Source organism: Trachypithecus francoisi, unplaced genomic scaffold (assembly GCF_009764315.1).
Source record: "Trachypithecus francoisi isolate TF-2019V2 unplaced genomic scaffold, Tfra_2.0 Lachesis_group6, whole genome shotgun sequence".
NCBI lineage: Eukaryota > Metazoa > Chordata > Mammalia > Primates > Cercopithecidae > Trachypithecus > Trachypithecus francoisi.
The window spans coordinates 101,099,535-101,171,623 of record NW_022681471.1 but is presented as its reverse complement, the minus strand read 5'-3'; the positions used below and the strand labels follow the sequence as shown (position 1 = coordinate 101,171,623).

Sequence of the window (72,089 nt, the reverse complement as noted above, 5' to 3'; positions counted from 1 at the left end):
GTGTTTCTTGCCCCCATACTTATCCTGCAGAGACTTTCCTAAGCTGGGTGCTTTCTCCTCCATGTATTATAGTTCTGCTGAATCATTTCTGCATTCTTTCCCCTGTGCAGTATTATCCCCAAGCTATGTACAAAACATTTGGTTCTTCCTTAGACCGGCCATAACTTCCACCTATACATAAACTGAATCAACAGATACTTGGCCAGTTACACTTGGCTGGCTACAAGGGCACTTCCTGCCATTCTTTCCATAGACAAGATGCACCTTCCACCAGTGCAAGACTTTAAAGAACCTGACATAGTCTGGATCATCTCTACACCCATGCTATTCCTTCTGGGTTCACCCTTTAACTAGCTGCATGCTCCGCCCATGAACCTCCTGCTGAGACTTCACCTCGACTGGGTGCTCCCTGCACCCATGAACTTCCTGCCATAAGCTGATTCTACCCTCATCTTTACGTCTCCTGCATAGTCTTCCATTAGTTTGACTGCTCCTTCTACCCTTGAACTTTTGGTTGAATCCTTTCCTAAGTTAATGGCACCCCACACCAGCGTACGTGCTACAATGTCTACAACTAGCTTGACTGCCCCACTGAATAATGCACTACCTACAGAGGCCTCTGGTAGGCTGGCTGTACCCTGTAGTTCTGCAACTTCTATCATATTCTTCCTTAGGCTGCATACAACCATCAATCATGCACAACCTGATGAATAATTTTCTCATCTAGATATTCTTGCTAAATTTTCCCCTAAATTCCATTCACCCTTGTTTTGAATGTCTTGCCAAGTCCTCCCCTAGTCTGGATGCTCCTTACACCCAAGAATCTCCAGCCGTATCCTCCGTTAGCAAGCATGAAATCTCCAACCATGCGTCTCCTGCAGATTCTTCCCTAGGCAGGATACTATTTCCATTTATGCATATGTTGCTGGGTCCTCTTCTAGACTAGGTGTAACCTCCACTTTTCTACCTTCTGCTGGGACCTATCATAGGCTGGCTGCTCTCTCCAATTACGAAATTTCTACTGTGTGCCCCCTGAGGCTAGCTGCTCCCTGTTCCTAGAAATCTGCTAGACGTCTCCTTGAATGAATGTCCCCTATGCCCATGAAACTTTTCCAGTCCTCTTCTAAGCTTGATATTTCCTTATACATGCACTTCTTTCAAGGTACATCTAGGTTGTCTGCACATTACACACATACACCTCCTGCCAAGATCCCCTACTCTATATTCTCCCGAAACTCATGCACTTTCAGCCATATTGCCCCAGAGACTGGCTTCAACCAATATGCACTTACGTTTTATGGATCCTTCCCTAGGCAGAATATTACCTCCACATACACACATATTGTTAGGTCCTCCTCTAGGTTGGATGTAATCTCCACATTTGCAGCTCTTGTTGAGACCCCATATAGGGTGGCAGTTCTTTCCATCCATACAATGTCTCTTAGATCCTGCCAGAGCTTTGCTGCACCCTACACCCCTGTGCTATATGCTAGATCTCCTTTTGTTAAATTCAATCTATTTTTATGCACCTCCTATCAGTCCTCTTCTAGGCCTGATGGTTTCTCCCTCAAATTTACTTCTTGCAAGGTTCTTTGTGAGATGGCTGCACCCTCCATCTATGCAATTCATGCCTGAGTCACCCATAGACTAGATACTCCCTTTTCCTGTACCCAGCTGAGTCTTTCTCTAGGGCAAATATTCCCTCCACCCATGCACTGCTGCTGATTAGAAACCAGCTAAAAGTTGCATATATGAAACTTCTCGTCATATTCTCCCCTGGGAAGGATGCACCCTCCTCCCATGCACCATCTACTGAATCATCTACGCTGGATTCTTTTTTCACCCTTGTACTTCATGCCCCATATTCCCTTGAGCTGGATGCAACATTCACCCATGCATCTTCTACTGAACTTATTTTAAGGAGGTTTCTGCCTCTATCTATGTATATATTTCTGGGTCATCTATTCACTGTATACTCCAACTTTGCACATCCTTCTGAGACCCCTCCTAGCTTGAGTATCCCCTCTAAACATGCATTTCCAGCAAGTTCCTCCCATAGCCTGTTTAACCCTGGATCTCTGCACTTTATATTATGGCCATATGTAGACTCCACTCCCTTAAGCTGGCTTTACCTTGCACCTCTACACCTCCTAACATTTGCTCCCTAGGTTTGATACAACCTCATCCATGCACCATCTCTCTAGACTAAATTATCCCTCTACCCATACACTGTCTGCTGGGCTCACTGTGACCTTAACCCACTGACCTGCCAAATCCTTCCCTATTCTGGATGTTTCCTTGAGCCATGTACCTCCATCCATATTCTCTTAGGCTAGAGGCAACCATCACACATATGCATCTCCTGCCAGTCCTTTCCTAAGCAGGATGCTCCCTGAACTAATGCTAGTGCTATCAGGTCCTCTTCTGGACTGGAGGTAACATCCATCTATTAGTCTCCTGTTAGCACCTTCTCTAGTCTGGCTTTTCTCACCACCTACAAAGTTTCTGGAAGTACTAATGCTAGCCTGGTTGCTCTCCTACACTAAACTACATTCTAACATGTCCTCCTAACAGGTGGCTAAAACTTGTCTCCATTTTCCACTTGCTAGGACTCCTTTTGGCTGAATACTCACTCTTCCTACACACATCATGAGCCTCTTCTAATAGGTCTGGGGCTTTCTTTTTACATTATCCATTCCCCTTGTTGGCTGTACTCTACACACCTGCAACTTCTGTTTCTATCCCTGGCAGGATGTCCTTTCTATTCATGCAAAACCTGTCAAGTCTTGCCGAGACTTGATTCTCTTTCACTCACTTATTTCTTGCCAGATGCTCCCCTCAGTTGAAAGCAACATCCAGCTGTGCACTTCCTGCTGTATTCTCCCCTAGATTGGATATTTCTTCAAACCATGCACTTCCTACTATATGCTCCTATTGGCTTGCTGCACCCTCCATTCATGCACCTATACTGTGTCCTATACCACTGAAGATCCCTCCACTCATGTGATAGCTGCTTAGTCCTTCCCTAGGGTAACTTCATCTTGTATTCATGCAATAACTATCAGATCTCACCTAAGCTGAATCCTCCCTCCTCCCATGCTCCCATTTCTGATCCTCTTCTAGGCCTGATGATTTTTCCACTCGGAATTCTGAAAGAGACCTTCCCTAGGCTGGAAGAACCCTCCACTTTTGCAGTTTGTGCCAGAGCCTAACCTATTGTACATATTCTTTATTCTATGCTCATCTCACAGAATCTTCCCAAATATTAGATATTCCCTCTACCTGTGCACTTCTGCTGATCCTCTCCTGTACTATGTGAAAGTTGCCACATGACACTCATGCCATATTCTCCTGTAGGATGGATACAATTTCCATCCATGCACCACCTGATGAATGCTCTCATATTCTAGATTTTTCCCTCTGTCCATGAACCTCATGCCACATCTTTCTTTATTTTGGCAACAACCTTAACCCATGCAACTCCTGCAGCTCTTACCCAAGGCAGTTTCCTTACTACACCAATGAACATATTTCTAGACCCTTCCTTAGGTTGACTGTACCCTCTGATTTCACACCACGTTCTGACACTTCTTCTAATCTTGCTGCTCTATCCAACTACGAATTTTTAGCAAGGTCCTTCAAAGGATTTGCCGCACCCTGCATCAATGCACATCATAATATATGCACTATGGGCTGGCTGCAACCTACTACCATTTTCTGCTGGTCAGGACTCCATTTAGCTGAAAGCTCCTTCTTCCCATTGGTCTCATTTATTCTACCTTAGGTCTGTTGTTTTCTTCACCCATGCCTTTCTTGCAGGGTCCTTTTCTAAGTTGGCTGCATTCTACACCCATGCACTTCCTGCTATGATGTGTATAGGTGGGATGCTCATTGTCCCCATATACCTCCCCGGCCAAGTTTTCCCCTAGCTGAATGCTCCCTCCACCCATGCACTTCTTGCTGGCACTCTCCTACGCTGGCTGAAGCTTGTATATGTGCATATCCAGTTTTCTCCTCCCATAGTTAGGCTAAACTTATCTTGCTTGTACCCTGCACTCACACACCTCCTACCATGCCCTTCCTCAGGCTTGCTGAACATTTCAACTATGAATTGAGCATCACATCCTTCAATAGGCAGGATGCCACCTTTACCCATGCATTTCTTGTGGGTCTTCCCAAGGTCTGGCTGCATTCTGTACCCATGGACGGCCTGTGATGTTTTTCCCTTAAACTAGATTCTCCCTCCACCTATACACTTGCTGATGGATTCTCCCACAGGCTAGCTTTATTATGTACTCATGTACCAGCTTCCAGATCTTAATTGGCTTGTATGCATCTCTTCTCATGTGCTTTTTTTATCTTTCTAAGCATGATGATTTTTCACCCATGAAATACTTGTCAAGTCTTGTACTAGGCTAGCTGCACCCTAACACATTCAGCTCAGCTGTAACTAATGTTATGCCCTCACCCACGCTGGCTGCATCCTGCACCCAGGGACGTCCTTCTTTGTTATTTTATAGCCTGGCTTCATAGTCACGCCATGCACCTCTTACTGGGTCCTCACCTAAGAATGGTACACTCTTCACCCATGTACTTCCTTCCAAGTCCTCCCCTAAGATAAATATACTCTTCGTGAACGCACTTTCCGCCTAGTTCTCTCACAGGCTGATTGTACTCTTCATCCATCTCTATCAACTATGCCTAGTCCTAGACTGGATTCATCCAGCGCCCACAAAACAATGGCCAGGTATGCCTTTTGGCTGAATACTATTTTGCTGCCGTGCATACCCTACTAATCTTATTATAGGCCTGGGGCTTTCCTCAGCCATGAACTTCCTGCTGAGTCCTCCCCTACAGTGGCTGTACTCTCAAAAACACACCTTCTACAAGGGCTTTCTCTATGTTGGCTGCATGCTATACCCCTCCACCTTCAGCTATATTCTCTCTTAGGGTAAAAGAACTATCCAACCATGTACAACCTGCAGAGTCCTTTCATATGCTCTACTCTTCTTCCATTCATGCACCTTCTGCAGGATCATTCCCTAGGCTCACTGCAAATTTCACCCATACAACTCTTGCTGAGACCTCCCATAAGCTGGATATATCCTCCACACATTCATTTCCTTCCAGGTCTTCCCCTAGATTGGCTGGAACCACCACACCTGATTTGACTGCTGGGTTCTCTATCAAACTTTCCTTCAACTAGGTAGCACATGCAGAGTCTTGCTTTAGTCTGCATGGCCCATCTATTCATGTGCCTTCTGAAGATTCCTCCCCTAAAGCTGCAAGCTCCTGCAATCCCTGTACCTTGTACCATGAACTCCCGCAGCTCTTACCAAAGTGTATATCTACACTTCCTGAACACTGTAAGTATATACCGGCTGCCTTGTCCTCCCTTAAGCTGAATGCTTCCTCCACCATTGCACTGAATCCCTGATGGACCTTCTCCTGTGGTAGCTGCTTCCTTCACCCATGCACCTCTGCCGAATCCTCTGCTAGGCTGGACACTCCCTCCACTCATTCACTTACTGCCAGATTCTTCCCTAGCCTGGCTGTTTCCTCCATCCATGAACTATCTGCCGAGTCCTCCTCTAGGTTAGTAAAATCCTGTACCTTATATATCAGCCACTATATCTGCCCAGAGGTTAAATGCACACTTTATAAACGCATTTCCTGCAGAAGCTTCCCCTAGCTAGATTTTTTTCCATCCAATCATTTGCTGCCAGATCCCCTTCTTGATTGATGGCACTCTCCACATACACATCCCATGCCATATTTTCCCCTAGGCAGTATGCATCTTTTACCCTTGCACTACCTCTTGAATCCTCCCCTATGCTTACTATATCCTCCTTGAAAGTACCCATGCTGTGTTCTCCCATAGATAGATGCTCTCCCTGCCTGTGCATCTCTGACTAGGTCTTATCCTAGCGTGACTACTTCATCCACTCAGATACCTGCTATTGAGTCCTTCCCTAGGCTAGATGCACCCTCCACTCATGCACATCCTATGGGGCCCTCCAGGCTGGTAGATCCCTGCTTCCATATACTTAATACTACATCTGCCCCTAGGCTAAATGCACACCCAATTAATGCACCCTCTACAAGCAACTCCCTTAACTCCCTGTGTCCTCCCCAAGCCAGACTACTACCATTCACTACCCTAAGTTGGATACACTCTCCACATATGCTCATTCTATGATACCTTCCCCTAGTGTGGCTCTACTTCAACTTTGTTCCTCCTGTAGACTGACTACTCCTTCCCATGAACTACCTGCTAGCTCATACAGTAGGCTGACTGTACCCTGAACCAATACACCTCTTACTATGGCCACTCCTGGACTGGTTGCAACCTAAACCCCTTCACCTTCTTTATTGGTCTCCCCTAGGCTGGATGTACCTTCTACCACTGCACTACTTGATAAATCCTCCCCTACAATATATTCTTCTCCTTTTCATGAAGTTCCTTCCAGATTGTCTCCTAGGGATGTTGCTCCCTGCACCTCATGCCTCATCTCCCCAGAGCCAGCTGCAATCTCCAACCACACATTTCCTGTACTTCTTCCCCTAGACAGAATTCATCCCCACCTGTGAATGTGTTACTGGTCTTCCCCTAGGCTGGTTGTACCCTCCAACTTTTCACCTCCTGCTCAGACTTTCCCTTGCTTGGTTGCCCATTTAAACCATGAACATCCAGCAACATCAGCAGTGAATGTCTTAATATGTCCTATCATAGTCTGGCTTCAGTCTGACCCCATTTCCATTGACTAAGACTTCATTTGGCTGAATGATTCTTCCTCAAATGGACCTTCAATTGGTCATCTTCTGGGTCTGAGAATGTTAACAGGGCCAAGATAACAAGCTCTGGACCATTAATGCTGTGGTATAACTAGACAGGGTATATGACTGAGGCAAGTAGAATAAGGTCTGCAACCATTAGTTTATCAGTGTAGTGGTACAAGTGTACACACAATGCGAATTAGACAAAGAGGAGGATGAAGCATCATCTGTCAACAGGAGAGTGGGAATGGAGCCCAGGGCACAGAGATGTGAACAGGGCCTAGAAGAAGAGCTTTGAGTAATAACTTCAGTGGTATGACTTGTACAAGAATGTTAACATGGCACAGAGGAATAACCCCACAACATCAGTGCAGAGGTGTAACTGGACCAGGGATGTGAGCAGGTCAAAGAAGAGCATTCTCACAGCATCGGTGTAATGGTGTCATTGAGAAGAGAATTCTAATAAGGTGAAGAGAAGTATCCCTGCCCTATCAATGTGCTGGTGTCACTATCATAACTAGGCAGCAGATGCTATCTGTGCAAAGAATAGCAGCCCTGCATTAAAATTGTAATAGTGTAACTGCATAGGGGATGTGAATAGGACAAAGAGGATGAGGTTTCACTCACGAGTACAGTGATATGCCTGGTCTGGAATGTGAACATGGCAAATAGAAAAAGCCCCATGCCTTTGGTATTGTGGTGTAACTAAACTAGAAATTTGAACAGGGAAAAGATGGTGACCCCAGATGGAACTGGATATGGGATGTGAGAAAAGCAAAGAGGAGGAGTCCTATCGCAAAAGTGCAGTGGTGAAACTCCACAGGGGATGTCAACAGAGAAAACAGGAGAATCTTGATACCACTAGTACCGAGGAGGATTAACTGGACAAAACATGTGATTGGGGCAAAGAGAACCCATCAATTCAGTGCTGTATCTTGGAAGAATGATATGGATGAGGAAAAGAGAAAGAACATTGCACCGTCAGCACAGTGATTACATTGCAAGGTGTGCAGAACAAGAAGTTGCATGCCAAAAGCACCAGCACCATGTTGTAGCTGAACTGTACCTGGATCAGCAATGTGAACAGGGTCAAGGAAAGCAGTATCAGTGCTTTGGTGTGAGTGCACAGTGGATCTGAATGAGCAAGTAGGGTGATCCTCACATCATTATTACTGTGGTTTGCACAGACAGGGCATGTGAGAGGGGCAAAGAGGAAGGCCATCATCCCTTCAGTGCAGTCATGTAACTGGATACAGGGAGGAGAATCCTGACACTGTCGGGGGACTCATTACATGGAAATGGAAATGTAAGCTGCAAAGATGGGCAGCGCCACATCGTCTACACAATTGTGTAAGTGAACAGAGTGTGAAAGGAGTAAATATATTCTCCCACCATCAGTGCATACTGTGCTAGGCCAGAGGATGAAAATAGAGCAAAGCTGAGCATATCCATACTATCATTGCAATAATGTAACCAGGGAAAAGAGGAGGAGACCTGACTCATGAATGCAATGATGTAACTGCACAGGGGAAGTAAAAGGCCTGAAAAGGTAGAACCTGCACAACCACTACAGTTGAGTAACTGCACTGAAGCCAAGGATGAGGCAAACAGGAGAAGTGCAGAGCATCAGTGCTATGGTGTAATCTGGGAAAGGATGTGACAATGTGAAGAGGAGCAGCCCTCAGACATCACTGCAGGGGTCCAGTTTGACAGGGGATATTTACAGGCAAATAAGAGGGCCGCCAACATTAGTGCAGTGGAGCAACTGGGCGGGGACCTAATGCATTGCTGTGCCTGACTCAGCATTCCTGCCTCTGTAGTATTTGGGGGCAGCCCAAAGTGACTTTGATACAAGGCAGGGCAATCGCTTCCTGAGTCAATAAGCATTGCAGTGCCACTCTACAATGCCCCAGGAAAATTACAAGTGTGCCTTCAAGATGCCATGATTTATAGTCACACTATCATAAAACATTTCATCTGAGAGCCTGGTCTGCTTACCAAGGTGTGAGGTGACCTGCCGGACACTACCAAGATAGTGGAAAACCAATTCTCCTGCCATCCTGCTCAGAGCCTGTCTTGTGTTTCTCTGCTAAAATATATTGCTGAAAACTATGAAAGCAGAGGTCCTACTCTTCCGATATTGTAATTGTCTAAGATATATACTCTTGTATAAATATGCACAATGGTTACACTCCAAAATACTGGATGACTAAAGTGGGAACCAAGTCAATGACCCAAATCCAGCCCAGACCATAGTGACTAAATGTCATCATGAACTGTCTGGCAGCCTTGACAAATTGAGTTTCAGCAGAAAAAAGAATGGGTCACAAAACAACCTTTGCCACAACTGGCACCTTATTGACAGTTTCTTTTGCCATGGCCAGGAAATCAATGGGCTGTGAACACTCAATGATCCTCTTACCCTTGGAAGTGATCCCTGCAGGCCAACCTGCAGGATGTTAGCGGAATGGCTTGCAAGAACACACACCAATCCTGGCTGCTTCTCCTTCTGCTCTGGGAGCAGAAAGGCTGCCCTGGATTCAAGGTTGTGGACCTGACGTTGGAAAGAATTACCTTGTTTACCACAGAGCCATCTACATCGCCAGTTGTCTTTCTCAGCACATCACTGTGCTATGTTAAATGTGCCCAACTTAAAATAAATTGAAAAAGATATGCTACATCAATGTTCATGGGTGTAAACTCTAAACTTTTTAACATATTTATCTGGGGTGAGGGCATGGTGCTCATGATAAAAGGACAGGAAGTAAGTTTAGAGAACAGAGTGGGGTAACCTTGAGGTATATAGTAGGGGTTCAGCAAGGCCACCATACACAGTGTGGTTTGTTCACTGCAAAAAGTGCCCAGTCATGGAGGTGTGGGGTTGCTAAAATCCAGCCCATATCACCCTCTCCAACATCAACACCCCATGCTGTGTCTGCAGGGTGGGGCACTTCTGTCTGAGTTCTCTTCTCACAAGGGAGAAACATTTTTATAGAGTGGGGTGGGAGTTTTTCCAGGTAATTTTCCTAAAGACAGTACATTTTCATTCTGAGGAACTTTTTATCATTCATTTCTAGAGGAGAACCTTTTCTTTCTTAAAAACTCTTCCTGCTGAGAGCCTTTGCTTTTCACAGTGAAGCCAGCAACCTACTCACCCAGCCTGACAACAGAGAATGCTTTCCCTTAAACCACATAAAGATGTCATATAAGTTGCTGGTGACCTGGAGTCTGTGGCACCAAGGGGAATTCCTGATGCAGGACAGCTCATTCACTGTGGCATGTACCAGACCAGTTAATTAACTGAGGCTGTTCTGGGATACCTACATGCTCTACAGGTCCTCACTACTGCCCCTGTCACCCTCACCCCTTCTCCAGGGCCTAGTAACTACAGAGTTAGTGCCTCATACAGCTGGTGCCCTGAATCCAGCTCTACCCATTGGTCAGTGTTTGTGATACAGGAGTTAAAAAGAAATTATTTAGGCAGTTAGTAAGGGTAAAAGAGTTTTGGTGGAACTTCCTTTTAATAAAAAGCAGCCCCAAATCATTTCTTTTCTAACAAAAAGCAGACTGAAAAATCACGAACACATAGATAAATAAGCTGGATGCTTGCATGGGTGAATGCCAGCAGCTGCACCAATAGAAAAGGGATATGTGGAAGTCAGGTATATTCAACATGGAGGTTCCCTCTTCCCTTTCCTTTGTTGCCACGTGTGCAGTAAAAAAGCAGGCAGCATGGTGCCAGCTAGGTAAAGACCTCATTTGCATATTAGAGATTAGGGTGTGGTGGCCAGCCTCTTTACATGCTATGTAAATGGTACACCTGGTCCAACCAGTCCTCTGCCCCCTATGTAAATCAAACAATGCTTCCTCAAGCTCATCTATAAAATCAACCACATCTCACCCCAAACCCGGAAACCCACTTAGGACCCCTTCCTCTGCAGGAGGAAGCTCTTTTCTTTCTTTCGCCTGTTAAACTTCTGCTCTTAAACTCACTCATTGTGTGTCTGCATCTTTGATTTCCTTGATGTGAGACAATGAACCTTGGGTATTCCCCCAGACAAATGACACTGCTTCATTTGTACCATATTTGTTGTGAAATACTTCTAATAACATCCTTGATGATAGACTCCAAAACCCCCTTCAATTTCTAAGCCCCATGATCCCCATCCCCATCTCCTAGGATATTTTGTTCATTGGTTGACATTGGTTTATTCTAGTCTTGGACTCCATGACTTTTTGAATGCCTATAACTACTCTCCCTCTCTCTGAGCTCCTAAGCCTCAGCCATCCCTGAGAGGTGGCCAAGGCAGTTGTCCAAAAGAGGGCTTGCCAGGCTGCTAAAGAAACACTGTAGAAGAAACCGTCCTCTCGCTGAAAGACTATGCGATCTGTCAGGAGTTATGAGAAAAAGTAAAAGTATCAAAGGAAGAGAACATAGTTGAGGTCTTAATGAATGGAGATCGTCACGCTTTTCAGAAGCATGCTACCAGCAGCCCTTTCACCTTGCCGATGTATCACTGCCCTGCTGAGTCTAACTGAGATCTTCCCTCTGTACCTGAGGACATGATTCTTACACTTTGCTGCTGACCACAAGGAAATTCTTGGATGGGGTCTTTGGTTTTAGAGCAATTTACTATGATTTGGACATATTAAGAATTTGGTTTGTTGTGGATCACTCAGCTACTGGCTTCTGTGCACTGCTCTCCTGTCTTGTTGCAACACAGTTCTTTGTAAATCACACCTAATTTTAAATCCTGAGCATATGGTCTGTTTTGACAACAAGATTAGGCTAAGAGCTGAAAAAAGAAACATTCCCCAGATTCCTTTTATATCCAGCAACCATCTGTGGTGGGAAGAAAAGGTAAAGACATTTCCAACTCTGGGTAGAGAATCTCAGACACAGACAAAAGCTGGCATGGCTCCTCATCCTCCTACTATGAGCTGTCCTCACCAAGATCCTTAGGCCTTGACTACCTCTAAATGCTGCATTAATGAGAATGGTTGATTTCTCCACTCCCAGGCCCTCTGAAATAGCAGCCACTAACATATGTATGGACTTCTCTGCTGAAATCTGTCCTGGCTGCTTATAGCAGACTCTTTTGGTGCTCCACCCCCATCCTCTAGTGCATTACCACTGCAGTGCAAGCTCTGGAACTTCCAGCTGCCTGAGGACTTTTCTTGACAACCAAAAACCACCCTGCCTACGCAGGCCAGTTGTGAGAACCAGAGGATTAATGTCTTGGAAAGCAGCCTCCAGCCAATGACTGATAGAAATCGGTGTCTAAATACCCTCAGTCCCTTGTCCTTGAGAAGAGATAATTCTGAGGTGTGACAAAGACTCTCGCAATCAAACTTTGGTCAGGCTCCTGTGAGCTTTCTCTTTTTGACTAGGCCTCAATTTTGGGCTTCATGTCCTTCCTTGTAGAATCCAGTTTTAGCAAGAATCCAGTTTGAGGAAGAATCCTGCTAAGTCAGTTAAGAGAGAATTTGTATTCTCTATATCTGACCACCCTCAATATCTGATCAAATTCCTCATCCCCCACTCTTAATATCTGATCACCTGGCCTATCTTCAGCAAGAATCCTGTCAAATTTGTTTAGCCACAATCCTCCTTTCCCCTTGACATTTCCTCTTGGTAATTTTCAATCCACTAACCCCCATTTCTTTTACTTGGTTATAAATTCCCACTTGTCCTTGTTGTATTCAGAATTGAGCCCGGTTCTACACTGAGATCTCTTTTCCTCTACTTACAATAGTTTCTTTTAATAAAATTTATCTTCACCACTTTAACTTCTACCCATCTCTGGTTTTCCCAAACAGATGGATGCATTACACTGATTCCCAGAGTTCCTCAGTGGGATTGAGCTCAACTTGTTGGATATTACATGTCTTGGTGGATGCTTTCCCTTCTCCATCTCTCTCCACCTCCTCTGTTTCATTGCATTATCCCCGCCACAAATATAGCTACATTACATGAATCTTGTTTCAGGTCTCCTTCTAGGGAATCCCAATACAGACACTGCTTCAGCATTCTCATCCTGTGTTAGATAATTGGCCCCACCAGTCATTAGCAGCAGCATCCCACAGACTTGACATCTGAGAGATTTACTGAAACAAGACTGGAATCCCATGTCCTAGGTCTTTCTCACATGGGGTGAAGTAATAGAATGATGCTTTTCTAGAACTACTCCTACTCTTACATGCCTAGAACAGACAGCATTTATGTTTTCTAGCCCTGGTAGAGTGACCACAGTATTACAGATGTTTATTTCTCTCACCTACTACATAGTGCAGGAATAAGTTCACTCAAAAATGGCTAACTGAAGGAGGTACATTCCTTGTTCTATATGTGCAACAATCCTGATAGCCCCATATCTGTGAAGGGCACATGCTAAATTATCCCATCAAAATGCAGGAGTGTTGACCCTTAAGTATTTCTTATTGCAGAATGTCAGTCACACTACTCCAAGACTTCCTCAAATGATTGCTCTTTTCCAGCTCACTGATATCCATACACAAATTGAACATGACCAGACAGACACTTCTTTTTCACCAGGGCTTTTTTGTAATATTTTTCATGTCTCCTGACAAACTTGAGTATTGTTTAAAAGACAGACTATGAAACACTACTTAATCAGAAATAAACTTATTTTTATACTTGTCTACATTGCCTGACTCCCCGTTTTTTCCTTTAAGTGACCTGTGTTACGTCTTCACCCAAAACTTTCACCATAGTATTCAGTTTTATTTTAATTATAGATACAACCAATCCATACTATAGAACAGTTTCCAGACTTTAGATTTTAAAAATGATCCACAAAAAATCAATACTTAACCTGATAGAAACATTTTTGTCTAACATTAACTGACAACTATCAAAGACTTGAGATATGTGGAAATCTAGAATTTTTCGAGTAAGGTTCATTTATTTACAGATTCATTGTACAAAGATTTCTTAAGGATTTACTATGCATGAGACACTGCTAGAGGTATTTGTGATCCACAGACTTAATCCCCTTTGAGAAGTTTATAATCTAGGAGGAGAGTTGGACATTAATAAAGAACTTCAAGCTTCCATCGTAACGCATTTTAGAAATTAGAGAAATAAAGTCAAAACCTTAACAAAATGAAAGATCTTTAATGTTCTACTCGAAAAACAACATTTTTCAAATGTTTGTTATCAGCATATATTTGGGAGAAAAATTATTATTAAATCATTTTTTTAAAAGTTTTTTTAAAAAAACAAAATAGGTTAACATTTAAATTATTTTAAACATTTGCAGTGCTTAATCATATTTTTAGTAATTATTCAGACTTGACTTTCTATATGTAAATGATTTCCACACACACCTTCAGAAGGTATATTATGCACTTCTACTTCAAAGGTTTTATTTTGATTAATTTTTTTGAATTTTGATAATTTTTCTCAGGGAATTTCACTTGGGAATAACCCATATATAATTATTTCTGTTGCATCTGCACATAACTTGATGTAAAATTATTTAGTCACACATGGTCTTTCCCCTTAATGTATCATATGTTTTCCTTTTGTATCCTGCTACACTGTTACATTCAAGAGAAAATTGAAAGAAGATAATATTTTCTTTTTCTTCCTGAAAATTCATAATATTCTTTATCTTTGAAATTCAAAATGTTAGCCATTCACATCCAGGTACCGGACAATTTGTGTTAACATTGCTTTGACCAAACCTTTTGTTTGGAAGATTAACCTTTTTTTCAGCTCAAGGAAACATTATTTGCTTCTGTAATTAGTATTTCTCTTTCTTTTTTTCTAAAGATTTATTTCAGCCACGAGAATAATCCATATATTGGATCTCCATTATTTGTCTTCAATATCCATCTACTTTTCTTAGGCTGCTGCTATACAGATTTTATGATAAATGTATTTAGGTTTTGAATGAATAGTCACGTGCATAGTATAAAGATAGAGATGGCATATCACTACTAGGTGAAATTCCTTGCCTTCCTTCATGATTTCTTCAGTGTTTTCTCAGCGGATAAACGGTTTTCTCAAAAGTGTAACTCTTCCAAGTATAGTTTTTGTCCTGGTAGAAACTAGTGCACCCATAACCAGTTCATGTGATGATCAATCATCTTCCCCTTCCATGTAACATACAGTCCTAGGAAAATCTGTGCAAGTCAGAGACAGACGGGAATTTTTCAAATCTTATTTCATAGAACTGTGGGGGTGCCAAATTTCTTTTGATATGAAAATTTAAGTTGCCTCTGATGGAGATGATCATTCATAAAGCAACCGTAGGGATTAAATGAGTTAATGAATGTAAAATGCCTAGGACAGAGCCTGATTCCTGAGCAGAGAGCTGCACTGCCAGAAACTGGAAACTCCATTTTTCTCTGCTGGCAGCACTTAGTGGGAAGACGGGGTGGAGGCCTTGATGACTGTGAAGTTAGAGAAATCAGAGCATGATTCACAGTGGTCATGGTTTTGGCCAGCAGGGTGAGGGCCAGATAGCCTGGGGTCCCATCTCCACAAAGTAACTTACTGTCTGTATGCCCCTAGGGAAGTTAATTTACCTCTCTAGCCCTGTCACATCTTGAGGTTGCGGATGGACTTGCACCACAACCACATTCCTTATTCTTAGGTTCCTGTGGTTCTGCATGTTCCTCCATGAGTACTCCCTACCTCTCAGCCCATTACCTCTATCCTGCCGAGGCAGAGGAACAGTGGCTCTAGCAAGGAGCACAGAAAGATAGCCCTGTGGAAGCTGTGACTGCCTGGGCACATGAACTATATCAGCCAGGCATTCCAGTTGTGGAGAACCCAGATATCAGTAAAGGTGTGTGCACAAGCAAAGGAGTATCATATGTCATGTCAGATGCAGACACATAGGGCTGCCATTGGTGTGAGAATATCCTTGGACTCTAGCCTTGTGATCTGGCTTAGAGTTCATCTGGCTGCTGCAAAAATTAGTTAAATTGAAAATTAAATTAATAAAAAGTTAATATATGTCATTATTTTGAACAGCTTTAGATTTACAGAATAATTGAGTAGAAAGTAGTTCCTATAAATCCTCTCTTATCTTCCCCAGTTTCCCTTATTATTAACATCACACAATAGTGTATTACATGGTTAAAAGTGATGAGCCAATATTGATACATCATTATTAACTAAATCCATAGTTTATATTAAGGTTTACCTTTTGTGTTATAAAATACATGGGTTTTGACAGCTGTTTAGTGACATGTATCTACCATCATAGTGTCATACAGAATAAATTCACTGTTCTAAGTATCTCCTGTGCTCCACCTATCCATGTTTCACCCCAACCCCTGGAAACCATTGATTTTTTTACTGTCTCCACAGTTTTGCCTTTCCCAGAATGCCATGAAGTATTTATTCTTTTCAGATCGGCCTATTTCATTTAGCAATATGCATTTAAGTTCCTCCATGTCTTTTCATGGCTTGATAGGTTATTTTATTTTATCCCTGATTAGTATTTCATTGTGTGGATGTACCACAGTTTGTTTATCTATTCACTTACGGAAAGACATCTTGAAAACTACTAAGTTTTGAAAAGTATATATGTGGCTGCTTTAAACATTCATATGCAGGTTTTTGCATAGATATAAGTTTTCAAATCATTTGGGTAAATGCAAAAAATGCAATTAAATTGCTGGATCATATGGTAAGAATATATAACTGTGTATATATATGTATACATATCTAGATAGATGATGGATAGATTAGATAGATAGATAGATAGATAGATAGATAGATAGACAGACAGACAAGGTATTGCTCTGTCTCCCAGGCTCAAGTGATCCTCCTACCTCAGCCTCCTGAGTAGCTTGGACGACAGGCATGCACCACCACATCTGACTAATTTTTGTGTTTTTTATGGAGCTGAGGTTTCTCCATGTCGTCCAGGCTGGTTTTGACCTCCTGGAGTCAAGCGATCCACCCACGTCAGCTTTCCAAAGTGCTGGGATTACAGGCGTGAGTCACCGCAACTGGCCTGTAAGAATATATTTAACTTTGTATGAAACTGCCGAATTCTCTTCCAAAGTAGCTATACTATTTTACATTACCACCAGCAATGAATGAGATTTCATGTTGGTCCACATTCCCATCCACATTTAGTATCAGTGTTTTGGATTTTAGCCATTTGTATAGGTGTGTAGTGATATCTTTAGACAAAAAGGGATGTATAAATTCAATGCAACTTTTATCAAAATCCCAATGCCCTATTTTTTTTAAAAATGGAAAAGTTGATCCTCAAATTCATATGATATTGCAATGGACCCAGAATAGATGAACAGAAGAATAAATTTGGAGGACTAATGCTTCTTGATGTTAAAACTTATTACAAAGCTATAATTAAAAGTTTGTTATTGGAATAAATATAAACATAATTATCAATATAATAGAATTAAGAATTTTCAAATTAATCCATACATTTCAGTTTTCCACTAGGATGCCAATATCATTCAATGGGGAAAGAATAGTATCTTCAACAAATTTTATTAAGACAATTGGATGTCCACATGTAAAACAATGTAGTTGGGCCCTTATGGTACACTATATATATAAAATTAATTCAAAATGATTCAAAGACCTAAATATAAGAGCTAAAACTATAAAAATCCTTGAAGAAAACAGGGATAAATTTTTATGATCTTGGATTTGGCAATAATTCTTTAAGTATGCCACCAAAAATATAAGAAATGAAAGAAAAAAAGTCAATAAATTTGACCTTGTGAAAATTCCAAACTTTTCCCATCAAAGTACATTATCTAGAGAGTTAAAAGACAACCCACAGAATAGGAGAAAATGTTTGCAAATCACATGTCTGATAAGAGACGAATATGCAGAACATATGAAGAACTCATAACTCAATAAGACAAATAACTCAGAAAAAAATGAACAAATGACTTGAATATAAATTTATCCAAAGAAGATATACAATTGTCAAATAAGCACATGTAAAGATGCACGATGTCATTAGTCATTAGATAAGTACAAATTAAAACCACCACATACCATTTCATACCCACTAGGTGGCTGTAATTTTTTTTTAATAAAAGTAAAATAGTGAGTGTTGACAAGAATGTAAAAATATTAGGACCACCACACATTGCTGGTGGCAATATAAAATAGTGGAACCACTGTGGAAAATGGTTTGGAGATTCCTCAAAATGTTAAACACAGAATTCCAATATGACACAGCAATTCTATCCCTGGATACATATGACCTAAGTAATTGAAAACAAGTGTTAAAGATTTGAAAAAGGATTTTTACAGCAGCAGTATTTACAATAGCCAAAGTGGAAACAACCTGAATGTTCAACCAATGAATGTGCTGTACATATATAATGGAACATTATTCAGCCACAAAAGGTAATATTGATACATACTACAACATGGACTAACCTTGAAAACATTATGCTAAGAAAGAAATCAGACACATGAGGTGAGGTCACATATTTTATTATTCCATTACTGTGAAATATCCAGTATAGACAAATATGTAGAGACAGAAAGCGGATTAGTGGTTGCTAGGGGCTGGGAGAAGAGGGCAATAGGAATGACTACCTAATTGTTTTGAGGTTTCTTTTGGGGCAATGATTATGTTCATTGGAACTAAATAGTGATGACGGCTGCAAAATATTGGGAATGCACTAAATCACACTGAATTGTGCATTTTAAAATAGTTAAAATGATAAAAATTTATGTTATATGTTGCTATAGTTTGAATATATACATCCTTCCAAAATTCATATGTTGGAACCTAATATCCAATGTGATAATATTAACAGGTGGGGCCTTGGGAAGTGATCATGTCATGAGCACTCCACTCTCAGGAATGGGATTAGTGCTCTTTTAAAAGAGGTTAAAGTAATGCCCTTTTGTCCTTCTGCCTTTTACCATATGAGGGCACAGCAACAATCAACCATCTTAGAAGCAAAGGGTGAGCCTTCACCAGACACCTAATCCATTGGTACCTTGACTTCTAGCCTCGAGAATTGTGACAAATAAATTTTGATTATTTATAAATTATGCAATCTATGATTTTTTTTTTTACAGCAGCAGGGACAGACTAAGATATGCATTTTACCATAATAAGAAAAAGAAGAAATTGGACTTACCTCCTGAGTCCGCCTGAGTCCTTGCAGACAAATTTTCACTTCCTCACTCTGATAGAACTTAGACCATTTATTTTCTGGTGAGATTTAATTTGAGAAAATCAGGTCTTGGGTAAGTAAACAAAGCTGATGATGAGATCCTGCATAAAAACAAGCTTATGAAGTGAATGTCTGTATACAGAATAGTAAGATCCCAAGCATCTATCCCCTTATGACCGCACTTGCTCTCCTAAACTGGACAGGGTGTTTTACAGCACCTGATCAAAATGTAGGGAGAAAATTCTATTTTAGGAAATTTGATGAATCCCAGGGAAACTATTCGTATAGATATAGATAATTAAGGGTATATCAAATATGTGATTATTTCCATTCATTATTTGCCTATGGTAACCCTCACCAGTCTAAAAGACCTACCGGAACATGCTGAATTTATAATACATTCTGTAAAGCATCACTCTAAAATAAGTAGCAATAATTCATGATGAAATTGAGATAAATTGAAAGAAAAAATCAAAACCAAGCAAAAGGGGGAAAAAATCTTTCTTGAAAAATAATACAATGGAGTAGTCGGTAGAAAACTTGTATCTTTGAAATAATAGGAATTTTCATCCATTAAACAAAGCTAAACCAGGAACATTTGAAAAACAAGAAATAATATTTGGAAATTATATATATATTATATAATATATAAGCTGGACAGAGTGTTTTACAGCACCTGATCAAAATGTAGAGAGAAAATTGTATTTTAGGAAATTTGATGAATCCTAGAGAAACTATGCATATAGATATTGATAATTAAGGATATATCAAATATGTGATTTTTCCATTCGTTTATATATATATATATATATATATATATATATAGTGTTTTGTTTTTATTTTTATTTTTTTTTTGAGATGGAGTCTTGCTCTGTCACCCAGGTTGAGGTACAGTGGTATGATCTCAGCTCATTACAACCTCCACCTCCCAGGTTCAAGCGACTCTCCTGCCTCAGCCTCTCGAGTAGCTGGGATTACAGGTACCTGCCATCACGCCCAGCTAATTTTTGTATTAGTAGTAGAAGTGGAGTTTCGCCATTTTGGCCAGGGTGGTCTTGAACTCCTGACCCCAGGGATCCGCCCGCCTTGGCCTCTCAAAATGCTGGGATTACATGCGTGAGCCACCGCGCCTGGCCTAAAAAAATATTTTATGAAAACTAAAATATAAAATGTTGGAAGATAATGTTAAGGATCTACTACAGAATATAGAAAGAAGAAGAAGAAGAATGAATAAAATTAGGGTGATTTTATAGATAATTTTCCATTAGGAACAACCAGAGGTGAGGGTGAAATGCATGGAAAATAATTAGTTTAAAAATACGCAAAAATTTCCCAAAATAACGATATGGCTTTCTAGAATAATAGAGCCTAGTGAATGCCAAACACATTAGATAAGGAAAAGTCAAGTAATACAACACGACCACCAATAACAACTGTTTGAGGCTGTTTAGGTATTTACTCTCTGAAGACCTAAATTCCAAGATAGACTCACTGGCACCACGTGATACAAAATTGAGTAAGAGGTATTCTTTGCCCTACCCCAGCTGCATTTGCATGGACCTAGTCAACAAGAAAAAAATATCAGTGAATGGTAATTGGTGGTGCCATAAGGAATGATATTAGTAAAAGAGATGTTAGCAAAGAGATATTTTTAAACTGTATGATGCTTCTTTCAGTTAGCAGTTGCCTACTTTACTGCTCATGCACTGGACTCAGTTTTGGCCCTTTGGTATCCTTTTAGACTATTTCCTTCATGTACCTCAATAGCAACAAAGCAGATACAGGACTTACTGACAGGTGAAGAGGCACAAAATAGGTTATTCCTTTCATCCTATCTGGTAGCATACTCCTCTTACTAACTGATAGTTCTGCAAGAACACCTTGATAATTTTACTTTGCTTTACTAGGGTGAAAAATTGCCCTAATTGTTTAAAAGGCCTGTTCAAGTGGGGATTAGAGAAAAAGCAAAGGACATTTTCCCCAAATATTTAAACAAATAAATAATGAATCAGAAATGGTGTTTGTAATGTCTACGTGTGATGGTTAATTGTATGTGTCAACTTGACTGGGCTAAGGGATGCCCAGACAGCTGATAAAACATTACTTTTATTTGTGTCTGTGAAGGTGTTTTGGGAAGAGACTAGTACTTGAATAGGTAGACTGAGTAGAGAAGATTTCCTTCACCAATGTGGGTGGGCATTATCCAATTCACTGAGGGCCTGAATAGAATAAAAAGGAGGATGAATGATGATATGGTTTGGATCCCACCCAAATCTCATGTTGAAATATAATCCCAGATGCTGGAGGTGTAGCCTAGTGGGAGGTAATTAAACTGTGTGGGCAGTTTCTAATGGTCTAGCACCATCCCCCTAATGCTGTTCTTATGATAGAATTCTGGTGAGATCTGGCTATTTAAAAAGTGTGCAGCACCTCTCCCATCTCTCTCCTCCTCCTGCTCTAGCCATGTAAGATGTGCCTGTTTCCCCTTTGCCTTGCACCATGACTTTAAGTTTCTTGAGGCATCCCCAGCAGATGTCAGTATGATGATTCCTGTACAGCGTGTGGAACTATGAGCCAATTAAACCAATTTTCTTTATAAATTACCCAGTCTCAGGTATTCCTTTACAGCAGTGCAAGAATTGACTAATACATAAAATTGGTACTGAAGAGTAAGGCATTATTATAACATTCACAGCCCTAAGGAATCTTGACTGTGTTCTGTCAAAATTCCAGCAATATATATACTATTTTCTTGTTACTTTGGGTACCTATCACAAGGTTCCTTAAACCTCATTGGTCAATTGCTGAAAAATGAATTGTGTTACTTAGGCACTTTTGCCAAGAACTGGAGACATTACACCAGGCAAAAACATTGTGTTTGAAATATTGCATTCTTTGTTCAGAAATTTTAAATGCCAATTACAGAAACAAAATTAACTAAACTGAAAGAAAATTAAACCAAGCTGTGCATGATGCCACTTGGGGGTGTTTTGAGCCAGTGATCATTTGATTTGGCACCATGTTATGATTCCAACAGAAAACGCTTTATTTCTTCCCTTTAAAATTGTAGCCACCTGAGGCCTAAGATATAAAGTGGGGATATTTAAGTTATAATTTTGCACAGAAGGGAGACCTCTGCTCTGTTATTTTCTGCCTTCATGGCATGACTGGTTTGCTACAGTTTTCTTTTAATAATTTTATAAATCTGGCAATTTGTTTTGTGAATTAGCAACTGAACCCAATTTGAATTGTGTACCCCACAGACCATAGTGTAATGCAAACCAGTATGAATGCCTGTAATTTACTCTGCCTTTTATGATGCTCTTGCCTTATTTGTCCGTGTTTAGAATCCTTTACCACCAATGCAACTTACCTACTTCTTCCACTAACACAACTCTTCTAATCTCTTCTCCCTGTTACCCTACCGGCCAGTCCCAAGGGCAGGAAAATTCTCCATTTTAGTTTAGTTGAAGACCCCTTTCCAACATGATCTTCCTAAAACCCCAGTCAATAAAGTTGAGGTATGAGATAGATGTTGTTGAATTAGCTGACCTGGAAAAAGAGGTATTTACATTGATCCCAAGAACACGAGTAAGCAATCCTTGCTGGTGTGGGGCTGTAAGACAGAGAATAACTGTTAATTGGCTTCTAAAGCTTTCTTCTGAAACAATGACACTGGAATTGTAGGGGAGTTTCAACTTACTATCCTGGTTGATTTGCAGAATAGATAACTGTCAAGCATAGGTAGTTTGGATTACTTTTACATGATTATATTTAATATTGCACCCATTCATCTTCCTGGTTTGATCTTGAAATTATTTTTTGGCTATTTATGTTGATTAAATTAGGTATTACATTTTCTTATTACTATCTGTTGTTCAATCCTAGATTACACTTGAATGATCTCTCCCCTCAGACTTAGAGTGATCCATTGCTACATTTCAAGTGTGAATACTTTTGTATAATTAAGATTTTGGATTGAACTTTGAATGGCTCTACCTTCTCCCTACTATGAAGGGCTGCTAGTCAATGAATTGTCTTTGAACACAGACATTCACAGGTCCCCAAAACAATGTAATCTTTGTGCAATTCCTGATAAATGTGAGTAGAGTTATGAAGTCCAAACTACTTGACATGAAAGCACATACTGTGACCTTGGTGATCCAGCCAACTGGAGGGTCCCTATTTCTAAAGCACAATCTAAGAGCACAACCTCCATATTCCTTTTAAATAACTTAAACATTAAATACTGCACTGTGGGTGAAGCACTGTTTTACTTTAGTAGGTATCAGTACCAAAGACATTTGACACCCTCCTCCCACCCTCTACCAATCATAGTGTTAGAGTAGGTGGTTAGGCAGAGATGAGCAGGGCAGGAGAGGGCCACCACACACCCCCAGGATTGTCAGGTCAATCAAGTGATGATAAGGAAGTTGTTCAACTGTCTCTCTAAAATAATAACGGGTCATAGCTGGCGCCAGGACTAGGGTGAGTGGGCTCAAGTATGCACACTAAGAGGCAAAATATTGAAGTTTAACTGATATATGACCTTCTTCTAGGAATACTTGACCGGTAAGGGAAAAACAGCTCAAATGAGCATGCACACAACTTGAGTGAACACACAGCACATGTGACCTCTCCCAAGTGCTGGCAATCCACTGCACAGGCAAACAGCCTGCCCCAAAGGAAAAATTGAGGGAGGAGAAACAGAAACACCAGAAGTATATCAATGTATAACACCCCCAGTCAGGGGCTGAACAGCACACTTGGATCTCTCAACTCGCCCGTTTGACCCTCTTCCAAGTGTACCTTCCTTCCTTTTGTTCCCATTCTAAAACATTTTAATAAACTTTCACTCTTGCTCTAAAACTTGTTTTGGTCTCTCCCTCTGCCTTATGCCCCTTGGCAGATATTCTTTCCTCTGAAAAGTCAAGACTAGAGTTTGCTGGAACCCCATCAGTTTCACTGCTGCTAACAATAGCAGAGAATTTGGCGGCTGTTTCCGTACTTAAGCAGAAAACACATTGAGACCTGCGAAACCAGGGATGGAAAATCTCACTCAGTTACTAAGAGGAGCCTTCCTTCCTGAATTTATACCTAAGTTATAACAGTGGAAGTGAAGCAGAAAAAGTATACCTAGAAACAACTCCAAACAGGCCTTGTCTCATTTGGAGTGCTCCCTGGACTTCATGATTTCACAGTTGTTTACTGTCATTCTAGAGGTGTGCCTTAACACAAACACTCTCAAATTTAAGAACAGGATGTTTTCAAAATTATGAATCAAACTAAGAGTCATTAACATAAAATGGCCTCAAGAAGATTGACAGGAGAAAGAGTATAAAAATCAATTTATGTCCTCAGATGTTTATGGTTGTAGCTCTTCAGGGAATTCGCTTCATTTAGTTAGTAGCACTAAAGTCCTTGCTTGTGTACAATAAGCCAGGCACCATTATTGTCACTTCACTATTTGACAAGTTCCCTTTAACTATAATGCCTGTACTCGAGACATTTCTTAATGATTTCCGTTTAAAGCTGCCTGACACCTGTGTTTTTGCTTTGAGATTTGACTATTAAGTATCTTTGCAACTGTGAGGCATTTGCTCTTCACCTAGTTGGTGGTCCAGTTATAATGTAAAACAAGGCCCACTTATAATGTAAAACTTTCTATAATGCATGAATCTAAAAGAGGAGATTATTTTAAAAGCTGAGAGGACAGAGACAAAGTGTCTTTCCAGAAAAGCTAAAGCTGGGTGCTTGCCTCCGTGAAGTCCTTTGCTAGCCGTGAGCATCCTGAAGTGAATTTACAGCATATAATCAAGTGTGATTTCTCCTGATTGCATCAGAACTAATTATGGAGCACCTCCCACTCAAAACCTCCATCTAATTAGAAGTATCTGGCAAGAAGGTATTTGCATATCTTCAAGTCACATTATGTCATGAGAATATTTGAGCTGATGAAAATTGACATTTGCTATAAAATTAAAATAAAATGCATTTAAACCAAGAGCCATCAGAAATTCACAGCTGTGCATATGGGAGCCTGTTTTAATTGATAAGACATAGTGGCTCTGCATCATGAAGCAAATCAGAACATGAAGAATGTAAATATACAGAGTGAGGATATCACAGCAAGAGACAGAGCTGCAGTAACTATGATTGGTGCAGGCATGTCCCAGATTTTGGTTTCTTACTCTTCTCTTACCATTCCTTGGTATTTATCTGTAATGCCCAGACCCACGATGACCCGAAAGCAACCACCAGAGTCCAGAGACAAAGCCAAGCGGCAGGGATTGCTTTATTTCGAGTTCGAACTCGGTTCCCTCCAGCTAGGTATCACATCCTAGGGAGAGACCCCGAGCTCGGTGTTCAGCCGTCTTTTATAGTCAGACACAAACAAGTTACAGCAAGTTACAGAGTCACTGGGGATTTTTACAGTTGTAGGTTTACAATTGGCTGACATTTAAAGTTAAACATTAGTCAGTTGTTCATTGGTTCCCGCCCTTTGACCAAACCACAAACGGCCGCTTGCCCTGCTAGGTACTTTCCAGATAACCTTGTTGTTTTAGCATTAAGGGGAGTTTCCTGACTTTTCTGACCTCTGATAGTCAGTATTTTTCCACTCCTCATATCTATCAGATTTTAGGAGCAAAGCTTTACTCTCGCTCTCACTGTTGTTTCCTTGTCATTTTACCGTTGCTGTGCCATTTCTACATATTAATGAACTAGCACCAGATGCCTATAGTAATAATAATTTTCAGACAAAAGAGGCTCAGAGAAAGAAGGAGTTTACAGTCGATTTTCAGGAGAATGTCATCATTTTATGTTACTGTATTTGCCTTCTAATAATTATAAAGAGTACCCATTAAAGTTACAGCAATAACTGCTACTTATAAATATGTTCTTCACATGAATTAATTAATTTAATCCTTGAAAATCCTCTGAAGTAAATGCTCTTATTATCTCCATATTAATGATTAGGAATCTGGGCCTAAGAGTGATAGAATAATTTGTTCACGATCACCTCGCTTCTAAGTGGAATTTGGGATTTGAACCTAGCCAACATAACTCCAGAGTCTGAATTCTAAGCACTTGCACTCTTCTTGCTAGTTGCTATTGCTTCAATATGTTATTCACGGGGAGACACACACACATACACACACACACACACAGAGTGCACAGAGTGATTGGAGCAGAATTGGCAAGATTGGTAAGTGACTCAGTCAAACCAATAACATCTCTCTCCAGGATTCTTGATGCAGCTGTTGGAAAAGAGATACTCTTTTGTGTCTAGAATTGTTAACTTTAAGAACACTGTGTATTTAGAGCAGTATCCCTTATTCCATGTGGAAAAAAAACTGAATAACTTATTGAAAAAATAGCAACTAGCAACAAAAGTGCAGTTGCTTGGAGCTCAGAATCTTGATTCAGGTTGGCTAGGTTCAAATCCCAAATCTCACTTACAAAACAGTAATCTTGAGCAAATAATTCCATCACCCTTCGGCCAGTTTCCAAATCATTAGTATGGAGATAATAATAGCACCTACTTCTTACAAATCGCACAAAGAGAAAAGTAAAGCTGAGGTATGGAGGACAGAAGAGTAAGTATTAATAACATAATTCAAGCCACTGTATTCTCTAGGGATTCAGCCATATCTGAAGACAGACGGCACCATTGTTTTCATGCCATGGCCCATATGCATCTCTTCTTTGGTTTAAATGGTATAAGAACATTTTCTGTCATGGGTCCTGAGAAGAACACTATGAGAGTCAAAAGATAAACCGGGAGTATTATGTGTGCTTACAGAGCTTATATATTGTGCTTTGGAGTAAGGAATGATCTCGAATGATTCGCTATATCAGGATATCTCCAAAAGGAGAAACACCTCATCTCTGTCTTCCAAACACAAACCAAGAAATTCACAAACGTGTTACAGAAAGCATTTGAAAGATATTTTTGCTCCATTGTCCTAAGCACACCTGACAAATCAAGAAATTAGCATAATAGGAATGTGTATTTATATATCACTTTACAATTGATGATGTGGATTTATTCCCTGTATTTTGTCCTCAAAACAACCATTTGAGCTTCCTGCAGCATGTTTTATTATTTTCATTTTACAGGTGAGAATACTGGAGTACAAGGAGATTAGATAGAGCTATAAAGCAAAATCTACCTATGACTAAGTAATTACTGAAGTAGAAGGATTTTTCCACCACAACTTTTTTTTTTTTTTTTTTTTTTTTTTAGCAATGCAGCTCTAGGTGGCAGTTGTTTTACTTGGAAATGTGCAATTCAAAGAGAGTCTCTGCACATCATTATATGTGCAATTGTAGTATGGTATATTCAACGGCTCATTAGATATACGGGACTAAAATGAATATAGATTTATTTTAGAAGTTGCAGATTAGGTAGGCAAATAAACAGGGAACAGAAATCTGGGAGTTTTTTGTGCATCAAATAATTTTATTTCTTTTTTTAATCCATTCCTTAGAAACGCTTTTTAAATTCTTATAGGCTATTTTTCAAGATGTGTTAACTATTTTGGTAAGTTATAATTGAGTGCTCATAATGGCTGTGAATACACTCAATATTTTAAAAAACAATCACTATCTAAACTATTTCAGAGGGAAAATGACTACAAAAACATCAGCTAACTGAATGTATTAGTTTCCTATTTCTGCTATAACAAATTGAGACAGATTTAATGGCTTAAAACAATGCAAATGTATTATAGCAAATGTATTATATTTTAATTCTGGAGGTCAGAAGTCTGAAATGGGTCACACTGGGCTAAAGGCAAGGCATTGGCAGGGCTGCATTTCTCCTGGATGCTCTAGGGGATAATACATTTTCTCACCTTTTCCAGTTTCTGAAGTTTGCCTACGTTCCTTGGCTCATGGCCCCCTTCCTGCATCTCCAAAGCCAGCAACAACAGGTTATTTTCCTCATGTTGCCATCTTTCTGGTTCTCTCTCTTCTACCTGCTTTTTCCACTTATAAAGACCCTTGTGATTATATTGGGTCCACCTACATAATCCAGGATAATCTCTCCTCATCTCAAAGTCATCTGATTAGCAAACTTAATTCCATCTGTAACCTTAATTCTCCTTTCGCATGTCACCTAACATTTTCACAGCAATCAGGGAAAAGGGCATAGACATGTTTCAGTGGAGTATTCTTTTGCCTACTACACTTACCAAATTTTTATTTATAGTTTTGTTATACAAGAATGCATACAGAATACATTTCCATTTTGAAATTTTAGAACATCAAAACATCAAAAAAGTTAAGTATCCTTCATACCATATGCACAATATTTGACTATAAAATATGTGAATATCTGGTTTCTGTAGGTATATATAACATTTCACTTGAAAATGACAGATTTTTCATCCAGGTAGTCACGATGTATTGATAAACATTTGACAGTATTCAAAACATTTAAGTCTTCTTTTAAGCTTGTGCTTCTATTCCTTCATTCGACTTTCCTGTTTGATGAAAAACTGTCAATATTTTTGGAGATAGGGAGCTGTATATTTGGAAATACTTTGATTTATATATGATGAATAAGTGACTGAGTTCCCAAAATTAGACTTTTTGCCATTGTTTTAATCATTATCAGTTTTGCCCAAAACAGTGTAGCCACAAATTGATAAGACTGGCTCTGAAGGCAATCTCAAAAGAGGAGATACCAAAAAAATTAAGTAAAAAGTCATTAAATCGGCGGGGTGCGTTGGCTCACGCCTGTAATCCCAGCACTTTGGGAGGCGGAGGCGGGCAGATCACAAGGTCAGGAAATCGAGACCACGGTGAAACCCCGTCTCTACTAAAAATACAAAAAATTAGCCCGGCGCAGTGGCGGGCGCCTGTAGTCCCAGCTACTCAGGAGGCTGAGGCAGGAGAATGGCGTGAACCCGAGAGGCGGAGCTTGCAGTGAGCCGAGATTGCGCCACTGCACTCCAGCCTGGAGCACAGAGCGAGACTCCGTCTAAAAAAAATCACAGAAATAGTTTTATGATTTATCAGTGTGAATGTCTAAATTGACTACTCTCATTGGTACATAAAAAAATAGCTATTCAGCGTCACTGTATTTTAAACCATATATAAGCATGCAACTAATTAGGAACCTCCTATTTTTTACATTTTCAAATTATTACTATTAATGAATACACACACACACATTTTAAACTGATGCCATTATATGTGTTTCTTTGGTAGTGTTGACTTTGAAGCATCCCTAGTGGATAATATAAGTAACTAGAAATTGCTCTGAAATGAAGATGTGTATAATGAATGAATGCATTTAAATCAAACGTAGCACAAGGAAATACTTTTCTGCTCCTTTATCAGTCATGTTGAAACTGTTTTTAAGTGTTCACAGTAAGGACCCTTCTTGTGTCTATTTCTCTAACCCATTTCTTTTCCATTGTCAGTATATATATACATGATGATATTAATACCACAATCAAGCTAATAAAAATCTTAATTACTTCACATACTTACTATTTGTGTGTGTGTGTGTGATATGAGCACTTGAAATCTACTCTCTAAGCAAATTTCAAGTATACAATGCATGATTATTAATTATAATCACCATGCTGGATGTTATGTATACAGAACTTTATTTTTATTTTTATTTTTTTTTTTGAGACAGAGTCTCGCTCTGTCACTCAGGTTGGAGTTCTGTGGTGTGATCTCAGCTCACTGCAACCTCTGCCTCCCAGGTTCCAGCGATTCTCCTGCCTCAGTCTCCTGGGTAGCTGGGATTATAGGCGGCTGCCACCACAACCAGCTAATTTTTGTATTCTTAGTAGAGATGGGGTTTCACTATATTGGCCAGGCTGGTCTTGAACTCCTGACCTCGGGTGATCCACCGGCCTCGGCCTCCCAAAGTACTTTATTAATCTTATAACTGAAAATGTGTACCCTTTGAGCAACATCTCTCAATTTCTCCAACTTTCAGCCTTGGTAAACACCATTCTACTCTCCGTTTTTATGAGTTTGACTATTTTAGATACTTCATATCAGTAGGATCACGCGGTATTTTTTTTTTTTCTGTGTCTGACTTATTTCTTATAGCATAATGTATTCTAGGTTCCTTCATGTTGTCACAAATGGCAGGAATTCTTTCTTTTTAAAAGCTCAATAATATTCCATTGTACGTATACACCACTTTTTTTTTCTTCATTCATTTATCTGCCAGTGGAAATTTGTGTTGTTTCTATATTTTGGGAATGATGAATAATGGTAGAAGGAACATGGGAGTACAGATATCTCTTTGGGATTCTGATTTTAATTCTTTTGGATAAGTACCCAGAAGTAGAATTGCTGGATCATATAGTAGCTCTATTTTTAAATTTTTAAAGGACTTCCGTACTGTTTTCCAGAGTGGCTGCACCATTTTGCATTCCCCACCAAGAGTATAAATAAGATCCCTTTCCTTTACATCTTCAGTGACATCTTTTTTTTTTTTCATAATAGCTATCCTAACAGGTATGAGGTTAGAGGAATGCCTATTTAGTTTTCTTTGTTCGTTTTTAATTGGGTTATTTAACTGAGCTATAGGGGTTTAATATGCATATTTGATATTTATGCATTATCAGATACATGGTTTGCAATTTTTTTCTCCCATTCTATAGATTGCCTTTTCATTTTGTTGATTGTTTTCATATGGTAGTTCCAGTTGTTTTTTGAGAAACCTCCACACTTTTATCCATAGTGGTTGTACCATTTTACATTCCCACCAAGAGTGTACAAGGGTTCCAATTTCTCCACATCCTCACCAACATTCATAGTCTTTTTTTTTTTTTTTAATTTAACAGTCTCACTCTGTCGCCCACGTTGGAGTGCAGTGGTGCGATCTCAGCTCACCGCAACCTCCACCTCCCGGGTTCAAGTGATTCTCATGCCTCAGCCACCTGAGTAGCTGGAATTACAGGTGTGTGCCACCATGCCTGGTTAACTTTTTTGTGTTTTTAGCAGAGATGGAGTTTCACCATGTTGGCCAGACTGGTCTCTAACTCCTGGCCTCAAGTGATCCACCCTCCTCAGCTTCCCAAAGTGCTGAGATTACTGGCATGAGCCACTGGGTCCAGCCTCTTGTCCTTTTTAATAACAGCTATCCCAACAGGTGTGAAGTGTATCTCATTGTAATTTTGATACTACCCAAAATGAGCAATAGATTAAATGCCATTCCCATCAAAATCCCAATGCAATGACATTTATTTAAAATATAGAAGAAAGCTATCCAGAAATTTACATGGAACCAGAAAAGAAAAAAACTAGAATAGCCAAAGTGATTTTGAGAAAGAACAAATGTAGAGACATTATATTTCCTGCTTTCAAAATATATTACAAAGCTACAGAATTGAAAACAGCATGGTACCAGCATAAATACAGATACATAGACCAATGAAACCGAATAGAGAGCCCCAGAATAAATCTATGCATCTATGGTAAACTGATTTTCAACAACAGTGCCAAGAACACACAATGTGGAAAGGCTAATCTCTTCAACAAATAGTGATGGAAAAAAGTGGATATCAACCACAAAAGAATAAAGTTGAACTCCTAATCTTACATCATACACAGAAATCAACTCAAAATGGATTAGATATCTAAATATGAGACCTGAAACTGCAAAATTTATAAAAGAAAATATAGAGGAAGTTTCTTGACATTGGCCTTGGCAATAGTTTCTGGGATATGATGCTAAAAGCACAGGCAACAGAAACAGAAATAGACAGTGGAACAATATCAAACTAAAACAATGTCTGCACAGAAAAGGAAACAATTAACAGAATGAAAAGACAATCTATAGAATGGAATAAAATATTTACAAAGCATTTATGTATTAAGGGGTAATATCCAAAAACTATAAGTAACTTCTACAACTCGATCATTAAGTAAATAAATAAATAATCCAATTTAAAAATGGGCAAAGGACTTGAACATACTTTTCTCCAAAGGTGACAGATGGCCACCAGGTATATGAAAAGGTTCTCAAAGTCACTAATAATCAGGGAAATGCCCAGACCCTTCTTTAAATCAAAATTAATCAGAAGATCTATGGACAGAATCCAACATATGTATTCAAACACTTCACTAAATCACTTAATTCTTCATTCCTGCACACATATATTGAATGATTATTATGTACTAGGGACTGTTCCAGGTACTGAGAATACATCAGTGAACAAAACATACAAAAACTGCTAACTTCATAGAGTGTACATCTAGAAGAATAAAAACAATAAAGAATAGACACAATAAATTATTAAATTATGTAATGTAAGTATGTGTAAGTTCTATGAAAATGTATTAGAGGAGGGTAAGGCACTTCACGTGATATGTATGCGTGGGGAATGGTTGCAATTTTAATTAGGCTGTTGGAGTAGGACTTTCTGAAAATAAATCACTGGACAAACATACGAAGATTGCATGGAACTTAGCCATCCAGACACTTGGGAAAAACCTTCTGGGCAAAGTATCTACTGCAAAGTCTTTAGGGAAGGAGCGTGTTGAGTGTGTTCAGGAATCAAAATGGAGGCCACTGTGACTGGAGAAGAGTTACAAAGAGGTGAGCAGTGGAAGATGAGATCAGGAAGGAAAAAGAGCATGGACAATATGGGGTCTGATAGGTCATCATAAGGAACTTGTCTTTTATTTATTTATTTTTTTATTTTTTATTTTTGAGACGAAGTCTCACTGTGTCACCCAGGCTGGAGTGCAGTGGTGCAATCTTGGCTCACTGCAAGCTCCGCCTCCCGGGTTCATGCCATTCTCCTGCCTTAGCCTCCTGAGTAGCTGGGACTACAAGAACCTGCCACCACACCCGGCTAATTTTTTGTATTAGTAGAGATGGAGTTTCACTGTGTTAGCCAGGATGGTCTTGATCTCCTGACCTCGTGATCCACCCGCCTCTGCCTCCCAAAGTGCTAGGATTACAGGCGTGAGCCACCGCACCCCACCTTTTATTGTTAATAAAAAGGAGTCTTGAGCTGCAGAGTGACCTGATCTGACACGTTGTAACACAGTAACCATGTCCTTTGGGTTTGTGTGTTTGGTTTCGTTTTTGACAATAGATTGTAGAGGTCCACTGTGGAAGCAAGAAGACCAGTTAAAAGGAGTTGCTGTTACCTAGGAGGGAATGTGGTAGCTTAGAGCAAGGTAGAAGCCATGAGGCTGGTAAGAATTATTGGGTTGTGTGTATTCTTTGGAGGGAAGACAATAACAGACACCTTTGAATGCATATCTTATTTTTAGATCACTGCTGATAAATCTTTTATAAAGATAACCCTTTTCTTCTCTTGCAGATTCACCTGCAAGTTTATTCTAAGAATTTTATTTTTTGAGAATTCATATCCCCATTCCCTTTCCACCCCACACCTACATAAACGTTCAAATTTAGTCTTACTTTGTTTTGGACCAATTGTGTATTTTCTCAAATTTGTTTTAAATTTTCCTTCCCACAATCTAGGACAATATTCCTCAAGTGGTGGTCCATGGGCCTCTTGCATCAGAAAGATCTGGGATGCTTGCTAAGAATGCAAAAATTATGCCCCACACAAAATTCACCAAGGACCCAGGGCATCTACAATTTTACCTCACTCTCTAGGAGAAGAGAGGGAATATATATGATTATACTTTTCTCTTGTCAGCAAGTCACATCTGATTTTAGCAAAAAATAACATCCAGCAAAGTCCCACATGATGACTATATCTTGACTTTTTGCCACTATGTGGCTATGTGATCGCTGTACTTCCATGGAAAATCTAATAGTTGTCTCTGCTTAAAATGCATGCCTGTGTCTTCTGTTCACTAGTAGCCAGGCACATTAAACATTCTTGCATTTATTAAACAAATATTAGTTGAATAGTTTTATATAACCAGAACAAAGATAAATCCTACCCTGTAGTTGCCCCTATGGGGCTTAGAGTCCAGTGACAATATCTTTTTAAAGCAGGATATACGTTTCTGACTTATTCCATTTTAGCTGAAAACACTCAATCAGTATTTTAATAATGAATAAATAACCAAAAGTTATTCTGATCACAGAAAGTATTCTAATTTTTCCTATATTCATGTAATCCTTACCTCCACTTTATATATATTCATATAAAATGTCTTGGACTTTCTTAAATTTAAAGAAAAATTCTAACTGAATCTAGGAAATAATAAATACAAATGAGACTGAAATTTTATCTCATTTATTTTTGAACTGAGACATCTGAAGAGGAAGAAATGAGCTCAGCCATGTGCTGAATAGCTCAAAACATGAAGTAAAGTCTTTTAGGCATGCTTACTATATTTCTCCCATTCCATTCAGGATGCAAACTTCATGTATTCTCTCTTTCCAGACGTTTTCTGCTATTTGCAGCTTGGAAGGTTCTAAGCACTAATTAGTGGTGGAGAGGGAAAGAAACAATCATGACAGTTAAAGGAGTTAACATAGCCCAGCAGTGTGAATTAATATGTGGGCACAATGCCCTTTGTTAGCAGTCTTAGGAAGCACTCCAGTGGCCCCACAGTACTGACACCCCATGTTCCTAATAAGCAAGGACCCTCAACCTCACACAGTCTCCCATGACAATGCGAAGGCACTAGGGAATGTACTTGGCTTCCTAGTATTCAGCATTTTGGGAGAAAAACAAAATGACAGTAGAAAGTGTTTTACTTGTTTATTCCAGAGGAGTGTGTTGTTTCAGTAGGATAAATTAGGTTCTTTAAGGAAAAAGTCCAAATAAACTATGCATTAAACTAAGTCTACTACCAATATATTAATAGTATTGCAGCCAAGTTATAGTCATGTCTCCCTGATAAAAAGGTGCAATCTTTAAATAATAACTTTATTGTCGAAAATGTGTTAAAGAAAATTGAAACAGAGTAGATCAAAACTGAGCTTTTCCAAGAAAAAGATGTGCAGCCTAAACTGCCATTCAAACTACCTAACTTCCAATAGCTTTCATCCAGGACTGCCAGCTCACCTGCAATTTATCTGTCTTTGCTCAAATTAAGCATCCCTTTCTCCCCCAAAATGTAAATCTAATGCTGTCACAATAGCCATTCCAGTAGCAATTACAATGAAACTTGATCTTTTCTATTTGGAATGTGTGCACCTTAAGATACATGGGCTGTTTGGGGAAAGGTATTCTAAACTAAAACCTTTTAAGACACCTTTGTCTCACATAATCAATTAGGGCTGAATTACAAAGGCCTTCAATCATTTGACAACTGAATTCTGTATAAGGAAATGGCTGATATCAAAAGAAGAATGGCAGGGACAGTTTTTATAACATGTTTTAAGAGAATAAATGTTTTTAATATGAGTCTGCAGGAAGACTTCCTTTGGCAAAAGGCAAATAGCATCCAATTGGAGTAAATAACCTATATATGCAATGACAAAGAAAATAAATGAAAAATTGTAGCTTTGTCATTCAACATATCCAAAAGGAAATACCAATCTTTTCAGAGAAAGCTATTTAGTTTGGCAGTTTCTAAGACTATAATTTTCTTCTTGCTTTGTTTGCTACCTTAATCTAAGATCCTATGAAAAATAACTAACATAAAATTTCCAGAGAATGTTCTTTTCTAAGTTCTCTGTAAGCCTAATAAAATAATGCATGTGTCTCTCTATCTTCTCTAAATGAAATTTGATTTGGATTTTTTTCTACCTTTATTAATACTTTCTGATACTTGTTTGTTATCACTGAGTAGGTATGGATAACGGAAGTTTATACTTCAGAAGTGGTATATTTGCTTCCAGAAATTGTGTCCGCAGTTCAAGAACCTGAGCAGCAATTATGTCTCAATTAATAATCTATGATTTCCTTAGATATCTGCAACAAGAAACATTGATTGGAACATAATTCAATTCAATTCTATTTTTGTCTGAAATTAACATATTTATTACAACATGAGATGTTTAATATTAATCTCTTCTGGGTTACTTTGGCTCCTCCCATCAATTCTTTCCCTCTTCTGGTAATTATTTCAGGGTGAAAATTTTGAAGGTCATGTTGAACTTCGTGTTATTCCACTGCCTAAATCCATTCAGTAGTTTTTAAAAATATATTATCTAAATGGCCACATCTTACCAGGGATGAATAGAAAAGGAATGGTTTGAGCCTGTTCATCTCTTCAGCTCACTTCAAACTATGTTTTCCTCCACTGTTTGTCCTTCAATCCTTCTGTGCTTCCAGTGTTTTTCTAAAGTAACTCACTACCTCTGGCTGAAGGGCATTTTTATATATTGTTCCTTCTACCCAGAACAGTTTCTCCCCTACTATTAGTCATTTGAAGTGCATTCAAATTGTGATTTCTTCAAAGAAGACTTACCCTCCAAAACTAAATCAATTTAATTTACATTTGTGTGCATTATCCTTTGATAAATATACATCTCCCTGACTTGACACAAAATTCCAAGAGAATAAGGACCAAGTCTATTTGTGTTTACCATTTCATTAACAGAGCTTCACATTGTGCATTGATACCTAGAAAAAATAAACAATTAATGTGCTTGGAAAGCATGAATATGTACAAAAATTGCTTCTCTTAAAACTTAGTATAAATTAAATGTTTCCTCACCACATTTAATCTGTTAGCTTACCCTAACATTATTATCCTGTGTGTATCCATAATTTTCTTATCACTTCTGTTGCAGAAGAAAAAAAAACACATATTTTTCAGTAGGCTTTTTTCTTCTGAGACTTGGCATGAAAAATATTTAACCATCTACTTGGAATTTATCAAAATAAGCTCACTGAGCTTCCTTGTATTTTTAACCCTGAAGCCACTCTAGCTTATCTGAGAAGGTTATTTCTGCCACCTTCCTCAACAGACTTTAGTAGACCCTGCTTTCTTTTCTCTAACCAACCCAACTTTTTAGGCAGAAGGGATAAAATTGTTACTTCTCATGGCAAACACAGATAGGAAACTAGATGGTATTCTCCAAATTTGCATAAAAACCTTTTCCATTAAAAAGTTTTCCTTGTGTGTCTATCTCTGTTAATTTTAAATAGCTCTCTTTCCTCCACTCATCATCATTATACTCCCTAATGTCTTTTTTATAGTAAAATTTGGCTGGAGTTTTTTCATTAATAAATTATCCAGATTCTTGATTCTGAACAAACTTTAAAACCCAACTGAACAACTATCAACTGTAAACAGATCAAAAGAATAGTTTCTTTACACTGAGATAAAATCAGTTAAATAGTATTCAGTAAAATATACTTATACTTCTGGGGAGATAGAGTAGGCTTATTTTTCCTCATTCTTCCCTTTAAGCACAACTGAAAATTTTGGACATCCTATATAATATAAATATGAAAAGACTCTGAAAGGTGGAGAGAATAAGCAGACTGATAATGTCAGCAGAGACCTCATTATGAGCTTGGACTTACACCAATATCCAGTGGTCATGAGGTACCCCTCTGCATTTTCACTGACTAGGGTGATGTCAAAGTTTGCCTATCAGTGAGTGGTGGCAAAAAAAAAGTGAATGATATAAAATAACTCAATAAATTAATCTGTCAACAGGATCTAATTGACATTTATAGAACACATATACCCAACAACAGCACAACGTGCTTTTTTTTTAAAATGCCTTTATAACATAAATCAAAATCGACCATATCTTGGGTCATAAAACAAACTTCGACAAGTTTTAATGAATTGGAGTCATACAGAGTGTGTTTCTTAACCACAACAGAATCAAATTAAATATTAAAACAAAATACAAAAGGAAAATATCCAAACACTAAGAAATAAGTACAGCGTAATTTGTAATAATACATGGGTTAGAGAAGAAATCTCAAGGGAATTTACAAATACATTGAACTAAATGAAAATGAAATTATAGCATATCAAAATTTGTGGGAGTAGCTAAAGCTTGTAGAGAGGGAAATTTATACAAGAGCAAACTAAACTCAAACCAAGCTGAAATAAGGAACTAATAAGAATAAAAGTAGATAATGAGGAAAGTGAAAACAGTAAAAATCAAGATGGATAACATTGATGAAATAAAAATCTTGGCTTTATAGCGGTTAATAAAATTGACAAGCCTCTAGTAAGAATGAGAAAAATGGGGAAATAATACAAATTATTAACATCAGGAATGAAACAGTAGATGCTACTACTCACCAACCAGGCATCAAGGGATAATAAGAGAATACTACAAGCATAAATTTACAACTTAAATGAAATAGACCAGTTACCTGAAAAGCACAAACTACCAAAATTTACCATGGCAAATAAGTAATTTGAATACAATAAGTATTAAGGAATAGATATTTTAAAGTGAAAATCTCCTGAATAATAAATATTCTTATAATTCTAAGAGAATTTTGGCCACCAAAATTCTGTGATTCTGGCGTACTTTCCCTGTATATTACCCAGGACTCTGCATATGATTAATTATACTCCCATGACTAGGTTATATTGTATTACAAACTGACATTTAAAAAAAGGGAGATTATCCAGTGTGCCTGACCTAATCACAGGAGCCCTATAAATCTGGACACACAAGTCAGAGACAGAAAAGTCAGAGAGATTTGAAGAATGAGAGGAACTTGACAAGGTATAAATTATCCATTGCTGGCTTTGAAGATGGAGGCGGCCATATGGTGAAGAATGTGGGTGGTTTCCAGGAGCACAGATAAGCATCTGGCCAACAGCCTCTAAGGAAAAGGGTGACATTAATAGTATAACTGCAAGACAAAATTTTTCAAACATCTTGAATGATCTTGGAGAATTTTTCCCCAGAGTTTTCAGATAAGAATTCAATCTGTCTGGTGCCTTGATTTCAGTATTGTAATACTCTGAACAGATAACCAGTGTATTAGTCCATTCTCACACCACTGATAAAGACACGCCCAAGACTGGATAATTTATAAAAAAAAAAGAGGTTTAATGGACTCACAGTTCCATGTGGCTGGGGAGGCCTCACAATCATGGCGAAAAGTGAAAGGCACGTCTTACCTGGCAGCAGGGAAGAGAGAGAATGAGAACAGAGTGGAAGGGGTTTTCCCTTATAAAACCATCCAACCTCATGATACTTATTTACTACCATGAGAACAGCATGGGAAAGAACCACACCCATGATTCATTTACCTCCCATGGGTCCCTCCCATGGCACATGGGAATTATGGAAGCTATAATTCAAGATGAGATTTGGGTGGAGACGCAACCAAATCACATCAACCAGTTATGCCATGCTGGACTTCTGACATAGATAACTATGAGGTAATATAAATTAGTGTTACTTTAAGTTCTAAATTTGTGGTAATTATAGGAATATAATACAGCAGACAATAAGACTGAGACTTTTGAGCATGTGAGAAACACTCTCTCAATCCTTCAAGACTACTCACTTTGAAAAAAATTTGGAAAGATAGTTCAAACAATGGCAATCAGTGCCTCTGACTGCAAGATGTATAGAGACCCCAAGGACCCAGGAAGAAGTATCCCCCAACAGAAAATCCACATCTCTCATTACTCATAGATAGATGTCTCAGCAGAAATTGTGAAGGCCAGGAGAGAGCTGGATGTTATGTTCAAAGTGCTGAAGGAAAAAAATGCCAATGAAACATACTATACCTTGCAAAACTGTCTTTCAAAAATGAGGAAGAGATAAGGTTTTCCCAGACAAACAAAAGCTGAGGGCGTTTGTTTCTACTAGACCTGCCTTACAAGAAACTGCTAAAGGAAGTTATTCAAGTTGAATAAAAAGATCATAAGTGGCAACACTAAAGTATATGAAAGTATAAATTTCACTGATAAAGGTAAATATATAGACAAATATAGAATAATGTGATACTGCAATAGTGGCATATAAATCACTCTTAGCCCTGGTAAAAGAGTTAAGTCAAAAGTATTAAGAATACCTATAACCACAACAATTTGTTATTGGATACACAGTATAGAAATAAGTAACTTTAATATTGATAACACAAAAAATATTGAGAAGTGGGAGTAAAAGTATAGAGTTTTGTAAACAATTGAAGGGATTATCAGCTTAAAGTGGCCTGTTATAACCATAAGAAATTTTATGCAAGCCTCGTGGTAACCACAAAAAAAAAATCCCATATGAAATAAAATAAAAGATCAAGAGAAAAGAATCAAAGTATGTTACTACAAAGAATTTCAAATTTCACAGAAGTCAGTAAGAGAGGAGAAAAGGAAAAAGAAAGCTACAGAATAGATAGGAAACAATGAACAAAATGACAATAGTAAGTCCTTACCTGTTAATAATTACTCTAAATGTACAAACTGATTAGTCAATCAAAAGATATAGATTATCTAAATGTATTTTTTAAAGCAAAATAAGACTATAGGATGTCTAGAAGAGGCTCACTTTAGAATTAAGGACATGCATAGGCTGAAAGTGAAGGAATTAAAAAACATATTCCATGCAAATGGTAACCAGAAGAGAGCAGATGTGGCTATCCTTATATCAGACAAAGTAGACCTAAGTCAAAAACTGTCACAAGAGACAAAGGAGGTCATTATATAATAATAAAAGGGTTAATTCATCAGGGAAATATAACAATTATAAATATTTATGCACCCAACATCAAAAGACCTAAACATGTAAATCAAATATTGACAGATCTGAAGGGAGAAATACACAGCAATACAATAATAGTAGAAGGCTTCAGTACTCCACTTTCAATCATAGATCAACCAGACAGAAAACCAATAATGAAACGGCAGAATTGAACAACACTGCAGACCAAATGGGCCAAACAGACACACACAGAACTTTCCACCCAGCAGGAGAGGAATATAGTATTCTCAGGCACACATGAAATGTGCACCAATATAGGTCACTGTGATGGCTGATTTTTAGTGTCAACTTGACTGGATTAAGGGACAAATAGCTGGTAAAGCATTATTTATTCTCCAATTTTAGTATGTGTGCTGCCGAAGTGAGCACAACATTATTTATTCTCAATGTTTCAGTAGACACAGAGCTAGTCCCTCTTCTGCTGAAAGAGAAACAGGTGATTATGCTTTTTATCAGAATTATTGGGCTACACTAGGTGTGTTTGTGAAGGTGTTTCCAGAGAAGATTGGCATGTGAGTCAATGGACTAAGTGGGAAAGACCTGCCTTCAATAAGGGCAGGCGCTATCCAATCAGCTGGGGGCCTGGATGGAACAAAAAGGTAGAAGGGCAAATTCTTGCCCTCTCACTCCTAGAGCCAGGATGCTTTTCTCTGGTCTTTGGACATTAGAACTCCAGGATCTTTTGCCTTTAGACTCTGGGACTCACACTAGAGGTTTCCTGATTCTCAGGTCTTTGGCTTTGAACTGATGGTGATAATTGCGTTATTGGCTTCCTTGTTTCTGAGGCTCATGGATTTGGACTGAGCCTTGCTACTGGCTTTTCCGGTTCTGTAGCTTACACACAGCCTGTCATAGGAATTCTGAGCCTACAGAATCAAGTGAGCCAACTTCCCTAATGAATTTCCTTTTATAGATCTCCGTTGATAGCCTATCAATTCTGTCTGCCTGGAAAACTCTGACTAAAAGTCACAAAACAAATCTTAACACATTCAAGAAGATCAAAATTATACCAAGTATCTTTCCCAAGAGCAATGAAATGAAGCTAGAATGCATTAACAGTACAGAAATGGGAAAATTCACAAATATATGGAAACCGAATTACAGTCTCTTGAATAATGATAGGGTCAAAGACAAAATCAAAAGAAATATTTAAAAATATCTCGAGACAAATGAAAATGAAAACACAACATACAAAAACTTACGGGATGTGCAAAAAGCAGTGGAGGCCAAAGAAGACCTTTCTTTGTGCCACGGATTTCACTGGAGCCAGGTTTTTACAAACATAGTAATCATAATGAATGTCATAGAGGAGAAAAATGTAGTTATGTTTAATGTCAGTTTCACAGATCTCATTTTGAATTCTGACTCTTCATTATCTTCTTCAAATTTTTGCCCCAGTTTATATCATAATTGACTCATAGATTTGTGGATTTGTTTGATCTTGATTGTTGACTATCCAACAGTATATTTTTTCCTGATTTGAACAACCTCTCCTTCATTTGATTATTTACGTACGTTTCTAGAATATGTATGCCAACAAAAAATCACCCTTTCCTCCCCTCAGTTCACATACATTGTAGAAAATAGTAAAATCCTTATCCTTACCTTTTGTTGTTATCTTATGTGCACTTTAACACTCTTCAGAATGAAAAATTTATTAAAATAATGTTGAGGTTTATATAGTATGATAGATTGATTAAAAACACAGCTGAAATAATTTTTTTAGTTACAGAAGTCTCAGTTGTCAAATAATCAAATAGGTGATAACATAATTAATCCTAATTGCTTGTTAACATGAAAGCATCAAGTAGCAAGATGACACCTTGGTTCAGTTCAGTCATCTTAATGACTGAGGCAGAATTCTGCAGTTTTAGAATGTGGGTAATTAACTGCTGCTGAGTTAAAAACAAATCAGCTGGCCGGGCGCGGTGGCTCAAGCCTGTAATCCCAGCACTTTGGGAGGCCGAGACAGGCGGATCACAAGGTCAGGAAATCGAGACCATCCTGGCTAACACGGTGGAAACCCCGTCTCTACTAAAAAAATACAAAAAACTAGCCGGGCGTGGTGGCGGGCGCCTGTAGTCCCAGCACTCGGGAGGCTGAGGCAGGAGAATGGTGTAAACCCGGGAGGCGGAGCTTGCAGTGAGCTGAGATCCGGCCACTGCACTCCAGCCTGGGGGACAGAGTGAGACTCCATCTCGAAAAAAATAAAAAATAAAAAATAAATGGGTTGTAAAAAGTTACTGCAAGCCTCATATTACCCTCAAATCAAATAACCTACAGGAAATACACAAATAATATATAGCAAGATATTAAAACACAAAAGCAGAAATAACCTTCACATGAAGGAAGATAGGGAAAATAAAGAGAAGACAACATAACAGACAGAAAAGAACAAAGTGGCAGGAGTAAGTCCTTATTGTCAATAATATTGAATGTAAATGGACTAAGCTCTCCCATCAGAAGACAGAGTGATTCAATGGATAAAGAAACAAGACCCAACCATATGTTGCCTACAAGACACACATATCATTTATAAAGACACATATACACTAAAAACAAAAGGATGGAAAAGCTATTTCATGAAAATGGAAACCAAAAAGGGGCAGATATATAGATATATACTTATAAAAAAACTAGATTGCAAGATGAAAACTATAAAAACAGACAAAGAATGATGATGATAATGATTCTTTTATATAATGATAAAGGGGTCACTGCTGCAAGATGATATAATGACTGTAAATATAAATACATCCAAAACTGGAGCATCCAAATATATAAAGCAAATATTATTAGAACTAAAGATAGAGATAGATTACAATAAAAGAATAGCTAGAGTCTTCAACACCCCACTTTCAGCAATGGATAGATCACCGAGACAATATTTTTTAGTTTAAAAAATTTTAACTTTTATTTTAGGTTCAGGGTTACATTTGAAGGTTACATAGGTAAACTCATGTCGCAGGGATTTGTTGTACACATTATTTCATCACTGAGTTATTAAGCCCAGTACCCAATAGTTATCTCTTCTGCTCCTCACCATTCTCCCACCATCTACCCTCAAGTAGACCCCAGCGTCTGCTGTTGCCTTCTTTTGTTCATAAGTTCCCACCATTTAGTGCTCCCACTTATAGATGAAAACATGTGGCGTTTGGTTTTATGTTTCTGTGGTAGTTTGCTAAGGAAAATAGCCTCCAGCTTCATCCATGTTCCTGCAAAAAAAAAAAAAAAAGTACTTGTTCTTTTTTATGGCTGCATTGTATTCCATGGTGTATATGTACCACCTTTTCTTTGTCCAATCTGTCATTGATGGGCACTTAGGTTGATTCCATGTCTTTGCTGTTGTGAATAGTGATGCAATGAACATTCAAGTGCATGTGCCTTAATGGTAGAATAATTTATATTCCTTTGGGTATATACCCAGTAATGAGATTAAAATTGTATGTACCATTTTTGGGATGTACTTTGGGTATATACCCAGTATTGCTAAGTAAAATGTTATTTCTGCTTTTAGTTCTTGAGGAATAGCCATGCTGCTTTCCACAATGGTTGAACTAATTTACACTCCCACCAATGATGTATAAGTGTTCCCTTTTCTCCGCAATCTTGCCAGCATTTGTTACTTTTTGACTTTTAAATAGTAGCCATTCTGACTGGTATGAGATGGTATCTCATTGTGGTTTTGATTTGCATTTCTCTAATAATCAGTGATATTGAGCTCTTTTTCAAATGCTTGTTGGCCGCACATATGTCTTCTTTTGAAGTATCTATTCATGTCCCTTGCCCCCTTTTTAATGGGTCGTTTTACTCTTGTAAATTTGTTTAAGTTCCATATAGATTGTGGATATTAGCTTTTTGTCAGATACGTAGTTTACAGATATTTTCTCCTATTCTGTAGGTTGTTTATTCTGTTGATAGTTTCTTTTGCTGTGGAGAAGCTCTCAAGTTTAATTAGATCCCATTTGTCAATTTTTGCTTTTGTTGAAATTGCTTTTGATGTCTTTGTCATAAAATCTTCACCCACTCCTATGCAGGATGTTGTTGCCTAGGTTGTCTTCCAGGGTTTTTATAGATTTGGGTTTTACATTTAAGTCTTTAATCCATCTTGAGTTGCTTTTTGTATATGGTATAAGGAAGAAATCCAGCTTCAATCTTCTGCATTAACCCAGCACCATTTATTGAATAGGGAATATTTTCCCCATTGCCTGTTTTTGTCAACTATGTCAAAGATTAGATGGTTGTAGGTGTGTGGCCTTATTTCTGGCCTCTCTATTCTGTTCTGCCTGTTTTTGTACCAGTACCATGCTGTTTTGGCTACTGTACCCTGTAGTATAGTTTGAATTTCAGTAACCAGATGCCTCCAGCTTTGTTCTTTTTGCTTAGGATTGCCTTGGCTATTCGGGCTCATTTTCAGTTCCCTATTAATTTTAAAATAGTTTTTTTTCTAGTCCTGTGAAGAATGTCATTGGTAGTTTGATAGGAACAGCATTGAATCTGCAAATTGCTTTGGGCAGTATGGCCATTTTAATGATATTGATTCTTCCTATCCATGAGCATGGGATGTTTGTCCATTTGTTTGTGTCTTCACAGATTTTTTTGAACAATGTTTTGTAATTCTCATTGTAGAGATCTTTCACCTCCCTGGTTAGCTATATTCCTATTACTGAGACAATAAATCATCAAAGAAACATTGACCTTAATCTGCAATACAGACCGAATGGACCTAATAAATATTTACAGAACATTTTGTCCAATGACTACAGAATACACATTCTGTAGCTTTTCTCTAATCAACATCACTTCCATTTTACTAAGCCCCAATTCCTGTATGTTTGGCACAGCCTTTCTTGCCCAGCTCATCACTCTAAATTATGAATCAATCATAATTCAGTGTTTTCTACATCTAAAAACCTGTTAATTAAATGTTTATTCCCTCCTTAAATTGTCTCTTTGAAAATATTTAGTGGAAAATATGGGAGGATATGTCTCTCTTTTCAAAGACAAGAGGGCACTGACTCTAGATTTTCTGCACATTTATTATGGTGTGAGTAATGCAAAACCTCAATACTTTTACATGCTGCTTCTGTCATTGGCAGAAAGGTAACTTAAAGCTCTAGGGTTTTTAGGAGGCCGGGAAAGCAGATATAACCTTGGTGATTTATACTCCATAAACATACATATGAATATATGCAACTAAATATATGTTTAGTTTTATGCAATTTACATTTTTGTTATCATAAATGCAATCTTTGGTTCATTATATGAATTATTGTTGAGCTATAAATAGAGTTATTAAAGTTTATGTTATGTGTATTTCATCACAGTAAAAAACATGAAAAATTAATATCTTGAAATGCATGTTTAAGCAGTAAAACCATGCATAAAAATAAGGAACTATTACTTCAAAAATCAAAATGAGATTTATCTTTGCAGGGAAAAGAAGGAGCGCATAGTGATTGGGATGGTGTCCAAGGGAGTTTTTTGATGCTGTCAATATACACTGAGGATCAGTTTGTGATATATTATTGAGTTTTTATTTGTATTTGCTAAACTTTTTGTATGTATATGATGTTTTCATGATTAAAAGGTTAAATTTTGCTGCATACTAATTTAAGTCTTCTAAAAATTAAAACACAAAGACAAAGGATAAATAATGATGTAGAAAAATATTTCCTACATAAAGGACAAAGAATTTCTAAATCACCAAGGTTACATCTGTTTTCCTGGCCTCCTAAAAACCTTAGAGCTTTAAGCTACCTCTCTGCCAATGCTGAAGCAGCATGTTAGAGTACTGAGGTTGTTCATTATTGGCTCCATAATAAATGTGCAGAAAATCTAGAGTTAGTTTCCTCTTTTCTTTGATAAGGGAGACATATCCTTCTGTATTTTCCACTAAAGTTTTCTCAAAAAGACAGTTTAAGGAGGGAATACGTATTTAATAAACAGGTTTTTAGATGTAGAAAACACTGAGTTACGGTTTATGCACAATTTAAAGGGATGAGCTGGGTAAGAAAGGCTGTGCCAGGTATACAGGAACTGGGGTTTAGTAAAATGAAAGTGGCGGTGATTAGAGAAAAGACCTTCTTTACAGTACCACTCTCATTTTCTTCCTCTTTTTCACCTCTGTTTTCACTTGTCTGGATAAGGACGATTTCTCTCCCAACCAGTACTGGTGTGTGAAGAGGGACAGATATCAGGGCAAAAAGCACCTCTGAGAGGTAAGGGCTGGACTAATTCTAGGACAAAGTTAGCAAAATAAAGTTGCCATTAACTGAAAAGCTGAACATCATGAATAAGAAATGTACCAAGCATAAACACAAACAAAAAAGAAAGTCTATGTTCAAATGACCCCACAGCCAATATATTTTTAAAGCAGAACATCATTGCAAAGTGGACTGGAACACCATGGATACAAATAATGTGAATATCATATGATATCTGTCTGCCAAAGTATGCAAAAGAAAAAACCTGGATAATCTTAGCTCTAATAAACCTGTGAGGAATATTAATAATCTCCAATGAAATTAATAATATTGGGTAAAATAGAAAACAATAACAATATTTTAGAATTGTAATCAAAGGGGTTTTTATTTTCAATTTAATTTTTAAACAAAGTTAATGTTTAAGGCTTCTGAAAATTGTCATTGAATATAAAATTTATCCATTAAAATATTTAAATTCTTTTTTCAGATGTTATTGCTACCTTCTGCTAATTGAGATTCCTGATATTGTAGCTTAAGTCGTTGCTAGAAATGGTGCTGACGTGCAAAAATGTGCTAAGATAATTATGTAATAAACAAATCGAGAATGCATATTCAGCTTTCAACATTCCAATCAATTATCCAGAACGGAGAGATTCTTATTTTTAAGCCATATCCAGCAAAAAGGGCACCCTTTTAAAGGAAATATATTATCCACATTGGAAAAAAAAAAAGTAGCCCTGATTTTGGTAATAATTCTGTTCCCTAACCAAAACACTTTTGACCAACAAATTTTCATCAGCAACTCTGAAGTTTTCATTTGACTCATACATAGGTTATAATTAAGGATATAATTGAGAAGGATTAGAAAGATGTTAAAATAATCTTGTAGAGAGTTTCACAAAGCCAATGTCAGAAAGAATGTTAAAGATCATTGGTGGAAGTCATAAAATACAAGTAAGCATTATTAAAGTCATAATACTTTTAAAAACTCATTCTAGTTTATTCAGTATTTCTACCTTAAGTAACATACACTGATGATATGTTTTTTCATGCTCACAGAATGACATTTAAATCAATATTTGTTATGAAATTGTTCTTAATAGTATAAAATTGAAGGCAGCCAAAATATTTGTCAATAGATCAGATATAAAAATATTCAAATTTATACAATGAAATAATATAAAGACATTAAAGCACATACATTGGATCTGTATGTACATATGGAAAGATAACCAAGATATGCTGCACAAAAATAATTGCAGAATGTTATGATGTACCCCTCAGTTTTATAATACCTCTGAATATTAATATACATATAAAAAAGTTTGGGGGCCTTTTCATGAAACCATGATTATCTGGGAGAAGAGTTCTCCAGGGAGTTTCACTGTCTATGTTATATATCTTAATAGTATTTGAATTTTATATAAATTCATATTGCATTGTGGTTTGGAGAAAAGAAAACCAGAAGATGTCATTATGTTTAATGTCTAGTCGAGTTGCAATATGCTAGTGGTGGAATTGGACAGTACATTAGGCAGAACCTATATCAGATTGTGTCCATGGCACAATTAGGCTCGTGTCTTTCTCAGGGTCCACAGTTCATTGACTTTCATGGAAAGACTTGGGAAAACAGTTGTAATTATCTCGGGTCCCTAGACCTCACCTTCCTATAACAAAGAGAAGTCAAATAACTTTGTCCACAAAACAAATTTTAAAATAATGTTGTTGTGGTGTAATCTTTTTGAAATAACAATTTTATTACAATAGAATTTTATAGAAATGAGAGAAGCTCACTATTTTAACTGATGAAAACTATTAATACAGCATTCAATTTGTAACATTTTTTACAAGAAAAAATGTTACCAGGAAACTGAGTTATATGGGCCTCTCCACAGTTATTATCCTCTGTGAATACTGTTACGGCTTCTCTCATCATGAATTAGTTTTGTATGGCTTTTGTATAAAGTAAAATTTATTAAAATTGAGCCATTCTGCATGTGCAATTTTGTGGCTGGCTTCATTCATCCATCCATGTTGTGGTGAGAAGCAGTGATCAATTTATCTTCATAATAGTATAGTATTTCATTTGTATGACTGCACACATGCAGTTATTTTTCTGTTAATGGCATTTGGTTTTCTTCTGTTGGGACATTTATTAAAAATACTGTTATGAATGTTCTTGCAAATGCATTTTGGTAAACATATATGAACATTTCTTATGAGTACATAGAGGTAAAACTACTAGATAATAAGATTACATTGAGTTAATTTTAGTATAGAATGTCAGATAGTTTACAAAGTAGTCATGGTACCAATTTACACTCTGACCAGCTGTAGCAAAACTTACTTATTTTAGGGAAGAGCATGCGTTCCTAAATATTCGAACAAATTCGCTGGTAAAGCCAAATGCGCTTGGAGTTTGGTATGAGAGTAAGTTTTGAATTACTGCCTCAATTTCTTTATAACATAAAGAATGGTTCTAATTTTTATTTATTCTTGCTCAGTTTGGTTAAATGGTTTTTTCAAGGATTTATTTGATTTGAATTGTCAAATTGTTGTCATAACATTGTTTATATAATATCTTCCGGTAATCTTTTAACAATGATAGAATCTACAGAAATGTACCCTTTTTGATTCTAATACTGATCATTTGTGTCGTCTCTCTTTTTCCCTTGATTTAAGAGTTTGTCAATGTTGTTTTTTAAAAGAAATAACTTTTTGTTTTGATTATTGCATTGCATGATTGTTTTATATTTATTGCACTTCTGCGTGTGTCATTTTTTCTTCTACTTTTTAGGGTTTAATTTGATGATTTTCTATCTCATTAAGATAAATACATAGATTACTGATTTTTAGCCTTCTTTTCTAATATAAACACCTAAGTCTATAAAATCTCATCTATGTCTGGCTTTAGGTGCATCCCAAATATTTTTATTGCCAAATATCTTGTCGTTTATTTCCAATAATTTTCTAATATTCATCATGATTACTTCTTGACCTACAGATTATTTATAACTATAAAGCTTAATATAAAATACTAAATGATTTTTCCATTTATCATTTTGATACTGATTGTTAATTTAATTCTACTCTCTGCAAAGACCATAATCTCCTTTAAAATGTTTTGAGACTTGTTTCATTGCTCATAATATGGTTAACATTGGTAACATTCCAAGTACACTTGAGAAGACTATATATTGAATTTATATGGTGCATTGTTCTACATATATCAGTTAGGTCAAGTTCATTAATGGTATCCTTTAATCCTAATCAAAACCCTGGCAAAGTTTGTTTATTTATCCATAAAAATCTGACTCTTAGCAGGGAAAAACAAAAAAGGCCATACCCATCTCAATGTATATTATTACTCTTAGGACCTGGGCCTCAAAAGTCCTGTCTTCTTTTATTGCCTTTTGATGTTCTTTGCATTTTATCTAGCTTTTATAGCTGTTTGCAGTGGGAAGGTTGTTGTGATATAAGCTATTCTACCAAAACTGAAAATGGAATTCCTTCCTCAACCACCGTATTTTTATTGTTGGTATTACTATTTCTAATGGAATGAATGAATTTTCTTAAGATAGTACAAAAGAAATATATTCATGGGATTTTAAAATCTTTTCTTTTTACATGTTGCTTGAATTTATTGTTATTTAACTAGTGTGTTTCTAGAAGACAGAATGCATAATAAATATAAATCAAACCTCTTTCAATGCAATGGGTATTATTTACATGTGGAGAATGACAGCATTTACCTCAAATCATTATGTTTCCAAAAGGCTTGCCCAGCTATAGGCAGAGTAAATCATTTCTGATTGGGAGACAGAAATTATAACTAAGGCAAAGTTAACGAGTCTCATCAAACATAGGAATCTCACACACACCATACTAATAATTTTTCTGCCGTAAGACAAAGTTATGTGTTGCCGATATGTGTGGTGATTGATTGTAAATTTGTATGTGTTTGCATGGACATAACTGCTTGACATGACTGTGGGTGTAATATTTATGTGCATACAGTTTGTTTAATGGCCTATATGTGGCTGGCTTATCCGTAGATGTCTAGGAAAACTTATATGTATTTATAGATAGACATATGGTGTAGTAGGTCTATTAGCACATGTGTGTACAGCTGGCATGGGCCAATATGTCTCTGTAGGCTGAGTATCCAAAGGAAGGATTTTAGGGACCTGGGGATGAGTTATCCCAGAATAGGGATATGGAAGGAGGACACCAGTCACTTAGTAGTCTAAATACTAGGTATTTGTATTTTTTTGGCATTTAATGACCAATATACTGTGACCTTTACCAAATCATTTATGTTTATGCTCATTCTCCTAAAAGGTCTTCTGCCAAAGTACACTGAGAACATTCTAATTTGTGTAGCATAAGAACCCCTGTCCCTGCCAAATTCCCAAATTCCTTTCACTTTTCATCCAATGAATCTGGAGCTCCATCTTTGTGTTCTTAGCTGTTTTACCTAGTTCATACAATAATGCTTTCCTGAACCACAATGTTTGCACCTACTTGATCACAAATGTGAACTCTTCCCATATGACCTGCTACATCCATGAATTGTATCAAGCTAAACACTACTGGGTTATGTTATAATTCTTTAGATACTAATATCAGCAAGTACATCATGAATTTCCTGCTTATTCATCTTCCTACCATTGCAGTCTCATAATGGCTTCCTTACTACCATTATTAACCCAAAGGAACTTTTGGTTGAGTCCACAATGCTATGTTCATTGACAATTACTAGGGCCAAAAACTGTCCTGTATTCTAAGCCTAAATAAAATAACAAACTATTTTAATTGCATTATATAAGATTAGAAATGACAGGGAATTATTTTAAATATTTTATGGTAATTGTTTCTACTTTTCTTACTCAACTTGATGAATGTTACCGGCAAAAAATTAAAAGTCAAATGTACTCATAATAAAAATGTTGTTATCTAGAATTTAATGAAAAAACTAATTATTAAAATTTTGTAGGAGTGGAAAAATCCCCAAAAACAATTTAAAATAAAAGATTCTGAAAGTACTCAAATATTGTATGGAATGAAGATTGTGACCACAAGGAGACATTGTGGATTCAATGAAAACAAGTCAGACTGAAAAAATTTTATGTCCTTTATATAGAGTATCAGTATATTAGTATCCTAAGTGAGTGCCTTTGACAGTACTTCTTGATTTCAACAATATGCACAAAATGTACCTAACAGAATCATTACGGAGAAAATGCAAAAACAAGGGCTAAAACCAATTAGGCAGATTCACAGCTGGTTGGACCTTCATATCAACAGTATAAATTAACCAATAAAAGTTAACCTGGGTCAGATATTCTGTCAGGTAGTTATAGATCCTATGTATTTGCCAGCCTTTAGGCTTGTTTGTAAAGGATTTTATTTATCCTTCGTTTATGAAGCTTAGTTTGGCTGGATATGAAATTCTGGGTTGAAAATTCTTTTCTTTAAGAATGTTGAATATTGGCTCTCACTCACTTCTGGCTTGCGGGGTTTCTGCAGAAAGATCCTCTGTTAGTCTGACAGGCTTCCATTTTGTGGCTAACTCGACCTTTCTCTCTGGCTGCCCTTAACACTTTTTCCTTCATTTCAGCCTTGGTGAATCTGACGATTATGTGTCTTGGGGTTGCTCTTCTCAGGGAGTATCCCTTGTGGTGTTCTCTGTATTTCCTGAATTTGAATGTTGGCCTGTCTTGCTAAGTTGGGGAAGTTCTCCTGGATACTATCCTGAAGTGTGTTTTCCAACTTGGTTCCATTCTCCCCATCAAATCAAACGTAAGTTTGGTCTCTTCCCATAGTCCCGTATTTCTTGGAGGCTCTGTTCAGTTATTTTATTCTTTTTTCTCTAATTTTGTTTTCACACTTTATTTCATTAAGGTGATCTTCAATCTCTAATATCCTTTCTTCCGCTGGATTGATTCGGCTATCGATACTTGTGTATGTTTCACGAAGTTCTCGGGCTGTGTTTTTCAGCTCCATCTGGTCATTTATGTTCTTCTCTAAACCGTTATACTAGTTAGCAGTTCCTGTAACCTTTTATCAAGGTTTTTAGCTTCCTTGCATTGGGTTGGAACATGCTCCTTTAACTCGGAGGAGTTTGTTATTACTTACTTTCTTTTTTTTTTTTTTTTTTTTTTTTATTATACTTTAAGTTCTAGGGTACATGTGCATGACTTTTATATCATGTATAACTCCCCAATGCAATTATTACTTACTTTCTGAAGCCTGTTCCTGTCAATTCATCAAACTCATTCTCCGTCCAGCTCTGTTCCCTTGCTAGAGAGGAGTTGTGATCCTTTGAAGGAGAAGAGGCATTCTGGTTTTTGGAATTCTCAGTCTTTTTGCACTGCTTTTCCCTCATCTTCGTGGATTTGCCTACCTTTGGTCTTTGATGTTGGTGACCTGTGGATAGGGTTTTTGAGTGGTCATCCTTTTGGTTGATGTTGATGCTATTGCTTTCTGTTTGTTAGTTTTCCTTCTAACAGTCAGGCCCCTCTTCTGCAGGTCGGCTGGAGGTCCACTCCAGACCCTGTTTGCCTGGGTATCACCAGCAGAGGATGCAGAACAGCAAAGATTGCTACCTGCTTCTTCCTCTGGAAGCTTCAAACCAGAAAGGTACCTGCCAGATGCCAGCCGGAGCTCTCCTGTATGAGGTGTCTGTCAACCCCTGCTGGGAGTTGTCTTCCTGTCAGCAGGCATGAGGGTCAGGGACCACTTTAGGAGGCAGGCTGTCCCTTAGCAGAGCTCAAGTGTCCTGCTGGGAGATCCGCTGCTCTCTTCAGAGACAGCAGGTAGGAACCTTTAAGTCTGCTGAAGCCATGCCCACAGCCTCCCCTTCCCCCAGGTGCTCTGTCCCAGGGAGATGGGAGTTTTATCTATAAGCCCCTGACTGGGGCTGCTGCCTTCCTTTCAGAGATGCCCTGCCCAAAGAGGAGGAATCTAAAGAGGCACTCTGGCTACAGCAGCTTTGCAGCGCTGTAGTGGGCTCTGCCCTGTTCCAACTTCCCTGAGGCTTAGTTTACACTGTAGGGGAAAATCGCCTACCCAAGCCTCAGTAATGGTGGATGCTCCTCCCGCAACGAAGCTCAAGTGTCCCAGGTCGACTTCATACTGCTGTGCTGGCAGCAAGAATTTCTGTGAATCTTAGCTTGTTGAGCTCTGTGGGAGTGTGATCCGCTGAGCAAGACCACTCGGCTCCCTGCTGGCTTCAGCAGGGGAGTGAACGGTTCTGTCTTGCTGGCATTCTAGGTGCCACTGGGGTACGAAGAAACAAAAACTCCTGCAGTTAACTCGGTGTCTGCCCCAATGGTCACCCAGCTTTGTGCTTGAAACCCAGGGCCCTGGTGGTGTAGGCACCAAAGGAATCTCCTGGTCTGTGGGTTGGGAAGACAGTGGGAAAAGCGTAGTATCTGGGCCAGATAGCTCCATTCCTCACAGCACGGTCCTTCACAGCTTCCCTTGGCTAGGAGAGGGAGTTCCCTGAGCCCTTTCACTTCTTGGGTGAGGCGATGTCCCAGCCTGCTTCTGCTCGCCTTCTGTGGGCTGCACCCACTGTCTAACCAGTCCCAATGAAATGAGCCAAGTACCTCAGTTGGAAATGCAAAAATCATCTGCCTTCTGCCTTCTGCTTTGGTCTCACTGGGAGCTGCAGACCAGGGCTGTTCCTATTCGGCCATCTTGCCCGAGAATCCTCTCATTCATTTTTTGTGTTTACATTAAACATTAGTTATTTAATAGAGCTGCGATTATATAACTTGGTGTGGGGCTGTTAAGCCACACATCTTAAATTGCTAACAAAACAAGTCTATCATCAGGACCCAGGACTATGCCCCAAATCTGGTGTATAAGCTAAACAAGTACACTTAGGAGAATCAGCATAAAGAATCACTCTATGTTAAATACTATGCAATGCCCATGAAATATTATTTTTTCTTCTCTGTGGCATAACCCACTCCTGTATCATTCATTTGCTTTGATTCCCCTTATATTCTTGGCCTCCTTTTTAAAAATTTTATCCTGATTTACATTTCTCATTATACAGTAGCACTAGCACAAATATTAGCCCCACCGTATTTGTTTAGGGTTTTATGGATTATAAGCACATATTCACCCATTACTTTATTTAAATCGACAGGGAGGCTGGGAATATCTCCTGGAAGATGACAACACTAAGATTCAGGGATGTTAGGAGTACGGATAAAACCGTCACAGCTGGTTTATTGTGAAGTTTGAACTCATCTCAGCCTTATGAAGAATCATCTAGTTTCCTATCTTATTCTTTATACTGCTGAGCAGAAAACTCTCACTGTCCCCGGTAATCTAAAAGCAGAGAACACCTTGCATGTTTTCACCTTCTCCTCTAGACATGATTCCGACACATCACTTTTGGCCAACTTAGTCATGAGAACAAACATAACTCATGCCCTATGTGTCATCAGAACAAATTTCTCAAGGCACAGACACACTGGGTCTCAGTTTGAGTTGGATTACAGTGTCTCCCACAGAAACTCTTCTAGTAACCACAGACAAAACAATCTGAACCCCAACAATATGTACTGGATGGAAGCTGACCACATAAAGTGTTTTCTGTATTTTTACTTGGCATCATCCTTTTTTCATTTGCTAATAGCAACGTGCCATAGTCTATCAGAAATGAAGACAATATCCTCCAATACACAGTCATCACCAGTCTTCATCATGACCATCATCACAAATAACATTTACTGAACAATAACCATGGTCTGTAACTATGTACTGTGTACAGTGGTAAGTGCTGCACACTCATGATCTCAGCGAATCCTTCACAATCCTGAGAGGCAGGAAATAGGACATTTAGTCTGTGAGCAAACTGAAACCTAAGGAGGCTATGAAACTGACAACAATCATAGAGATAGTCAGTTGTAGAGCTGGGATTTGAAACTGCCTGTCTCATGCACATAGCACCCAACACAACACCTCTCACAGGTCCCAACTCATGCAGCAGCAGCAACAATAAAGGATCCCCTTCCTCGTATTTCTTCTCTCTTCTCCTATTGTATAACAAATTTATGCTGGATAGGAATCATTGAACCAATGATCTCTTTGTCTTAACAACTTTTAGATTCTACAAACCAAATCCGGAGCCTTGCCCAGTACCAGCCCAGAAAGTAGCAGAGGTTAGGTAAACATATGAAGAGTAAGGCAGAGCCCACACTTCCACTGATGACAAACATTCCAGAATTGCAGTAGAGAAAGTCTTGCTTTTATTTTGAAACTTTATACCACACAAGAAAAATTGGAAGCACCCCATGATAGCATTTGCCAACACAGCTCAGCACACTTTAGCAGAGAATAAACAAGCACTGAACATGATGAAAGGAAATTGGGAAGAAGTCAAGTGCTATCATCTCCCTGTACATTGATTCAGTGCTCTGGGTTTTGGATGACTTGCTGTAAATTCACTTTTCCACACCATCGTTTCTTGAGGTTTGGATTGTTTACTAGCTGTGTGGCTTACAATTTAAGATACATTAAAGAAAAGTTATCTTTAAAAAGGCCTTCATATTAAAAAAAAAAAAAAGCTAATCATGTTGTTAAAATATTTGGGATTGAATAGTGCCTTTAGAGAATTTGTATATTATGGAAAATAATATTTAGTACAAGCATGCAATTTTAACTAATGATGCATGAACATTTGAATGTAGTAAGCACAATAAAGAAAATCATGAAAATATGACAAAAATGTCTCTCACAGTCTTGATTGTTGTACATTTTGGCCCCAGAAACTTTAATGAGGCTGCAGTAAAGGAATCATTTGACACATGTTAGTTTTCGTTTTCCTGAAAGTTGTAGATACAAAATTTAGTTGGCTATCTGGATTAAGTACCAATGCAAAACACTTTTCTTTAGTTTTGTTGCTCTCTAACATTTTTCTCACAAAATTTCATTAACAAGCTTTATTTTTAAATCAATTTGATGTGCCTATTCAGATGCAAGTATGACCCAAAAAACAAAATTACAAGCTGTATAACATGTCCGAAATAACCATTAATTTTTCCAAAATGTTATTAAAATTATTCTTGGCCAGGCACAGTGGCTCACGCCTCTAATCCTAACACTTTTGGAGTCTGAGGAGGCCTGATTACCTGAGGTCAAGAGTTCGAGACGAGCCTGGCCAACATGGTGAACCCTGTCTCTACTAAAAATACAAAAATTAGCCAGGTGTGGTGGCCCACACCTGTAATCCAAACTACTTGGGAGGCTAAGGCACAAGAATCTCTTGATCCCAGGAGACGAAGCTGCAGTGAGCTGAGATGGCGCCATTGCACTCCAGCCTGGGCGACAGAGTGAGACTCTGTTTAAAAAAAAAAAAAATTAGGCGATCCAATAAAGTCCTCTATTGCTTAAAAAATAATTATCCAATAAGTTTTTATTAATTCTTTTGAATTTTAAAAAAGTAGAGCAAATCTCACTGATTAAAATTTAGGGCACATAACTAGTTGATAAACACTAAAATTAGTGTTTGGAAAGGTGAATGAAATTGACAAGCTCACAATTTTCTAACCACAATTGCCATTTACTACTATACTGATAGAAGGAATTTAGTTTATTTAAAATTAGATAGATATTAGATGCCATAGAAATGGCCCACGAATTTGCTCAATTGATTGTTTTCAAAATCCTTCACTAGGAATTTGGAAAAGTCATACTTTTCAGTTTATTCTCAATATCAAAGTATTCATCTCTCTCCACCTCCAATAAGTTAGTCAATAAATTTTAACAACCGTTTCTACACAAAGGCCTGCCAGGTCAAGAAGCAGCATTATTCCGTGTGTATCAGTGAAGACATTTAGTATTACATATTGATTATCTTATGTATAAATATACTCCAAGAGTGACAGATCTTTGATTTAGAACTCCGAGTCGTGGGCCCCTGTTTCTTCTGGTGAAAGCCAGGCTGCTCAGTTATGAGCTTCAGATGATAAAAACTTGATCCTACCATACCTCAAGCCAATAAACTGACACAGTGTGGCAGCAAGGTGCTTATGACTGAATGTCTCTGCACAAGGACCATATAGCAAAGAACTTTGTTTCTCGCTGTGCACCAGGGTTACCACAGTATGCAGAGTGTTCATCAAATGCTTAATGAGAGTTGTAGTGGGAGCCAATAAAAAAAAAAAAAAAACAGCCTTTGGCTCAGGTTTATATAACCCTTAGTCTCTATACAAGCTCCTGAAGAGGAAGTACTGTTGACATATTTGTTTTTCATATCTTCTGGCACATGTTGGCCTCACAGAGGTATTTAGTACCTTCTTCTTTACTTGTTTCACTGTCTTGACTTCTAGGCAACATAACTGTACACAATTAGAATGTATCTGAGTTTGTGACAGTTATATATGCTGAGACTGGCTTCTGGTAATAATCAGAAATGATGTGGATAACAAAGGTAGTGATGTACATGTGTGCCTGTGTGTGTGTGTGCGCGCGCGTGTGTGTGTGAGAGAGAGAGAGATCTTTCTCATCTGTTTCAGGAGTACATATTGTTGCCAGTTACAAGAATGCATGAAAAGCAAGACTATCCATTCCATTTACTAGCCAGATTTCCCTCATATTGGGGTGGGCCAAACTTCAATAAATTTATACTTCATAATAAATGTATAAAATCTGAATGCAAGATATGGAATACAAATACATATAATTATCTGGTAATTTCACTATTTTGAAGCTAAAAGAGACCTCAAACATTGTTTATTCCAACTTCTTCATGAATGAAAGAGCAAAGGCTCAAAGAAGAGAAATAACTTCCCAAAGTCAAACAGCCAGCAAGGACCAAAGACTACTGACTTTTAGTTCAGGGATCATTGCACCTCACCAGGATGCTTGCATGCTAGTGGGCCACTCTCCTGTTTCCAACCTCATATTGCACATCAGTGACCTCACCAAAGCAACTTGAGTGAGGAAAGCCCTTTTCTGCTCTTCGTTGAGTATCTATATAGGATTTTGCTAAGCCCTGTGATTTAGTGTAGTATTTCTAACCCGTAGTTGATTTCAATCATTTGTAGTTTTTTTTTTAACATTTCAGATAAATTTTTATTGTAGTAAACCACACACAAAACAAAATTTACCATCTTAACCTGCTTTAACTATGCAGTTTAGTAATGTCAGATCATTCACATTGCTGTGCAACCAATCTCCAAAACTCTTCCATCTTGCAAAACTGAATCTCTGTCTCTTTTAAACAACTCTATAATTTCCTTTCCCCTCAGCCTCTGGCAACCACCATTCTACTTTCTTTATCTATGAATTTGACAACTCTAAGTTCCTTATGTAAGTGGAATCATACAATGTTTGGTTTTTATTAATAAATGAATACATTTGTTTTTTACCCACATTTATGTTCATAATGTCACTTCACAAACAACTTTTCCCTTATCTTTACCCTCTCTTGTCCCAAATCCCACATCTACATAGATCCACAATGCATTTAGGATGTATTGAACATTGACATAAAACTTGGAAGGAGACATGCGATGGAACAGGCAATAAAATCTAGAGAGGAGCAGAGTGAGGATTATCTACCCATCTGCCTACTAATTTCCCTTTCTCCTCTCTCTCTTTCTCTATTTCTATCTCTCTGTTTTTAGTTTTTGAGATTTTAAGTTGTGTAGAAGAATTAAGTCTTATAGGGCCACTTGAAGGCTTATGGGGATTGGAAATTGGTAGGAATGAAGCAGGTGTTCACAGTAGCAATCCAGACTGAAAATTAGCATAGAACTTTTAACATTTGTTGTGTGTAAACAGGATTGGCCTTAGAAAAAATTGAGAAGTAGATGAAGATTGTGGATTCTTTACTTTGCAGCCTTTCCTTGCTGTCATGGACAAAAATAAATTGTTTTCCAATGATTTAGGAGACTAATGCTTTGCTCCATTAATGATGCATATTTTTGAAACACATGAATTACTCCTTTATTCTTCTGCATCTCAGTATATGTCTGCTTCTTTCCTTCAGTTGTGTGAATCACAAAACACAGAAACATTCTCCACTCTTCTTGCATTCCACATCCAGTCCAACATCAACTCTTGCTAAAATATATTTAAAATATAACCTCATGTCACCATCCCTACTACTATAATCTTCATCCAAAGCACCATCATTTATCTCCTGGATTACAGCAGTAACTTCCTAAATGATTTCCTGTATTAGGCCATTTTCACATTGGTATAAAGAAATATCTGAGATTGGGTAACTTATAAAAAAAGAAACTTCATTGGCTCAATTGGCTCATGGTCCTGCAGGCTGTGCAGGAAGGGTGACATCAGTATCTGCCTCTGGGGAGGCCTCAGGAAGCTTAAAATAATGGTGGAAGGCAAAGAAGGGTAGCAGGCACATCACATGGAGAAAGAAGGAGCAAGCAAGAGAGAGTGTGGAGTGGGTGGGGGACGTGCCACACACTTTTAAACAACCAGATCTTACAGGAACTTACTATCACTAAGACAGCACCAAGCCATAAGGAACCGCTCCCATAATCTAAACACCTTCTACCAGGTCCCACCTTCAACATCGGGGATTATAAATCAACATGAGATTTGGGCAGAGACAAATACCCAGACTATATCATTTCTCTTTTTTTCTTACTTTACCTCTTTTGGTCTATTCCCTAAGCCAGAAGGATCATTTTATTAATAAAGTTTTATTTTGGGGGTACTGTCAGTTTCACAGCCAAGCTGGTGGAAGGTACACAGAATTCCCATAAACTCCTGCTCATACGCACGCACAGCTTCCCCTCTTCAACATCCGAAGCCTAGAGTGGCATATTTGCTACATTCCATTAACCTACAATGACACATTATTATCACCCAAAGTCCATAGTTTACATCAGGGTTCATTCTTGGTGTTGCACATTCTATGGCTTTCGAAAATGTGTATTGACTTGTATCTACAATTATAGTATCATACAGAATAGATTCACTGCCCTAAAAATCCTCTGCCTTCCTGCTATTTATCCCTTTTATGCTGTAACTCCTGGTAATTCCTGATCTCTTTATTGTCTCTAATTTTCTCTTTTACAGAATATCACATAGTTATAATATAGTATGCAGCCTTTTTAAATTGGCTCCTTTTACTTATAACATGAACTTAGGTTGCTCTATGTCTTTGCATGGCTTTAAAGCTCATATTTTTAACATTGAACAATATCCCATTGTCTGGATATACCCCCATTTATTCATTCACCTACTGAAGGACGTCTTGGTTGCTCTCATGTTTCAGCAATTATGAACAAAGCTGTTAAAAGCATCTGTATGAAGCTTTTTGTCAAGGTATGTTTTCAGCTCATTTGGCCAAATACCAAGGAGGACAATCTGTATTGTATTTTAGGAGTATGTTTAGTTTTGTAAAAAACTGCCAAACTGTCTATGAAGAGATTGTACCATTTTGCATTCCCACAAGCAAGGAATGAGAGTTTCTGTTTATCCACAAACTCACCAGCATTTGGTAGAGTCGCAGCTTTGAATTTTGGCCATTCTAATAGATTTGTAATGGTATCAAATTATTTTAATTTGCAAATTCCCTAATGTCATTTGATAATGAACAACTTTTAATATGTGTATTTGCCACCCATATATATTCGTTGGTGAGGTATCTATTCAGTGGTCTTTTGTCCATTTTTAATAAGGTAGTTTGTTTTCTTATTGTTGAGATTTAAGAGTTTCTTATATGTTTTGGACGAGTTCTTTATCATGTATGTCTTTTGCAAATATTTTCCTACAGTCTTTGGCTTTTCTTCTCATTCTCTTGACATTGTCTTTTGCAATAAGAAGTGTTTAATTTTAATAAAGTCCAGATTATCAAACATTTATTTCGTGGATCATGCCTTTTTTTTTTTTTTTTTTTTTTGAGATGAAATCTCGCTCTATCACCCAGGCTGGAGTGCAATGGCACCATCTCAGCTCACTGCAACCTCCGCCTACCAGGTTCAAGTGACCCTCCTGCCTCAGCCTCCTGAGTAGCTGAGATTACAGTCATGCGCCAATGCGCCAAGCTAATTTTTGCATTTTTAGTAGAGACGGAGTTTCACCATGTTGCCCAGGCTGGTCTCGAACTCCTGACCTCAGGTGATCCACCTGCCTTGGCCTCCCAAAGTGCTGGGATTACAGGCCTGAGCCACTATGCATGGCCCATGCCTTTATTTTTATACCTGAAAATCATCACTATACTCACGGTCACCTAGATATTCTTATATGTTATCCTCTAGGAGTTTTTATAGTTTTGTATTATACAGTTAGGTGTAAGATCAATTTTGAGTTAATTTTTGTTAAAGGTGTAAGGTCTATGTCTAGAGTCATTTTTTTTTTTCTTGCTGTGTCAATGTTTCATTTCCAGCAACATTTGTTAAAAAGACTATCTTTAAGAGTGATGTCAGCAAGATGAAGGAATAGGAGTTTCCAGTGTTCATCTCCTTATAGAAACCAATTTGAACAACCATTCAGACACAAAAAGACATTCATATAAACTAAGGAATCCAGGTGAGACATTACAGCATCTGAGTGAAGCACATTTAAAAAATAAAAGTAGAACTACCATATAATGCAGTAATCCCACTGCTAGGTATATATTGAAAAGAATTGAAATTAGGATCTCAAAAGATATTATCATTCTCACGTTCATTGAGCAGTACTCACAATAGCTAAGACGTGGAAACAACCTAAATGCCCATGGACAGATGAATGAATATAGAAAATGCAGTATATGCATACAATATAATACTATTCAGACTTTAAAAGAAGGAAATTCTGCAACATTACATAACGTGGATGGACCTTGATAATTTTATGCTAAGTGAAACAGTCACAGAAATACAAGTACTGTATGATTACACTGAGATGAGGCATCTAAAATAGTCAAATTTATAAAATCAAAGGCTGGAATGGTAGTTACCAGACTCCGGAGGGAGGGAAAATGGCAAGTAATTATTAACAGGCATAAAGTTTCAGATAAGTAAGATAAATAAGCTCCAAGTATATGCTCTGCAACATTACATCTATAGTCAAAGATAATGCATTGTACATTTAAAATTTGTTAGAAGGTTAAATCTCATGTTAAGTGTTCCTACCATAGTGGAATAAAAATTTTAAAAACTAATTTTAATTCATTTTAAAAATCTAATGCACTGCTTTTCTATGCTTTACTGTAGATAGGAATCACCTGGGATCTTAATAAAATGCAGAATTTGGTTTTAGTGAGTCAGAACTGGGGCTTGATATTTTTCACTTCTTAAAAACAGGTGACGCCTATGCAGCTGGTCCACTGACGATAAATTGTGTAGAAAAGAATTCAGCAGTGATTCTCAAACCTTACTGCTCAATGGAATTACCTGGAGAGCTTCAAAGTAAACAGTTATTTTCATCCTACTCCCAAAGGTTCTGATTTAATTGGTCTGGAGTGTGGCCCGGGCATCAGAAATTTTAGAAAGATCACAAGTGATTGTAATGTGAAGCCAAGGGTACAAATCACGTCCTTTTCACTCCTCTCTGGACAGGATATTTTTTGTGATGGTAGAATGGAAGCAAGTTAGGAATTACTATTTCAAAAGCAGCAGAGAAAACTGCTTTCGGTGGAGCATAATGACGTTTGAAATAAGGCAGGAGCAATATCTGACTCTAGGCACGCCCAGTTCTACTGCTAGCATGCTAGGATCCTACTGCTGTCAATATTGTCCCAGAACTATTAATTTGGGAGTTAGAAATGCAGAATCTCAGGCTTCAAATACACCTTTTAATAAGATTTCCCAGGTGGTAATGGAACAAATTAAGGTCCAAGACTCACTACAGAAACACAGGCTAACCAAGCAGCTCCCTTATAAAGGTCTTGGAAGCAAAAAGGGGAAAAAGAAAAGGATGCAATCAAAGGTGAATGAGAAATATTAATATAGCTTTTCAAGGAAGTGCCAAAATATACCCACTATACAGGGTAAGTTTCAAATCTGTCAATCAATATCAATTTAGAGGCATATATAGATATAATTTCTTTAAGAGGCAAAATCTCACTTATAAAAGTAAAGCAAGGAAATAAAGATTTCATCCAGCAAATAACTTCAATATGAGAAGCTGAATGATCAGGCTATTAGAACAGCAGAGTGGTCTCAAGATGTGCAAGTTGCTAAGAATGTGTATGCAGCCCTGGGGTATAAAGTTCATTTTCTTAGTGCATGCACTAAACATTGCTGATAGTATTTTAAAAACAGTCCAGTAACAGCTCAGTGTCTACTTTCTGGTTCTCATTAGTGTTAAAAGCGTTGATGTGCAGGAACCTCTAAGGAAGCCCTTCAAGATGATGGTATTGTATTAGGCATTCCACAGAGATTAATCTCTGGCTTTAACAACTTTTGAGTGAAATTCTCAATTTTCAAACTGCACAATTGTAAAAACTTCAGGGAAGTTCTCCTGGTTGGATTCTTGGTTGTCATTTCATATGATCAGGTTTAGTCCATTGGAGCTGTTGAATCTCTGCTAAGAAAAACCAATGTTACAGTATAGACACAGGAAACCATTGGCCAGCCTTGGGCATTGATGGGATCCTTGCGAAGGAAAGAGGTCTGTTAACTCTCACAGCCAGGGCTCTATGGTCAGTGCACAATCGATAATGGAGGCAGTTCTTGGGAATATGAAAGCTCGGAAAATTTAGAGGTGTGATGGTGTTGGCATTCTTAAGTTCCCTACCTCCTATTCAGGCCTGTTCTAGTTCCCTTGTTTCTGAGGTCCAGAACATACCCTTTAAGCATAGTACGGGGTGCTTGAAGACAGTTTCAACCTTTCAGTTACAACAACAGCCTATCTAAAAATTAAAAGCAATGAAGTTTGCCAATGATTGAAACATGGCATTCTCACTTGGTTTTTCTGCCAGATGTTCAAGTGTCACATCATGTTCTGAGGAAAGCCTGGAGTCTGGACACAGCAACGACTTTTTAGTTTATTTGCTTTTGACATGTAGCAACAGATTTCAATTTATACATGCTCAAGTATGTGATTTTATCATCTTAGATGGTAGAATCTTGCAATGTTGTATACTGGGATGGGGTGTGAGCACGACGTCTTTTGTTCCCCACTGAGGGCCACTGGTCAACTCCTGACAAGGCACCAAAAAATTAATTGAAAAAAATTAGACATATAAACTTTTTCTAATAAAATGATTTGGAGTTAATTTGCTGACATTTTCAATGAGGACCAGTGACTGTAAGTAGTTGCTGCCTCAGAGGCATTTAAAGACACACACACACACATACACACACACATTCACATCTAATCTGTTGCTTTAATGTTAAGTGGGTTTTTGCAAAGAACGAGAAAGTAGTTGCTGTTGAAAATAACTCATGCTATCTATAGAGTACTATAAAGAGAGGTTTTCTCTCTCTCTCTTTTTTTTTTTTTTCCATTTCTGGGTTGCTTTTTTGCTGAAAGAGATACGTGTCACCTATAAAAACTCTGATATCCGGTCACTTTAAAAATCAGACCTCAGTTTTCTAACTTATTTAAAAATCTCTCCAAAGAAAAGTTTTAGTGACTTTTCAATGTCTTTGATAACAACATAAATTTCCTTTGATAAGTTTGCAAGCACATCTGATTACTCCCCTTAGGGAAGACTGAAATTTACTTGCCAAATTTCAATGAAGTTCTTTCAATGTTTAGTAGTTGGGATTTCAAACTCAGTGTCCTCATTAAGTAAGTGCAACCAATGATACTCTTCTTCCATAAAGATCAACTCACTTTTCCAGCCATAACAGCTACAAAAAGCAAGAATCAAAATGAAAGTGACATAGAACTATGTTGTACCATTTGGATATTGTACTATTGATGGAATATCAAAAGGTTAAAAAATAAAGCACATTCAATAACATTGCCAACAAAAAGATTTTGCACTGTTGGGCCCGGCGCGGTGGCTCAAGCCTGTAATCCCAGCACTTTGGGAGGCCAAGACGGCTGGATCACGAGGTCAGGAGATCGAGACCATCTTGGCAAACACGGTGAAACCCCGTCTCTACTAAAAAAAAAAATACAAAAAACTAGCCGGGCGAGGTGGTGGGCGCCTGTAGTCCCAGCTACTCGGGAGGCTGAGCCAGGAGAACGGCGTGAACCCGGGAGGCGGGGCTTGCAGTGAGCTGAGATCCGGCCACTGCACTCCAGCCTGGGCGACAGAGCGAGACTCCGTCTCAAAAAAAAAAAGACTTTGCACTGTTAATACAGAAAATAAAAATATTTCAAGGTATTGTTTATTTCATCTTTAGCCTATTTGTATTTGTATATTTTGTATACATATTGTATCAGTAGTGTATGTGTATAATTTCATACATACGCTTTGTATATATAAATATGTAATATATAAAATTTATATGTAAATATATTATATAATTTATATAAATATATAATTATAGATATATAATATCCCCATGAAGGAGACTGATTCATAGGAAATAATCAAAACACACCCTTACTTTTGTCTCCTACTGTCCTTTTGAAATAATTCTGTGGAGGAAATCTCTTCTGCCACTGAGTAAAAATTCCAGTAGAGAGGCAGAATATGTTCTCTAATTATTCTTATACAACAGAAGTTCTAGGACCACTTTTAGTTGCACATATACAGCCTGGACTTAGTATTTAGAAAAGCTTCAGTCCAATTTATGACTCATCAATCTGAACTTTATTCAAACCAGTATGGAACAACCCATCTGCCTTTGAAGCGGGGGAGGTGATTGATCAGTTTCTTCTTTTTCTCTAGATCCTATTTACCTTTACTCACTAGTGCTGTTTCTGACCTTGCCAATGTCTAACGGAGTTTAGAGAGAAGAGAGAAGGGCACAGGGAGTTCTTACTTGCCTTGTACTGTAGGAGATGGTTTGCTCTCCCTAGACCTGGTAGTGGTTTACTCCTCACTTATATCTCACTGACATAGTCACATATATCTTGTGATATAACCATATACATATCAAATAGGAATATATTTATATATAGTATATGTGTAATATATGGAATACACTTTATATGTATAACATAAATATATATTAATAATATAATATAAATTATTATATATAATATAAATTGTGGGTTCTTCAGAGTCTGTTCTCCTGGATCCCTTCTGAAGTTCTGTGATCAACATGATGCATTCTGTTTTTCCAGCTGCTGTTACCTCTTCTGTTTCTATTTTTTCTAGCTGTCAACTTCAAAAAAATTCTCTCTTTTGGAGTGTGAAACCCGAAACTAACTTAATTTCCTGGATCTGTGTAAAATAATACCAGGACTGAGTACACTTTACTATCTCTGTGTTAAGTAATGCTGAGAAATAAAACTAAGAACAAGCAAAACTAACTCACCAATTTGTTCCACAAAATGTTTTCTACTCCAAGATAAGAATGTGAAAAGAATGGTATAGTTATTGACAACCTTGATTGCTCATCAAGGTTCACTTCCAGATCTCACTTCTCTGTGTCTCCTAATCCAAAGATATTCTGTCATAACCTCTGCCTGGTCCCCCATAGCAAGATTTATCACCTCAGCAAGATCTATCTTCACATCACTATACCCAGGTTCTAAAATCCTATGCATATTTTCCCCTGACTGTCTCAGTTCTGAGAAAGTACAAAGGCTCAGTCATATTCTCCCCTACTGCAGTGAGCGTAATTGATTTTGTTGTGCTTGATCAACATGTTTTCGGTGATGTCTTGAAGTTGATTTTGGTCAGTACCTTTACATTCCCAAGGGGTTTTCTTGGTTAAAACTCTCGGTGACTCTCACTCCCTCTTGGCTGAGGAAAAGCCTCTGTGAATTCACAGATTCCATGCAATATTCAGTCAACTGCAGGCACAGGGTCTGGTTCCCAAGTAGTGAGAGTGACGGAATGCTACACACAGTGGGCTTGCATGCACATAGACCGCATCTACTGAACACCAACAGCTGCTTCTATAAGCTAAAGTTGTAGCTTCTCTCTACCACTATCAAAAGCTGCAGCTTGTATCAACTATTGTCTCTACACCATTGCCCAAACACTTGGTAAAGTGCTGTTGAATTTGTCACCTCCAGGCATAATTTTGTAACCAAATGTAAAGGTTCTGGGTTCGGCCAGTCTAAAAACTCTAATAATTTCTTCTCTCAGTCCTTCCCTTCTCCCTTGTCTGAGGCTGCCACCACCATCTAGAAGCCTCAATGTTGTTTATTCCCAGCTGCTCACCTCAGAGTGTGTGGGAAAGGCCTGAGAGAGAGAGGTATGTTTTCTCTCCTCCGGAGTCTCTGTGGTGTTGACACAGCAGAGAGAGAAGGGGGAGCAGCCTCGTCTTGCAGAATCACCTTCAATCACTGCTACTGTCTGGGTCATTACTGCCAGTAGGGCCAGTGTCTCCCGCAGTGGATGGCTTTGCCTCCAGGGGTGGACCAGTGTTTACCTGACATGTATCAGACTTCTGAGCTCTTCGAGCCGCCTCAAAGAATGAATCTTTTTAGTCTAGAAAAATGCGTTTATTTGATAAATATACTATTGTGTATGAGTGTGAAACAATGCAAACTTCGGAGTATCTCATTAGAAGGACTGTATGAATTTACAAAAAGTTGAATCTAATTTCAGAAGAGCACATCATCTTCTCAGTCGACAAGATTGCGCAGCCACAGAGGATCAGAGAATGCCCTTTCCCCTCCCCACTCCTTTTGTCAGAATCCTCTCTCAGGCCTAATTGAGCTGTCATATCCAATTCGGACTGATACAGATTGAGGGGCGCTGAGACTCTCTATGCATATAAAGATATAGGAAGAAAATAAGAACCATCACGGGAATCTGTTGGGTTTCTCCCATGATTGTGATCTGACCCATGTTTGAACCACAAACTTTACACTTGTAACATTATGATTCTTGCAGTTTTCAAGTAATTTGTTAAATGCCTATTCAACGCAGGCAGATTTTTGTTTTCAGCTGTGGCTTGTGAATGCCTACAAACCGATTCATGTTGGTGGTTGTTACGACACTTTCTGTGAATTGGTGAATAAATATGATTTTAGAATTTCACAGTAAACAAGAACAACAACAACAACAAAAACTCTAGGTGGCTCTACTGCCTCTTACTTCTGATTTATGGGAAACACACATCTCCCTTCAACAAATTGAGTGATTCTAATACAGTCACTTCTCCTTTGCTTTCGCACATAATAACTTGCCATTCCATCTCACTTGTCTTTGTGATTTCCTAGTCCGTAGTGAGAATACAGTCCTCTGTGACTCTTAAACCTTAAGGAACATATATCATAATCTCAGTGGTTTTATTAAACCCTTCTCTTTAGGCTTGAGGTGAGATCTGACCATTCCCACCTATTCACCTTGAGATTAGTGAGGGTGAGTAGGTGAGATCACAGCATAACAATAAATTTTCCAAAGAAATCTCACAAGTGTACTCTGACAAATCTGCTCAACTCTTTGATACCTTTAAAGTGTTTCAAGTTTGGAAAAAATGCCAACCTCTCATTTTCTTTGAAAATTTGCATTTTGGTCCAGCAACCTCACTTTGGAATATAATTGTATATTCATTGAATATCATTGAATATTTGGACATCTATTGTATCCTTGTTCCTCAGTCAAAATTTCCAATGTGACTGTTACATTTTCAATATTCATATTTATTCATTTTATCCTGAAAGCATGGAAAAGGTATTCCAGATCAGAGACAAATTTCCTAATTATAGGTTCATCCTCTGCTCTACCTTGCCTCAGGCTTTACCTCTGGGGTTACACGATAAGAATAAGGCCAACTGTCCTACACAAGTAGCCAAGCATTCCATAGGCAAGGGAGAAGATGATGGGAAAAATATTTCTCTTGCTTATGAAGAGGAAGAAGCAGCTCTTCCCTACCCCTCTTGAAAGGGTGTTCTTGGAAAATTAATGGGTCTGAATCCTAACTCCAACTCATTGATATGTAAATAAAATGTTTGCAGGAGCCAGAGGGTTACATGTGTCTCAGAATTTGGGACCTAGAGATGTCTGCAAGTTCTCCAGCCTCAATAATCCTGGGAATGTAAATACCCAAGGCATAGCTATTGTAGTCTTTCTTGTACCTTGGAAACTGTTACAAGGGGACCTAGTCAGGTATGCAAACATTTAGCGCTCTAGGGGAGATGAGAGAATTTTATTACCTTTTCAGACCTTGTAAACAGTAAAGTATTTCTGGGGAAAATAAAAGCAAACATTCTCTATCTTTGCATAATGTACATTTCTGTGTCTCAGAAGGCAGGGGCTTCTTGAAGAAGCACTAAGAAATTCAGGGAAGTTTTCTTTTTTAGCAGAGACATTCTGCTACATTCATATTTTAGGAGCACATATATTAAATGTTTGTTTTATTACAAAGCATGTGCTGTTAAAAATAATCTTGTGAACAACTGATCTAGTCCAGTGCTTCTCATACTTTATGCTTAATGCACAGACAGAACCATCTTGAGAATCTTGTTAAAACATATATAAGCAGATTCTGATTACATAGGCAGGGAGTGAGTTCTTAGATTTGTCATTTCTAATAAGCTCCCAGCAGATGCTGATGCTGCTGGTCCTCAGATCACACTTAGCATAGCAAGACTCCAGCCAGCCTCCCTGTCTCCGGAGTTGGAGCAGAACTGTGAACTCTCTGAGCTGGAAAACTTGAAAATTGTACAGCAGCCAGAATGCATCTTTGTGTTGTCTAAGCAAGGAGCAAGAATCTGGGTCAAGTGTTGGACAGAATATTAGCACTTGTTAAATTTGAAATGGAGTGGTGGAGAAGAGACAGGAGGATTCAAAGAATCCTGGTTGAAAAAATTGAGATATAGTAGGCAGGAGATAGGAATCAGTCAGAAAAGCAAAAGAAAATAATGGAAGGAAGAACACAGACAAGATAAATATAATCTAGCATTTCACTGGGTAAATATATTGCCAGATGTCAGCTTTGCTGTGCGCCTAAGCAATGTGATGGTCTCAATTTTTTGATGGTTATTAAACACTTGAGAAGGTGGGAGATGGTCTGGTAATTGAGAAGACATGACCCGGCCCAGGCATAGCATAACAATTGTTTTCTTCGCTGCTTGTTTCCACATCCAGTGTTGTTATGCCATATTTTGGAAATTTTCTTTGGGAAGTATTCAAACTGATGGTAGAAGTATTGCAGAAGTTGAAAAAAATAGGATTATAAAAAATCCCAACTTACAAAGAAATATATTTAATTATTCTGTAAGTTTGTTAGAGCTAGAATAATTTCCAGTATTTTCCCTTTCAAAAGCTATTCACCATTGTTTTGTTTAGATAATACAGAGGTTTGGGGAAGGATACAGATGTCAGTCATTTCCAGCAACATTTTTTCAGTAAATCTGAAATGTCTATGAGCAGGAGTTTCCATTGCCAGAATCTGCTGTTCAAGCAGGAACTGACCATGTTCTGTCAAAGTCTCCCTCAAGCAACAGTGAAAGTCAGAGCATCCCACCTATATATCACATGACCTGCTTGTAAATAAATGTGTTGAGACAAATTGTTACACAAAGCACTTTGCAGCACTGCAATAATCAGGGGTGACTGAATCAGTGTTTCTGGTCCAAAAAACTGAAAAAGAAAAGTAAAAAAAAAAGATTATTTTTAGTCTACTGACTGAAGTTAAAAAAAGGACTTTACTTCTCAACTTTAAAAATATTTACAATGATTTTAAGAGACTGCAGATGGTTTCAGAGGTTTACTTACCTTCTTGAAAGGAGAAATGAATTTGACTTTTGCTAAACAACATATGCAGTTTCCACAAGCCAAGGCTACCATTTACTGTCTAAATTGTATGTGCTTTTTACTGTAGACAATATTTTCCCAGTAGTGTCTTTATATTCTGGTTCATCCCTATTATCATTTCTGTCTCTCCTACCTGGAACAGATTTTAAGTAGTTTCATGATACGTAAAAAATAAATGTAAAAGAATCATGAAGATTATTTAAAATAATCTTAAACCTTAATAAAATTGTTGAGACATTTGTGTTTCTTTCCACAAGAGCAATACGAATTTTAGTCTAAATTATCTTCACTTTCCTTACCAGTCTCTGAATTGCTTAAACCTGAACAAAAACCTCAAAGCCTTACCCTCTCAGGGTTTTAGAAATTGAGTATCTGATCCTATTTGGGAAGGATGGGTTTGGCATTGTCTTAGATGATGGTTTTACCCTCTGCTACATAATGACACACAAAAGGTTTGAAAGGAGAAAATGAAAGACGAAGCAATCAATAGAATGACTGTCCCCATTAAATCAATTAGAACATTGAACTTTCATTTTTCCTTCATTTGATGATTACAGACGTTTTACTCACCCTGCCTGTCTGCACTTTTGAAGTACATTCTTGTCAC

At 37.9% G+C, this 72,089-nt stretch overlaps 1 long non-coding RNA gene across 1 annotated transcript; it reads right to left on the bottom strand.

Annotated features, from left to right (window-relative positions):
• Nucleotides 1–16,732: 16,732 nt before the first annotated feature.
• On the bottom strand, nt 16,733–25,270 carry LOC117078164. Its single transcript, XR_004434938.1, has 3 exons — nt 25,145–25,270; nt 18,907–18,980; nt 16,733–16,775 (listed from the first exon to the last, which is right to left on the bottom strand). It is a non-coding gene; the product is annotated as an uncharacterized LOC117078164 (long non-coding RNA).
• Between the last annotated feature and the right edge of the window lie 46,819 nt (nt 25,271–72,089).